Below are 72,089 nucleotides of genomic sequence, written 5' to 3' on the forward strand. Positions count from 1 at the left end.
TATGTATGTATGTATGTATGTATGTATGTATGTATGTATGTATGTATGTATGTATGTATGTATGTATGTATGTATGTATGTATGTATGTATGTATGTATGTATGTATGTATGTATGTATGTATGTATGTATGTATGTATGTATGTATGTATGTATGTATGTATGTATGTATGTATGTATGTATGTATGTATGTATGTATGTATGTATGTATGTATGTATGTATGTATGTATGTATGTATGTATGTATGTATGTATGTATGTATGTATGTATGTATGTATGTATGTATGTATGTATGTATGTATGTATGTATGTATGTATGTATGTATGTATGTATGTTTGTGCTTTATAGACTGCTTAACGGCTGAACCGATTTTCCTGAAATTTTCACAGTTTCTTTCTGTATGTCTGGAAGGAACTATAGGCTACTTTTTATGTTGAAATTTCATGTGGGCGACGTGCCACGCCCATATTAAGAAAATATTAAATTAGTATATCTGAGATAATATAATAGTTAGAGTCTTCAAATTTTGTCGGAGCAACTTTAGTACCAATATAATTATTTAAGACAAAAAGTGGGCGGATTAGCATTAGGGGGCGTGGCACCTCACATATAAATTAAATACAAAAATTCGTTTATCTTGGAAACTATTATAGTTAGAATATTAAAAATTTGCACGAGTAACTTTAGCATCCATGTAAACATTTTGGGAAATAAATTGGCGGACTACCCATGAGGGGAGCAGCACCTCCCATATTAATAAGATACAAAAATTGGTTTATCTGGGAAACTAATAGAACTAAATTCTTCAAATTTTGCACTAAGAACTTAAATATTCATCTGAACATTTTGGAGAAAAAAGAGCGGACTTTCGTCATGGGGGGGGCTTGGAGCCCCCATATAAATTAAATAGGAAAATTATTATATCTGAGAAACTATTAGAGCTAGAATCTTCAAATTTTAATTGAAGAACTTTGACATTCATGTGAACATTCAGAGAATAACGGGCGGACTTTCAATGGGGGACTTGGAACCTCACATATGAATTAAATACAAAATTTCGCTTATCTGGGAAACTAATAGATCAAGATTCTTCAAATATTGCAAGAAGAACTTTATTATACATATGAACATTTTGGAGAAAAAAGGGAGGACTTTCATCTGGGGGCTGTGAGTTTCCATATGAATTAAATAGAAAAACTCGTATATCTGAGAAACTATTAGAGCTAGAATCTTCAAATTCTACATGAAGATCTTTGACATTAATGTGAACATTTAGAGAATAACGGGCGGACTTTCAATGGGATCTTGGCACCCCCTATATGAATTAAATACAAAATTTCGTATATCTGGGAAAATATTAGATTTTTTTTTAATTTGTCATCGATTACATTAAAATCTTAATTAACGTTCGGAAAAAATGCATCTCTGGAAAACATTACAGTTAGAATCTTCAAAATTATTAAGAAGATTTTTTATTTATATTGCTTTTAGGGTAGCAAAGCACACTGGGTATAGCTAGTATAATATAATTTTTCAGATATACATTTTTTACATTTTGGGGATGCCGCGCAAATTATTGCAAGTTCGCCAATTTTTCCAAACGTTAAATTAGATTTTAATGTAACCTATGAAAAATTTTAATAATATAATTGTTTCCCAGATGTACCAAATTTTGTAATTAATTCATATGGGAGATGCTAAGGTCCCATTGAAAGTCCGCCCATTTTTCTCTAAATGTTCAAATAAATATCAAAGTTTTTCAAGTAAAATTTTCTAGCTTTAATAGTTTCTTAGATATATGAATTTTTTATTTAATTCATATGGGAGGTCCCAATTTGCTATTCCGCCAATTTAAAATTCTAACATTGATGTCAAGGGATTTTTGCTCTAATAGTTTCCCAAACATTATTCATATAGGAGGTACCAAAACCACCCCCTAATGAAAGTCCGCCCATTTTCCCCAAAATGTTCAAATAAATGTTAAATTTCTTCGCGCAATATTTGAAGATTTTAGGTCTATTAATTTCCCAGATAAGCGAATTTTTGTATTTAATTCATATGGGGGAACCACGCCCCCTACTGATAGTACGCCCCCATTTTCCTTAAATAATTATATTGACACTAAAGTGGTTCCGACAAAATTTGAGGACTCTATCTGTTATATTTTCTCAGATATACTGATTTAAGATTTTCTACATATGGAAGGTGCCACGCCCACTATAGCCATTCCGCCCATTTTATCCAAAAATATTCTTATGGATGTTAAAGTTGTCCGTACAAAATTTGAGGACTCCAACTCTTGCAGTTTCTGAGATATGCGACTTTTAACACTTATTTTATATGTGGGCGTGACACTTCGCCCACTTGAAAAAAGTAGCTTATAGTTCCTTCCAGACATACAGGAAGACACTGTGAAAATTTCAGAAAAATCGGTCCCTCCGTTTAGCTGTCTATAAAGTCCAAACAAACAAACATTCATTTTTTTATATATAGATGTGTCATAGTAGGTACAATACCCCATTTCATGCCTATAGTTCTCCTACTTATCGACCAGCACCGATGTGCCTTTTCAATTATAACATATCTTTTTACATATGTATAAGATTTGTTTTACAAAATATTAACATAAAATGATTTGTATAATAAAATATTCATAAAAAGTATCATTCAAATATGATTCGAATATTCGATTAATCGACAAAAATTGATCGAATTATTCTTTATTCTAAGTTGGAAATTTTTTATTCGTTCGAAGAAAAACACATTTTTTTCCTCGATTAATGAATAATACTTATTCGGATGACAACCCTAATAAATATACTTTTGGGTGCCCTTTTTTTAAGCTGCACTCCAAAAGGCTGGCAGGGTCCACAAATAAATATGATTTTCCAAGTCTCCATTCAGCTGGCGATAATAAGTCATCCATGACTACTACAAGATCGCCAGTTTTTAAATTGTTAGGGACATTTTTCTATTTATATCGTTTATGTAGAGTCTTTAGATAGTCTACTTTCCACCGAATGGCTAATTGATGATGAATATCGTTGAGTTTTTCCCCAACGATTAATTAGACCTATTTTGAGATCGTGTGGTTCTGGAAAACTCATAAAACTCTTAGCTAATGAGCGTATAGCCTGATATAATATGTTGGTCAGGTGCCTCCGGAATAGGTTGATTGTTGCTAGATTGTCTTTCCGGTCGCCTATAGTTTGAACCTTGTCGTTGGAGTCGGCTTTTAATACCTGGATGAAGCATAGTGTGGTAGTGACTGCTACATTTTTTACATGTTTCCCTGGATGGGCAGGCTCTTAACTCATGGCTCCTTGCCAGACAATTAGCGCAGTATTTGTATTTGTTGATGACGTAGTTCCTGGCTCTGGTATTCATGTTTAAAAATCGTCTGCAAAAGCGGATGGAGTGAAATTGGATCCACAGTTTGCACTGGTAAACTTCCGGGTTGCGTGTATAATGTCTTCTCAGGTGGTTTCTGGACTTGAAAATATATTAGGAGCAAAAATAAAGGAACGAAATAAAAATGAATGTTCAAAAATGAAATTTGTTGAAGGAAATCTGAAAGAGTATATGAGAACTGAATATTATTGAATGGAAAAAAAATAGAGAAAGAGAAAGTCTAACATTAATCGTCATATATCAATGGTAAGTAACAGAGTTTAACAATGGGTCTTTTTATTAGACCGTTTGCGGTTTTGATATCAGCAATTCATATCTTCAACTTTTCCAAGTCTCCATTCAGCTGACGGTAATAAGTCATCTATTACTACTACAAGATCGCCAGTTTTTAAATTGTTAGAGGTATTTTTTGATGATGAATAGCCTTGAGTTTTTCCCTACGATTAATGAGTCCTATTTTGAGATCTTGTGATTATTGAAAACTCATAATAGATGCACCTCTTAAAGTAGGTGAGCTGCTGTCTATAAATCTGAACATACTTCGAGATGGATAGCTTTTGTGCTGAAACATATAAAAAAGGTCACATAACCTTTTGTTAAAACACCATTTCTGAGTTTTGAGGTTTTTAATTCAAATGGTCCTGCAAAATCTATACCTATTGATTGAAATGGGATTGAGAGATTACATCTGTCTGTAGGTAATGGTGCCATTATTTGGATACATGGCCTTTGTTTATATATAATACATGTTTTACAATGGCGTATAACTTTTTTAAACGAGAATTGATTCAGTTTGATTATTCTACAAATTTGGCATGGACAAGGAACGTGTAGTAGTGGTGACTCACGGTAAGGACTACAAACTTTTGAGAAGACTGAATCTTTTGGCTGACAATGACTCTGTAATTGAACGACAGGATGAATTTACTTTAATACGGAACAAAATTAGAGATTTAACCAAAAACGCTTTCGACAAAAATCCACGGACATACAACCTAAAATTAATGAAAACTTAAATTTAAAACAACAAAATGTATTTTGAAGTCTCCATAATTTAAACTAATCAATAAATCAAACATTTTAACAACTTTCGAGGATTAATTTTAATTTAATCGCTAATCTTTCATCTAAAGATTGGCCCTTAAACGCTAAATTTTAACTAAAATCTAAACCAATCTAATCTTGAAAAAGCCTCTAAAACTAATTTAGTTTAATATAACGAATTTTATCTAAAGACTACCAGAACTATCATTTTTATCTTAAAAACTATCTAAATTTTATCTAATTTAACTTAAAATCTAATTAATTTATCTTAAACCTAATTTTTATTAAATTATCTAAATATCGATAATATAACTTAATCTAAACTTAATTTAAAAGTTTAACTTTATTTCAATCTAATTAATTAATTTTATCTAAAATTAAACTTAATCCTAATCCTAAAACCTATAATTATAATAATACTTTAACACTTATACCTTATACACCCTACTCTAACATACATACATAAACACACAATAAACCTAAAAATCGATAAAACTATGAGAATTTAAAATCAAAATTATAAAATAAACCCACATTCAGCTTCACTTCAGGCCTGTTGTCATCTTTGGATTATGTTTGGTAAATTTTGAATTTTATTTGTGTTCATTTAAATTCTCTATATACATAAGTGTTCTAAATTGAATGTTTGAATTTTTATATGTTAATGATGAAACAGAACACGACTGTAACTTCAAGCAAAAACGTTGTCAAAACAACATAGACCCATAATTAAAGCTACGGCAGTAACTACAAATTGTGTAAATTGTAAATTGTGCAAATGTAAATACTCACAACAACAATTTACTCTCCCACTCTCATATAAGCAAGAGAAAAAAGGAATACAAAAAACAATTTCTCAACCAAAACCATAAGTAACAAAACAAAAAATAGTAAAGGTAAAAATAATTTTATAACTGTTATTCTGAGTAATTTATTTTAAAAATCAAAAATAAATCACACTTCAATCACTTCGGTTATGTGGCCGAGTTATTCTCAGTCTCTGGTACGAACATGGTTAGGTTAGGTTGATAGGGGGATGTATACTACATCAAATCCGAAGAAATACACCTAGGCCACTATCGGGACTGTTGTGCGCTCCAATTCATGAAAAAAAAATTGTTCACTGAATGTATTATTTTTCCATGTTCAAAAACTCAGTTTCCAGGACGTAATTCCTGAGAATCTTCCAATCAGTTTTGGTTAAGAATGTTATTTCCGGAATAACATCACTTCCAAGATACTCGGATCTAACTTCGACGAATTCCTGACAGTGGCAAAGAAAGTGCTCCAGAGTTTCACTGTCCTCTCCACATGCTCTACATTCGTCTGAATCCGTACGTCCAATTTTGTATAGATGTGCACGTAATCCTGTGTGTCCACTCAGAATACGTACCATCATACAAACCTCAGACTTGCTCATTTTGAGGAGATTTCTCGTCTTGCTATCATCAGGGTCACCCCATAGAATCTTTGTGGTTCTACCCACCGTTTCATTATTCCAAGAGGCCTTATGGGATTCTCTCATCCATATTTTTAATTCAGCTTTTGTTGCGTCGAATGGTTTTGCTTTTGTCAGGTTAACTACATCGAGCTCCCTTCCCTTTAAAGCTATTACATTTCGTTGCCGACTACTCCCGAGTGGCCTGGTACCCATATGATGTAAACCTTACCTCTGGGAGAGTATTCAGTTAAAGCTTTCTTACAATCCAATACGGTCTTAGATTTAATTCTATCACCTGATATCGCCCTAATTGCCATCTGGCTGTCGGTAAATATATTAAGTCCTGTGGGCGCCATATTTATTCTAATCCAATTTACACATTCCGTTATTGCTCGTACTTCTGCCTGGAAGCTTGTGTTATGATTAGGTAAACGGTGGTATATTTCTGTTTCTGGATCTTCAATATAGAACCCCAGGCCCACTTTGTCCCCTAATTTAGAGCCATCCGTGTAGCAACGGATTCCTACTGGTATTTGTTCCAATGTTCCGCTTGACCAAGACATTCTATCTGGGATGAATGTGTATAACCTTCCAATGTGTCCAGTATACATTGATAACGTTTCCTATAACCATTTTTGGCCAGTTCGCCTAAAGTAAAGAGCCGTTCGGCTGTAAGCGCCGCCTCATATCTTATATATGTTTCAATGGGTGGAATATCTAGCAACGTTTCCAGAGCCTTGGTTGAAGTAGTACACATGGCACCACTTATACCCAAGCAGCATGTACGCTGAACTCCCTGTAGTACTTTGATATTACACTTTTTGTCCAAAGCAGTCCACCAGATTATTGAAGCATAAGCTAGAATTGGTCTAATTACACTTTTATAAATCCAATTTGTCATAGTAGGACTAAGACCCCATTTCATGCCTGAGGTTCTCCTACGTATCGCCCAGCACCGATGTGCCTTGTTGATCCTATCCCCTATGTGGTGTCTCCATTTTAATTTCCGGTCAAGTATTACACCAAGGTACTTAACTTTGTCTGTCACCGGTATCTTCTTGCCCAGGAAGCAAGGTTCAGTATATGTAGAAATTTTTGTCTTTCTTGTGAAAAGATAGATATCCGTCTTCGCCGGGTTAACATTGATGCCTCTCGTTTGATCCCAGCTCAAGGCCGTATTCAGAGAATCCTCAGCTCTTCTACACAAGTAATTTGGATCCTTTCCCTTTTAAAGTATTACGACATCGTCTGCATAGCAGACAGGTATAAGTCCTTTCTCGGTTAGGGTCCTTAGGAGGCTATTAATCGTGGTAACCCAGAGTAAAGGTGACAAAATGCCACCCTGTGGTATACCGCGAAATACCTTTTTAAAACAACAAAATGTATTTTGAAGTCTCCATAATTTAAACTAATCAATAAATCAAACATTTTAACAACTTTCGAGGATTAATTTTAATTTAATCGCTAATCTTTCATCTAAAGATTGGCCCTTAAACGCTAAATTTTAACTAAAATCTAAACCAATCTAATCTTGAAAAAGCCTCTAAAACTAATTTAGTTTAATATAACGAATTTTATCTAAAGACTACCAGAACTATCATTTTTATCTTAAAAACTATCTAAATTTTATCTAATTTAACTTAAAATCTAATTAATTTATCTTAAACCTAATTTTTATTAAATTATCTAAATATCGATAATATAACTTAATCTAAACTTAATTTAAAAGTTTAACTTTATTTCAATCTAATTAATTAATTTTATCTAAAATTAAACTTAATCCTAATCCTAAAACCTATAATTATAATAATACTTTAACACTTATACCTTATACACCCTACTCTAACATACATACATAAACACACAATAAACCTAAAAATCGATAAAACTATGAGAATTTAAAATCAAAATTATAAAATAAACCCACATTCAGCTTCACTTCAGGCCTGTTGTCATCTTTGGATTATGTTTGGTAAATTTTGAATTTTATTTGTGTTCATTTAAATTCTCTATATACATAAGTGTTCTAAATTGAATGTTTGAATTTTTATATGTTAATGATGAAACAGAACACGACTGTAACTTCAAGCAAAAACGTTGTCAAAACAACATAGACCCATAATTAAAGCTACGGCAGTAACTACAAATTGTGTAAATTGTAAATTGTGCAAATGTAAATACTCACAACAACAATTTACTCTCCCACTCTCATATAAGCAAGAGAAAAAAGGAATACAAAAAACAATTTCTCAACCAAAACCATAAGTAACAAAACAAAAAATAGTAAAGGTAAAAATAATTTTATAACTGTTATTCTGAGTAATTTATTTTAAAAATCAAAAATAAATCACACTTCAATCACTTCGGTTATGTGGCCGAGTTATTCTCAGTCTCTGGTACGAACATGGTTAGGTTAGGTTGATAGGGGGATGTATACTACATCAAATCCGAAGAAATACACCTAGGCCACTATCGGGACTGTTGTGCGCTCCAATTCATGAAAAAAAAATTGTTCACTGAATGTATTATTTTTCCATGTTCAAAAACTCAGTTTCCAGGACGTAATTCCTGAGAATCTTCCAATCAGTTTTGGTTAAGAATGTTATTTCCGGAATAACATCACTTCCAAGATACTCGGATCTAACTTCGACGAATTCCTGACAGTGGCAAAGAAAGTGCTCCAGAGTTTCACTGTCCTCTCCACATGCTCTACATTCGTCTGAATCCGTACGTCCAATTTTGTATAGATGTGCACGTAATCCTGTGTGTCCACTCAGAATACGTACCATCATACAAACCTCAGACTTGCTCATTTTGAGGAGATTTCTCGTCTTGCTATCATCAGGGTCACCCCATAGAATCTTTGTGGTTCTACCCACCGTTTCATTATTCCAAGAGGCCTTATGGGATTCTCTCATCCATATTTTTAATTCAGCTTTTGTTGCGTCGAATGGTTTTGCTTTTGTCAGGTTAACTACATCGAGCTCCCTTCCCTTTAAAGCTATTACATTTCGTTGCCGACTACTCCCGAGTGGCCTGGTACCCATATGATGTAAACCTTACCTCTGGGAGAGTATTCAGTTAAAGCTTTCTTACAATCCAATACGGTCTTAGATTTAATTCTATCACCTGATATCGCCCTAATTGCCATCTGGCTGTCGGTAAATATATTAAGTCCTGTGGGCGCCATATTTATTCTAATCCAATTTACACATTCCGTTATTGCTCGTACTTCTGCCTGGAAGCTTGTGTTATGATTAGGTAAACGGTGGTATATTTCTGTTTCTGGATCTTCAATATAGAACCCCAGGCCCACTTTGTCCCCTAATTTAGAGCCATCCGTGTAGCAACGGATTCCTACTGGTATTTGTTCCAATGTTCCGCTTGACCAAGACATTCTATCTGGGATGAATGTGTATAACCTTCCAATGTGTCCAGTATACATTGATAACGTTTCCTATAACCATTTTTGGCCAGTTCGCCTAAAGTAAAGAGCCGTTCGGCTGTAAGCGCCGCCTCATATCTTATATATGTTTCAATGGGTGGAATATCTAGCAACGTTTCCAGAGCCTTGGTTGAAGTAGTACACATGGCACCACTTATACCCAAGCAGCATGTACGCTGAACTCCCTGTAGTACTTTGATATTACACTTTTTGTCCAAAGCAGTCCACCAGATTATTGAAGCATAAGCTAGAATTGGTCTAATTACACTTTTATAAATCCAATTTGTCATAGTAGGACTAAGACCCCATTTCATGCCTGAGGTTCTCCTACGTATCGCCCAGCACCGATGTGCCTTGTTGATCCTATCCCCTATGTGGTGTCTCCATTTTAATTTCCGGTCAAGTATTACACCAAGGTACTTAACTTTGTCTGTCACCGGTATCTTCTTGCCCAGGAAGCAAGGTTCAGTATATGTAGAAATTTTTGTCTTTCTTGTGAAAAGATAGATATCCGTCTTCGCCGGGTTAACATTGATGCCTCTCGTTTGATCCCAGCTCAAGGCCGTATTCAGAGAATCCTCAGCTCTTCTACACAAGTAATTTGGATCCTTTCCCTTTTAAAGTATTACGACATCGTCTGCATAGCAGACAGGTATAAGTCCTTTCTCGGTTAGGGTCCTTAGGAGGCTATTAATCGTGGTAACCCAGAGTAAAGGTGACAAAATGCCACCCTGTGGTATACCGCGAAATACCTTTTTCCTGATAGTTATATCGTACATCTCGCAGCTTATCCATCTGTTCCTTAGCATATGGTTGATCCAGTTACGGAGCACCCGGTTAACATAAAACTGGTCTAGGGATTGGATAAGAGTATCAGTGTGCACGTTATTGAAGGCACCTTCGATGTCAATGCATACCGCCAGTGTATACACCATGTAGTGGACGACTACGTTTAAAGCAGTTTCCACCGATCGTCCCTTTACATAAACATGCTGCTTATATTTAAGGTCTTTGTATGGTATACTGCTTTTAACCATGCTATCGACTATCCGTTCCAAGGTTTTAAGTAGGAAGGACGTAAGACTTATCGGTCGATAGGACTTAGGTGTCGAATAGCTAGGTTTCCCTAGTTTGGGTATAAATATTACCCCTGCATCCTGCCATTTAACTGGGGTATATGCCAATTTTAAGCATGCAGTGAATATCTGTGACAGATGTACGGAAACCATTCCCGCCTTCATCTGCAAAAGTGCCGGGAAAATGCCATCCGGCCCTGCAGCTTTATAGGGAGCAAAGCTCTTGATTGCCCCTTTAACCATGACAGATGTAATAACTATTTCCGTGTTACCCTCCCCTTCCTCCAATATCGGTTCATCTATGTTATTCGATATACCGGGTGGGAAATGAGAGTCCATTAGGAGTTTCATTGTCTCCTCCATATCCTCAAGCCTCCTGCCCGTGTCATCGATCATGGATTCCGGTTGGACATGAGTTTTGGATAGGAATTTTTTTATCTTCGATACATCATTTACGCTATCTACCTGTTCACAGAAAAGTTTCCAGGAGTCTCGTTTGGCTTTTCGAACGATTTTCTTATATTCACCAAGTTTATTACGATACTAATCCCAGTATACTGCGGTCTTTTTACGCCGTGCCCGGTTAAATAGTTTGCGAAGAGTCTTCCCAAGGTTCCGGATCTCCCCAGTTACCCAGGGTTTTTCCTGGGCAGATCTCCGCTCTCGCAGAGGGCAGCTGTGCTCAAACGATTCAATCAGGGCACTTGTGAACGTTTCCACTTTGGCATCTATATCCTCTTTATTTCTACATTGAAAAGTGTCCTGACATAAACGGTTCTTTAGTAAGGAACCGAACATTGTCCAATTAGTTTTAGACTTATTCCGAAACTTTATCGGCTTTGGTGGCGGCCGTAGTATTTTGAATCTTATGTACCGATGGTCAGAAAAGGCGTGCTCGTCCGAAACTCTCCAATCCTGAATTTCCTTTATAAGCTCTTCTGAACATATAGTTATATCTAATACTTCTTCTCTGATTCTATTGACGAAGGTAGTATTAAATATTAATTATATGGTAGCATTCCTTTAAGCATATGTATGTAAACATCAAATCAAATTTATTTTCAGATGGTTAATCGAGTTGACATACATTCATAAGTAGAAATTGAACCTGCCTTCTTATATTTTGTATACCATGCCAAAAATAGTAAAAGAGAAAAATATTTTATTTTGAAGAACTTACTATATTTTACCGCCTTTATGATATCATAAATTTTAGGTTTTTGTATCAGTAATCACAATGCTGTAATAATTTTTTTAAAAAATTGCAACTCCTTTATCTGCATATCTGCAACTGAACCATTGATTTTGAGCGGCATTTTTTCCAGGGCGATTTTATAGGAAGAATTAAGAATAATGAATTAATTTTACACTTTAACAATAACAATAATAATAATTTGGCGGAACTAAAATCAGCGGTTTGGCAGCAGATGAAAGAGTTGGAATTTTAAGAAAAAAATCCGTCAATATTATTAATGATCCATGTTATCACAATTACAAAAATATCGCGTGAAGCTTTATATTTGTACATAGTTCGGTAAAAATTTATACTTTTTATTTATTAAGGAACTTAACCAATAATTCGACAAATTTCGATGGTTGATCAAAATGTACTAAATGTCCAGCATCAAGCCAATGGATCTCGGAGTTAGGAAATAATTCTTGTATTTGCGGCCAGCTTTTGGGACTTAAAATATTAAAAAAAAATATCGTTAGCTAATTTCCATTTTTACACTTTTCGTTAACATACTCAACAAAGTTTGACTTTTTTCCACATACAAACATCATTCTTCCCATGTAAGGATCTAGTCCAGCTATTTCATCCATGAAGTTAGTAAATTGCATTAAATTTTTATGTAGAGCATCGACATTAACTGCCCAAGAGAATCTGGAAAAAAACAATAATTCTGATATAACAAATTAAAAAAACTAATTAAAATGTTTATAAAGGTTGGACCACCAAAGTCGAACAATTCTTTATCGTTTATGTCTACAAAATTAATTTACCAATTAAAATAAAATTTTGGATTTGAATAGCCTAAGTCTTCTTTTTACTCCAATAAATATATTTTTGATATTTCATGTAATATAGTTTTGTAGGAAATGGCTTCATAGCTTAAAAGAAAAAAGTTGATTTTGCACGAGACTTTTGTGGCTGCCAAATTGTATGTATGTATGTTTGTATGTATGTATGTATGTATGTATGTATGTATGTATGTATGTATGTATGTATGTATGTATGTATGTATGTATGTATGTATGTATGTATGTATGTATGTATGTATGTATGTATGTATGTATGTATGTATGTATGTATGTATGTATGTATGTATGTATGTATGTATGTATGTATGTATGTATGTATGTATGTATGTATGTATGTATGTATGTATGTATGTATGTATGTATGTATGTATGTATGTATGTATGTATGTATGTATGTATGTATGTATGTATGTATGTATGTATGTATGTATGTATGTATGTATGTATGTATGTATGTATGTATGTATGTATGTATGTATGTATGTATGTATGTATGTATGTATGTCAGGCCCTTTCGTTAAATCGAAATATTCGTTATATCGGAATTATTTTTTCTAGTAAATTTCTTTATTTAATGGACAAAAAACCATTCAAATTAATGTATGAAATTATTACTTCAAATTTTATTTCAAACAACTAATACCAACGCACACGTTTTTCCATTTTGAACATCTGAACGGATTGAAAAATTTGTGAAGGATTTTAGTTTTCTAACAACATTAATTTCCTGCTATTTCCTTAACCTTATTTTATTATCTAGAAGATAGAATTAAACTCTTTTGAGGAAAAACTGAACTTGAGAATCGATAACTGAGTCTCATGCTGATAATTTCAAAACCCTGGAATATTGCGCCATATTGGGGTATCGAAATAATTTATTTTGCTGTAAAATTTTATTATTTCAATGTATCCCTTCTTTTAAACACTATTCAAGCTAAATTTACCATTAAATTCACATCTAACAGATTTATGCTTTTTAGATTATAATGTAAGGAATTTTGATCGATAGGTCAGATATGTAGTATAACTAAAATTAGGAATATGGGCGACTTCTTTCATTTTTACATTATATTCTAATTGCTCAATCAAGTTTTTGATATTAACAATATAAATATAAAATCAAAAGCTGGATTTGTTTAGGCATTTTTTCTTTTTATTCGTTATATCGAGTAGTTAATGTTAAAAATTTGGCTGTTCGTTATATCGGATTTTCGTTAAAGTGAGATTCGTTATACCGGGATTTGCCTGTATGTATGTATGTATGTATGTATGTATGTATGTGTGTATGTATGTATGTATGTATGTATGTATGTATGTATGTGTGTACCCTGCAGTACGATGAACTAGTTCGACCACGGCGATATTAACAGCCACTAAGAACTACAACTACTGAATTTTCAACGCACTAGCAACATTATTTACTGGTGAATTTAACATGGGGATGTCATTGAGAATGGCCAATTGACACCTTATGCATAACATGTTTTCATTAATATCACTATTGTCCAACAAAAACAAAAAATTAATTCTGAAACTGGGGTTGAACTTGGGGTCTATCGTTTTGTAGTTAGAAGCTCTCACCACTGAGCTACTGATCTCTTGTTCATACAAAGCTCTAATTGTTGTTATGAATAACATGCAATTTGTATAACAATTTTTGCATTCTTCTGCTTCATTAAATGCAAACGGTAACTTTCAGCATTACATTTCGTCAGAAATGTGCCATGCGGTTACTTTAAGCATATAACATATAATTTGTCTGGGATTTATTTTCATAAACTTAATGCGAAAATTTATCAAATGTGAACTATTGATTACAATAGTGAATTGTAGTGAACGTTTCGACAAAATAACGACCACTTTATTTACCAGAGGAAACTAGTCAGTTGGATGTGCGGTAATATAGCTAGCGAAAGGTGTCAATTGGCACTTTTCGTACTGTAGGGTATGTACGTATGTATATTCTATAAACACACATATACAGTGAATCAATTAAGTAATTTGCCTATGTAAAATTTTATAAATTTTAAGAAAAAACTTTATCTGAACAATTATTTTTAGCAAAATAAAGCAATTTGTTTGTTGTATTTTTTAAAGAATATCTTATATTTTAATTTTCTACCATAAAAAGTAAAATCGTGATATTAATTATCGAGATTTTTCATAAAATGTGAACGTATTGTTAATTTTTAAGGTCAATAAAGTATTTTGCTTTTTTAGGTTTTTTGTTCATTTTTTTAATATTGCTGCATTATTTTATAAAATTTAATATTTTTATTACTCCTATATATTAGAATAACATTTTTTAGATATTTTAGTAGTGGAACGACTAAAATTTCTTAACCGATTTATTATCCTATATACCTATAAGAATTTTCAATATTTGACTTAACATGGAATCTATCGTTTCTTTGATTTAATTTTGAAAATAATAAGTAATTTTGAATTGGATACATAATATATTAGATAATCAATGGATTTGGACCTAGAAAAAATGTTTAGTCGGGTATAAATCTATAGATTATAACAAAAATGATCTGGGTTTTTGGTAATTTTGAATTGATAAACAAAAACTACATTACGGAAACCCCATCTATTTGGGGAGTACTGTGTGAATTTTATTCAGAATTGTATGATATTGATTCTTATTCAATAAAGCTAACACTAAGTACCATCCTAGCCACTCTAAGTATGGGGATATCACCGTATACCACTATAGAACTATTACATGCTAGAATCTTGATATTCTACCTCATATTTTGAATGCATTATTTTATGAATAAAATACAGTAGGCGTAGTTGGATTTGGATAGTTATTCTTGATTTGGGTTCTAACTATATATAAGTGTATGTATTAGCTGAAAAATATTGCTTTTGTGGATCTTAGGTGATGAGAACCGCCTGTATTTGTAAATATCTAAATTAAGTATTTTTCCCGTACCACACGATAGTTCACTTTATATTGTTTCCAAACAACCTAAGGTCTGTTTAGAGGTCTAAATTTAAACATAGTGTTCTTTTAAGTTCGTATATGGACTTTGGAGAAGATAAATGATGACTTCGATGGTTTTTGCTTGGATACAAGTCGCTCTCCTTTGACAGTTAAAGATTTTGAAAGACAACTCAGTGCGTTTTTTTAAATAATTCTTTGTGTTATTTCATCAATTTCTATATTTTATATTTTTTAATGATTGATTAAACATCTCATAATTGAATTTCATTGATTTATACTTGTTCTAAAAATCTAAACTAATTTTTTATATTGGAATTGCCTCATTATTTCCCTTTAAACATTTTTAACGCAAATAACTACACAGTTTCACACAATAAGGATATGATTTTTGAAAATTACAATTGAAAAATACTTAACACGTGTCCTTTTAACAATAAAACAATAAATTTCAAAAAGCAATTAAAAAATAATTTGAAAAACCCAACAAAATTAACTGGAAATTTCAATATGCAAAATACTTTATTGACGTGCAAATTCTGATGAAAAATAATAAAATGCAACAACAAATGCACCAACATTTTTATTTTAATATTTTTTTCTTGGTTTTCCCATTCTACACAATCTATATTTTCAATTGGAAAAGATAAATAAACTTTTTACCTGTTTTTTGGAATTTTATTTATGAACAAAAAACTAAATTCTCTTAAAAAAAGGTAGGCAAAAAACATAGTTGATACACTGTAAATAAACTAGATTTTTGTACCCGGCGTTGCCTGGGGTTTTAAGTGGTTTCATAACATTATACTTAAGTATTCTCCCGTTGGAGTAAACTAAAAAATCTGCTTTATGTCCATAGATAAATCTCTGAAATTTTTCAACATTCAGAAATATAAAAATTTCGTTTATTTAAATAACATAACATTGCATTTACGAAATGAAAAAATTTTACTCATTTTACTCCTCACTAAGAGATTACTTCACAATTTTTTTTTCCAATTTACAAAGCTAAAAAATTCCAAAATTATAATTCTAATACTATCTAGTTAGGTAAAACTATAATATACATATTTAACTTAGGAGAAAGAATAATTCTTGACTTAAAGCAAAAAGTGATTCCCTAACTTAATCATGTTTCAAAAAATGCTGAAGGTCTCCTTATGAAGAAACTCCTTACAATTTCTTTGTGATCTTATAAAAGAAATTTCATTGAATACCAAAAATACTACCCATACCTCTTTCTCCATTGAATTATTCAAATTTATGTATTTTGTTTAATATATTTTGCATCATTTCAGAAATCGATGTTGTTAAACATATATTAAGAAAATCACGTCAGAGAGGAATCTTTCCCACTTTAATGATGTTTTGCAAAAAACATTTTTGAAAAACACATTTTTAACCGATTACGGAAAAATATTAATAAAACAAGTAAGAAATTATAGTCGGGCGAGGCCGACCATATAATACCCTACACCTGTTACAAAAAAAAATGTGATTTAGTTTTCATAATAAAGCATTTAAGTTGAATTGTACCTTGCATCAGATATACTTAAGCCATTTATTGTTGAATAAAATTGTGGACATTAAAGTCGAATTTTGAATTTTGTATGTATGTATGTATGTATGTATGTATGTATGTATGTATGTATGTATGTATGTATGTATGTATGTATGTATGTATGTATGTATGTATGTATGTATGTATGTATGTATGTATGTATGTATGTATGTATGTATGTATGTATGTATGTATGTATGTATGTATGTATGTATGTATGTATGTATGTATGTATGTATGTATGTCAGGCCCTTTCGTTAAATCGAAATATTCGTTATATCGGAATTATTTTTTCTAGTAAATTTCTTTATTTAATGGACAAAAAACCATTCAAATTAATGTATGAAATTATTACTTCAAATTTTATTTCAAACAACTAATACCAACGCACACGTTTTTCCATTTTGAACATCTGAACGGATTGAAAAATTTGTGAAGGATTTTAGTTTTCTAACAACATTAATTTCCTGCTATTTCCTTAACCTTATTTTATTATCTAGAAGATAGAATTAAACTCTTTTGAGGAAAAACTGAACTTGAGAATCGATAACTGAGTCTCATGCTGATAATTTCAAAACCCTGGAATATTGCGCCATATTGGGGTATCGAAATAATTTATTTTGCTGTAAAATTTTATTATTTCAATGTATCCCTTCTTTTAAACACTATTCAAGCTAAATTTACCATTAAATTCACATCTAACAGATTTATGCTTTTTAGATTATAATGTAAGGAATTTTGATCGATAGGTCAGATATGTAGTATAACTAAAATTAGGAATATGGGCGACTTCTTTCATTTTTACATTATATTCTAATTGCTCAATCAAGTTTTTGATATTAACAATATAAATATAAAATCAAAAGCTGGATTTGTTTAGGCATTTTTTCTTTTTATTCGTTATATCGAGTAGTTAATGTTAAAAATTTGGCTGTTCGTTATATCGGATTTTCGTTAAAGTGAGATTCGTTATACCGGGATTTGCCTGTATGTATGTATGTATGTATGTATGTATGTATGTATGTATGTATGTATGTGTGTATGTATGTATGTATGTATGTATGTATGTGTGTACCCTGCAGTACGATGAACTAGTTCGACCACGGCGATATTAACAGCCACTAAGAACTACAACTACTGAATTTTCAACGCACTAGCAACATTATTTACTGGTGAATTTAACATGGGGATGTCATTGAGAATGGCCAATTGACACCTTATGCATAACATGTTTTCATTAATATCACTATTGTCCAACAAAAACAAAAAATTAATTCTGAAACTGGGGTTGAACTTGGGGTCTATCGTTTTGTAGTTAGAAGCTCTCACCACTGAGCTACTGATCTCTTGTTCATACAAAGCTCTAATTGTTGTTATGAATAACATGCAATTTGTATAACAATTTTTGCATTCTTCTGCTTCATTAAATGCAAACGGTAACTTTCAGCATTACATTTCGTCAGAAATGTGCCATGCGGTTACTTTAAGCATATAACATATAATTTGTCTGGGATTTATTTTCATAAACTTAATGCGAAAATTTATCAAATGTGAACTATTGATTACAATAGTGAATTGTAGTGAACGTTTCGACAAAATAACGACCACTTTATTTACCAGAGGAAACTAGTCAGTTGGATGTGCGGTAATATAGCTAGCGAAAGGTGTCAATTGGCACTTTTCGTACTGTAGGGTATGTACGTATGTATATTCTATAAACACACATATACAGTGAATCAATTAAGTAATTTGCCTATGTAAAATTTTATAAATTTTAAGAAAAAACTTTATCTGAACAATTATTTTTAGCAAAATAAAGCAATTTGTTTGTTGTATTTTTTAAAGAATATCTTATATTTTAATTTTCTACCATAAAAAGTAAAATCGTGATATTAATTATCGAGATTTTTCATAAAATGTGAACGTATTGTTAATTTTTAAGGTCAATAAAGTATTTTGCTTTTTTAGGTTTTTTGTTCATTTTTTTAATATTGCTGCATTATTTTATAAAATTTAATATTTTTATTACTCCTATATATTAGAATAACATTTTTTAGATATTTTAGTAGTGGAACGACTAAAATTTCTTAACCGATTTATTATCCTATATACCTATAAGAATTTTCAATATTTGACTTAACATGGAATCTATCGTTTCTTTGATTTAATTTTGAAAATAATAAGTAATTTTGAATTGGATACATAATATATTAGATAATCAATGGATTTGGACCTAGAAAAAATGTTTAGTCGGGTATAAATCTATAGATTATAACAAAAATGATCTGGGTTTTTGGTAATTTTGAATTGATAAACAAAAACTACATTACGGAAACCCCATCTATTTGGGGAGTACTGTGTGAATTTTATTCAGAATTGTATGATATTGATTCTTATTCAATAAAGCTAACACTAAGTACCATCCTAGCCACTCTAAGTATGGGGATATCACCGTATACCACTATAGAACTATTACATGCTAGAATCTTGATATTCTACCTCATATTTTGAATGCATTATTTTATGAATAAAATACAGTAGGCGTAGTTGGATTTGGATAGTTATTCTTGATTTGGGTTCTAACTATATATAAGTGTATGTATTAGCTGAAAAATATTGCTTTTGTGGATCTTAGGTGATGAGAACCGCCTGTATTTGTAAATATCTAAATTAAGTATTTTTCCCGTACCACACGATAGTTCACTTTATATTGTTTCCAAACAACCTAAGGTCTGTTTAGAGGTCTAAATTTAAACATAGTGTTCTTTTAAGTTCGTATATGGACTTTGGAGAAGATAAATGATGACTTCGATGGTTTTTGCTTGGATACAAGTCGCTCTCCTTTGACAGTTAAAGATTTTGAAAGACAACTCAGTGCGTTTTTTTAAATAATTCTTTGTGTTATTTCATCAATTTCTATATTTTATATTTTTTAATGATTGATTAAACATCTCATAATTGAATTTCATTGATTTATACTTGTTCTAAAAATCTAAACTAATTTTTTATATTGGAATTGCCTCATTATTTCCCTTTAAACATTTTTAACGCAAATAACTACACAGTTTCACACAATAAGGATATGATTTTTGAAAATTACAATTGAAAAATACTTAACACGTGTCCTTTTAACAATAAAACAATAAATTTCAAAAAGCAATTAAAAAATAATTTGAAAAACCCAACAAAATTAACTGGAAATTTCAATATGCAAAATACTTTATTGACGTGCAAATTCTGATGAAAAATAATAAAATGCAACAACAAATGCACCAACATTTTTATTTTAATATTTTTTTCTTGGTTTTCCCATTCTACACAATCTATATTTTCAATTGGAAAAGATAAATAAACTTTTTACCTGTTTTTTGGAATTTTATTTATGAACAAAAAACTAAATTCTCTTAAAAAAAGGTAGGCAAAAAACATAGTTGATACACTGTAAATAAACTAGATTTTTGTACCCGGCGTTGCCTGGGGTTTTAAGTGGTTTCATAACATTATACTTAAGTATTCTCCCGTTGGAGTAAACTAAAAAATCTGCTTTATGTCCATAGATAAATCTCTGAAATTTTTCAACATTCAGAAATATAAAAATTTCGTTTATTTAAATAACATAACATTGCATTTACGAAATGAAAAAATTTTACTCATTTTACTCCTCACTAAGAGATTACTTCACAATTTTTTTTTCCAATTTACAAAGCTAAAAAATTCCAAAATTATAATTCTAATACTATCTAGTTAGGTAAAACTATAATATACATATTTAACTTAGGAGAAAGAATAATTCTTGACTTAAAGCAAAAAGTGATTCCCTAACTTAATCATGTTTCAAAAAATGCTGAAGGTCTCCTTATGAAGAAACTCCTTACAATTTCTTTGTGATCTTATAAAAGAAATTTCATTGAATACCAAAAATACTACCCATACCTCTTTCTCCATTGAATTATTCAAATTTATGTATTTTGTTTAATATATTTTGCATCATTTCAGAAATCGATGTTGTTAAACATATATTAAGAAAATCACGTCAGAGAGGAATCTTTCCCACTTTAATGATGTTTTGCAAAAAACATTTTTGAAAAACACATTTTTAACCGATTACGGAAAAATATTAATAAAACAAGTAAGAAATTATAGTCGGGCGAGGCCGACCATATAATACCCTACACCTGTTACAAAAAAAAATGTGATTTAGTTTTCATAATAAAGCATTTAAGTTGAATTGTACCTTGCATCAGATATACTTAAGCCATTTATTGTTGAATAAAATTGTGGACATTAAAGTCGAATTTTGAAGGGGCTTTAAATAGGGGCTATGGTCATATGAGGCCCTATAATTAAAAAATGCATGAGGGTCATCAAGGCTAGTATAGAACTTGGTTTTGCAGCTTTTTTCGAGATACGAGTATATTAAACATAATTATGAACTTAAAAGCCCTATTAGTCCGGTTCAGTTGTATGGGGGCTAGGTGAAATAATGGACCGATGTTAACCATTTTCAACAGGCTTCGTCTCCGGTGCGATAAAAGATCGTGTGCCAAATTTCATTGAATTATCTTCAAAATTGCGACCTGTAGTTTGATTATAAGATTTACATGCCCTATTCGGGGGTTCAGTTGTATGGGGGCTAGGTGAGATAATGGACCAATGTTAACCATTTTCAATAGACTTCGTCTCTGTTACCATAGAAGATCGTGTGCAAATATCATTGAATTATCTTCAAAATTGCGACCTGTAGTTTGATTATAAGGTTTACAAGCCCTATTCGGGGGTTCAGTTGTATGGGGGCTAGGTGAAATCATGGACCGATCGTAATCATTTTCAATAGGCTTCGTCCTTAAGGCAGACGGACGGACATAGCTATATCGACTCAGAAAATGACTCTAAGCCGATTGGTATACTTTAAGGTGAGTATAGGAGCAATATTATTGTGCGTTACAAACATCAGCACCTCCCCTTTAAAGTGGTGTAGGGTATAAAAATATGTATTTCTCAAATTAAAAGTACAAAAAAATGTAGCAAAGGAACACATAATTAGCCGTTTTTGCCCGTTTAGATTGAATTTCTTCTTCCTGTTTTTCCCTCTAGGGGTGGACTTTCGAATACACATATCTCTGAAACTAAAAACTCATCGTCTAAAATATTTTTACTTTAGAACAGACTATAACAGAAGTAAAAATTTTTCCTTTTTTTTCGCCTTTTCTCTTATTTCGAAACGGAACTTTGCTACATAATACATATTTAAGACACTTTAAAAGCTTAATCGGAAATGTTTTTGCTTGAGTATAGACAATAATTAGTATTTACTCCCTTCTTATCCAAGTTTTGAAAAACAATATAGTATATCACAAATTAAGTGTAATTAAAAACATTATGCACACGCAACAGGTCGCAATTTGCAAGATAATTTGATGAAATTTGGCACATACTCTTCCAAGGACGAATCCTATTGAAAATGGTTAAAATCGGACCATTATTTCGCATCATAAAGAAATAAACACAGATGGCGACATGGCTCTCTTAAAAAAGTACTCTTAAGCTCAGTGACGTCTTCAGTGCCTAGAACTGATTGTATGATATGAAAATTTTATGTGATTTATAATAGAAAAGTAAATAATTATGTTTAAAACTTATTTGTGTCTAATAAAATAAAATGTATTTTACGTTTTATGTTATTAGGAATATTTAACTTATTTAAATACAAAACTTATTTAAATATAATAGGGACTAATCTATTTATTACAGAAATCATTTGCTTCATACTAACCCATTTCGAATTGTAAATTGTTTTCAAAGTCTTCGGTTTTGAAATGCGGCAACAAAAACTTATCCATTGCTTTAATAAGCTAGGATCTGAAGGAAAGTTAAAAAAAAACTTATTGCACACTATTTTTTATTATTATTATTATTGCAATTTTTGACTGCACACCGCATTTTAATTTTTAATTTACTTATTTTTATTTTTTCACTATTTGTTTTCAAATTTCATGTGGAAAGTAAGTATTTTACATTTAAAACATAGCAAAACAAGCACTGTTGACATCACGAAAAAAGAGTAAAAGAGTACATTAAAATAACGGAATTGTCGGTGTCGCAATCTTGTTTATTTCATTCATGATTTCGCATAGCCCTCATCGGGGGTCCTCATTTGTTCACATCCCCCATATAAAGTCCCCTTCATAAAAACACTTGATGGTTCAAATTCACTTATAAACACTAATATTACGGCGATATTCTACATAAATAACTTTAATGTAGACGTAAATCCCTCTACCAAAATTTATAAGGATAGGCCCATATTAACCATCTACCCCCATATAACCCTCCTTTAGAAAATATTTTTTTGTCAATAAATTGTTAAAATATTTCTGAATTAATGTAAAAATAAATTTAAATGCTTTATTATTAAAAAATAATCAACATTTGTATCATAATCACTGGTGTAGGGCATCATATGGTCAGCCATACCCAACTATAAATTTTCACTTGTTTATTTATCTGTGTTATTTATTCATTGAAGTAGTTTGAATTGTCTGAAAATATGCATTTATTAAGTCTCTTTACGCAGCAAAAACAGATTTCCCTTTTTATCCGTTTTTTCCCCTAAGGGTGGGATTTCTAAATATATGTACATATGTCTGAGACTATCAAAATCATAGTTTATAATATTTTGGCTTTAGAATAGAAAAAATCGTTCTTAAAGCACAAAAGTACTAATTTTGTCATATTTTCGCCATTTGGCCAATTTCTTTTGTCCCCTTCCGGTACAATTTTCACAACGGCACTTTGATAATATATATTTCTAACAAATTAAGTAGTTTAATCGAAAATGATTTTGCTTAAGGATAGACAAAATCAGTATTTACTATCAAAAGTACTCATTTTGCCCGATTTTCACCCATTTTACCCCATTTTTGCCCCCTTCTAGTCCAAGTTCTGAAAAAATATATAGCCTATAACACTCTCCAAGTCAGTGATGCCAGGAGATTTTTTTCAGAAATCCCTACGCTTATGAGAAAAAATCCCTTTTTTCCCTACACTCACTTTTTATTTTCCCTACATTTTTCCCTACACTACTTTTTTCCATTTTTTTCAAAGTTTATCTTAAAAAAATACAAAAATAACATCAAAAACTAAAGTATTAGCTCCGTTTTATAATATACATATATGTATGTATTTTTTTTTTAATTTTTAGGAATGAAATTTCTAGAATTTAAATTTTAATTTTTTTTTCTTTCAATTTTACATCATACAAATCTTCCAACCCTGACTCTTCAGTTAAGATTAAAAAAAAAAAACAATTGAAAGATTTATGGCAGTATATCGAATCGTGATAAAAATTTATTTTATGTGCCTCCAACAAAAAAATTTTCATAAAATAAATATTTTAAATAAGGTTTACTTTTGCGTTTAGTTGTCTAATATTCACAAAAACGTAGGTTTTAGTTTATACGTTTACAAAAAATCGATTTCACATCGAAAATAATAGACATATTTGAAATTTCATAAATCTATATGAAAGATTTTAGTATGTCGCATGTTTTGAAGACCTTAGTTCAAGAAAGCCGAATTTTGGATTATGCCAGTCTTGTAGCGATATGTAGGTACATATATTGTAGAAATTACAAGCGGAATTTTTACTAACGATACACTTAAAACTGATTTCATTTTTAATTTAAAAGTTTAATACATGAAAGAGTATATTTTTAGTTGTTAAAAACTGTGAAATTGAAAAATCCCTACAATTTGACAATAGTAAGAAATCTTTCCCTTTTTCCCTACACGTGAAATTTTTGAAAAAAATCCCTACAAAAAGGGAAAAATCCCTACACTTGGCATCACTGCTCCAAGTATAGATCTAACTATGTTCCAAATTTGAAGAAAATCAGTCCAGCCGTTTAGGCGTGATTGACGAACAAACAAACGAACAGACTTACAAAGAGATTTATAATATATATTAGGATTAGGATTTGATGTCTTTTATACAGCAAACATAGAATTCCTTTTTTTACCCGTTTTTTTCCCCCATTGGGTGGGCTTCCAAAATATGCATATTTCCGATACTATAAAAAGCGCAATTGATATAGAACAGATAAAAATTAGTCTCAAAGCACAAAAGTACTAATTTTGCCGTTTTTTTCCCTTTTGTCATATTTCTGATACTTTAAAAAGCTTAATGAAATATATTTTGGCTTAAGCAAAGACAATAATTGGTATTTATGCTTAAAAGTACTAATTTTGACCGCTTTTTCACACTTTTACCCCCTTTTTGCATACATACATATGTATGTATGTATGTATGTATGTATGTATGTATGTATGTATGTATGTATGTATGTATGTATGTATGTATGTATGTATGTATGTATGTATGTATGTATGTATGTATGTATGTATGTATGTATGTATGTATGTATGTATGTATGTATGTATGTATGTATGTATGTATGTATGTATGTATGTATGTATGTATGTATGTATGTATGTATGTATGTATGTATGTATGTATGTATGTATGTATGTATGTATGTATGTATGTATGTATGTATGTATGTATGTATGTATGTATGTATGTATGTATGTATGTATGTATGTATGTATGTATGTATGTATGTATGTATGTATGTATGTATGTATGTATGTATGTATGTATGTATGTATGTATGTATGTATGTATGTATGTATGTATGTATGTATGTATGTATGTATGTATGTATGTATGTATGTATGTATGTATGTATGTATGTATGTATGTATGTATGTATGTATGTATGTATGTACGTATGATGTATGTATGTATGTATGTATGTATGTATGTATGTATGTATGTATGTATGTATGTATGTATGTATGTAGTATGTATGTATGTATGTATGTATGTGTTTAAAATACATTAGTTTTTTGGTATTCACTTTTTTCGAAATCCATATCAGATTTTGACTGTTCAAAAAAATAGGAGTACCGTATATTATATAACCTAAGTTAGATTAATTTCCATTATTCGTAGTAAATATTAAAAATATAATATAAAACTGTTATATTTAGATGATTTTAAGTAATTTTAAGCTTAGTTCACAATTATTTCATTTTAAAATCCTGAAAGAAAATGTCAGAATTGACGAAAACGAAATCTGTTCAAATATCTTGAAAAATTTGAAAATATCGCGAAAAAAAAATATGAAAAATCTCATGGTAATTTCATTAAAAGATTTTTTCGAGTACATTAGGAAGTCAAATGTTTTAAAATCTCTCATAAAAAATAAACATTTTATTCAAATATGATAAGCGTTTCCCATAAGCGCTCATCATTTTTTTAAACTTAATCCCATTAGGGCGTCCCAAATTAGTGAAACTAAGCCAATTTGTAATTATTAAACATCGTGATCAATATTCAGTTAGTTCAGATCAATTTTTAAACAAATCTTTTTTGAAAAAATTTAATTTCTGACCATAAAGCATATAGTGAAACCCATAAAGTCTACCAAATAAAATAATTTAAAGGTGGTTTCATACATGGACGAATTTTTAATGCAGGAATACGACAACAAATTACATTTTTTAATCTAAATTAATTCAGAAAATATATTGGAAGTCCTTTAATCGAAAAATATTAAGCTCTAACCAACTTTCAAAGATGTCGTATAATAGGAATGATTCACGATGGGTCTTGACAAAAAGGGTATGGTCTAAAAAATTGTAAAATGGTATCGTAGACCAAATGTTGTAGGTAAACATATTACCCCAAGATATGTTCTCATATTCCCAATAAACAAATTTAATAAAATGGCGGTGTTGTGGTATGAAAACATTATTGATTCCAAATTGTTGGAAGGTCGTTCCATAGGAAGTAGGCCATTACATGGTTGTCGACTAACTGATTCTACAGCAAAACGTTAAAAGACTTTGCATATAACGTCATTTAAGGTTTTCTGAATAAATAACTGCATATTTGTGGATAATCGGCCACGACATGTGTCATCAAGCCCCTCAAAACCGTTGTCGGAAAGACATTAAATTCCGGAGGCTCATATACCCAAATTCTAAATAAAATCTTGACAAAAATGACTGACTGTACTGCTACACATTAATTAATAATTTTTTAGATGAAATTCCCTTCGTTTTTGTTTTTATTTTAAAAATATTTGAACTTAAATCGAATACTCCTATTATTTTGAATAACAGATTTTTTATATAAATTTAAAAAAATATATATATTTTTTAAATAAATTTCTTAAATATTTAAAATAACGATTATAAAAATTAGAGAACAAGTTAAATAAATAAATTATAAAAATATTTAATTAATATTAATTAAAAATCTAAATATTTCACTAAAAAATTTATATTTGAAATTTTCACTCCTATTATTTTGAACGCAACTGTATGTATGTATGTATGTATGTATGTATGTATGTATGTATGTATGTATGTATGTATGTATGTATGTATGTATGTATGTATGTATGTATGTATGTATGTATGTATGTATGTATGTATGTATGTATGTATGTATGTATGTATGTATGTATGTATGTATGTATGTATGTATGTATGTATGTATGTATGTATGTATGTATGTATGTATGTATGTATGTATGTATGTATGTATGTATGTATGTATGTATGTATGTATGTATGTATGTATGTATGTATGTATGTATGTATGTATGTATGTATGTATGTATGTATGTACAATATTGTTCGAAACCTAGGCAACTTTTTTTAGCATTGTATACAAAGTGCTATATTTTCTAATTTTTAATTGATTTATTCAAAATTATATAATTGATAATAATATTATGTGTCTACATTATAATAACAACAACAAAAGTTTAATTCCATTTCTCTGTGAGTTACAAGAAAATAGTAACTGAATTAACTCCATAAATAGCTGTTCGAAGCTTAAGTAACTTTTTGATTTTCTTATGAAAATCTTTGGTCCTTTTGAGTTCCAAACACCTTTATGGAATAGAATAGTTATTAGTGTAGTTCGTAATCGGATTTTAAGCCATTCGCCAGCTGTAATGTTTTCTAAAACTGCAAGTTTCGACCTAGCGCTTCAGAATGCTGAACAGCATCTCTGAGGGGCTTGAGTCAGGAGATTTTGATGGACAATAAAAGAATTTGGGTCCCATTATACGATAACTACTCTTAGATCAACTTTGCCAAAGGTTTTGGTTCATTATCATGCTGAAAATCCCAATAAAGTAAGTTGTTATGAGCTACTGATCTCTTGTTCATACAAAGCTCTAATTGTTGTTTTGAATAACATGCACTTTTATAACAATTTTTGCATTCTTCTGCTTCATTAAATGCAAACGGTCACTTTCAACATTACATTTCGTCAGAAATGTGCCATGCGGTTACTTTAAGCACTACATGTGTCTATCAAAGTGACATTTTTAAAACATATAATTTGTCTGGGATTTATTTTCATAAACTTCATGCGAAAATTTATCAAATGTGAACTATTGATTACAATAGTGAAATGTAGTGAACGTTTCGACAGAATAACGACCACTTTATTTACCAGAGGTAACTAGTCAGTTGGATGTGCGGTAATATAGCTAGCGAAAGGTGTCAATTGGTACTTTTCGTACTGTAGGGTATGTATGTACGTATGTATATTCTATATACATACATATAAATAAATGTATGTATGTTTGTTCGTTTGTTTGGAGCGATTTTCCTAAAAATTTTCATAGTGTCATCCTGTATGTCTGGAAAGAACTATAGGCTTCCTTTCACTTAAATTTTTTCGGAACCACTTTAGTATCAACATGAATATTTTGGACAAAAATGGATATAGAGGGCGTTGTACACTTATATGGAATAAATAATAAATTCGTTTTGTCGCTGGCTGCGACCTTAGCCTTTATGTTGAGGGCAGCGAATTTAACAAGTCCCAAATAAATGAACCACAAATGTGAAATTAATGATGCATATATTTGAGCAACCGTTTATTTCTATTAAAAAAAATAAAATTATTACAAAAGAAACTTATAAATAATTTAAGCGACTTACCGCAGTCTTTATCCCCAACAAACTAAACTTTAATATTAATGTCAGTTAATACTGAGCCTACAAATTCTTTTGTCTATGTATTTTTACAACAGTTTATTTCCAAATAAATAAACTGAACGAAACTACTGCAGTAGAATGTAGGGACAAAGAATGCGTTTAGTTCGTAAACAAATGAGAACAAAAAGGAATGCAAAACAATATAAAAAAAATCCTAACGGACAAATGAACTAAACAACAACAATGATCTTACAATAAGTATCACTAACAATTTGGTAAATAAGACAAAATTAAACAACATTAGGATAGCCCACAAAAAATATTTAAATTAACAAAAATATTTTAAATTAAATGAAAATAAAAATAATAAATTAAATAAACAAATAAATTGATGAGCCATTAGGCGACATTCCCACCACCGTGGATCGGCAACGATTCACCATCCAAATCAAGGACTGCTAGTTTGGAAACCGGGCGTTTAAGTATTCCACTACTTGTTTGGACATCAGCTTTCCGTATTACACCATCACTGCCAGGGAACACATTTATGACACGACCTCTCTTCCAATCTCGACGGGAAACAGCTGGATCACAAATTAGTACAAGATCACCCGGAGCCACAGGCTTGGTATATTCACACCATTTGGACCGTCTTGTAAGTGTGGGCTAATATTCAATAATCCATCTTTTCCAGAAATGATCTCGCAGCTGTCTAGCAATTCAGTACCACTGGCTTTGTTATTTCAATACCTTCTGGTGGTTGAGCCGTATTTGCAGATCCCAACAAGAAATGATTTGGCGTCAACGGTTCTTCGTCTTCAGGGCTGACAGGCAAGTGAGTCAATGGGCGAGAGTTTACGATGTTTTCGGCTTCAATTAAAAAACTTTGCAATGTGTGCTCTTTTGGGGCGACTTCTTTTAGAGTCACTCCAACAGATTCGACGAGAAGCATTGAGATCGTGTTCCTTCATTATAGTGTCCATCAATCGGGTTCCCAAAACGGCGGCTTGTAATTCTAATCTGGGAATGGTCATACATTTCAATGGGGCACATTTCGACTTGGCAGATATAATATCTCCATATATCTCCAATAGGCCACTGCACCGAAGGCATCTTCACTGGCATCAACAAAAACATGCAGCTCTAACTCCAAGAGCAAACCATTTCCAAAATACCATCGTGGAACCTTAGCGTGGACCACATTTCTTAGCTCTTGGCGCCAATTATTCCACATCATTTGTAATACGGCGGGCAACATCTCGTCCCAAAGTACACTATGTCTCCAGAGTTCTCTCATCAAAAGTTTTGCCGTTATCATAAAATGGCACAAAAAACCTATTGGATCAAATATTGACATTACGACACATAATAACTCACGCTTTGTGGGACACCTTGTACCGCTGATGACGTCAGAATTCACACGATGGAATTTCAGAACAAATTTGAATGCGTCGTCCTTTGGATCCCAAAACATACCAAGTACCTTTTCAGTTGAGCCGTCCATCTTATTTAAGCCACCTGAGAAACTGACCTGATGATTTAAACTGCCTTCTAGAGCCACGACCACCTCTGATGAATTCGATGTAAAATTACGCATTTCAAACCCAGCAGCTTTATGTATTTCTCCAACTTGTATGGCTATTTCAATGGCTTTTAACGGGCTATCAAAACTATCTACAAAATCATCTACGTAATGATGATCCAGAATTGACTTCACGGCTCTAGGGAAACGATCTCGATACTCCATTGCATTTGTTTCCTTCACATAATGGGCAATACAGGGCGAACAGGCAGCTCCAAACGTCATCACAAGCATTTCATACACTTCAGGTGGACCACTTTCATTATCTCGCCACAAGAACCTCTGCGAACACCTGTCTTCTTCAGCAACAACAACTTGATGAAACATTTCCTTTATGTCTCCGCATACAGCTACGGAACCGACTCTGAAATTAAACAAAACGGATGGCAACGGTTTGTACTGTTGAGGGCCTTTCAATAACTTTGAATTCAATGAGACACCTTCCACCTTTGCTGGAATAGCTATCCGGCAGGACTACGTCATCATTATACCATAGTCGTCTGGATTCAAATCTTCCGGCAACCCTCTTCGTCGAATTTCTCAATATCTTTCGTGCACGCAAATCATCTCTTGACTCAATCACCAGTAGAGCCTTAACACCAAAATTTTCTGTTTCAAAATAACAAATTATTCAAATTATCCAACTGTGTTGTCAGCAAACAAGTTTGTGTTCCAGGGCGACCTATTTTCACGTTTCCAAAAACAACCCTTCCAAGAGGTGTATTGGCAGCATATGGACCAGCATCTTCCAAAGGGACTATTTCATCGGGCAATCCTAAATGGCAATGATCTAAACCAATCAGTACCTTTGGAGCCACACATTCATAGGAGCATAAAGGAACACCACAATTCTTTACTAAATCCGCATTAAAGCTCTGACTAGGCAACTTCAAATTCGAGACACCATACATATTTTTCAAAGCGTATTCCCTCTTCTTATTAACACCGCTCACATGAAGATCCACCACCATGACAGCTTCTTGTGCTGATTTACCACCATACCAACTCAAATTCAATTGACTTTGTCGACCTTGCAATCCAAGTTCCCTCACTAAAGAGCTATCCATCATTGTCACCGAAGAACCTTCATCTAGGAGTGCATAAGTTTCAATAGCACAATTTGGTCCATAAAGAACCACTGGGAGCACTCTGAACAACAAATCATTTTTTTCACTAGCACTGGAAACACAACTAAGCACTGGCTCGACTGTTGAAGATCTCTCTGTTGGCGGCACATTTACGGATCGTTCACTTGGTTCATTAGGTTTAGTTTCATGCAATAATTTATTGTGATTTCTTTGGCACTTTTCCATGGGACACTGCTTGCGCCGACGACAATCTTTACATGAATGGCCACCACTGAGACACGAAAAACACAAGTTCAATCTCTTCACTTCACTCCATCTATTAGGCACACTCAATTCTAAAAATTTCTTACAATCAAAAATTTTATGTGGGCCAACACAATAAAAACATTTTAACTGCCGTTCTGGGCCATCAGAAGCATATAAAACCACTTTTCTTTTTGAATCACTGCTAGATCTACCGCCACTTGAAATACTTATTTGCACACTTCTTACCAAATTTGCAACACGCTGGAGCCAGGTACTAAAATCCGAAATAGTCGGCAACTGAGGTAAAGTTGAAGCAAACTAGGCCCAATCCAAACGTTTACTCATTGGAAGCTTCTGGACTAACTCCTCCATCAGAGTTGGATTCGAAAAATGTTGATGACCATTGGCAGATTCCAAAAATGCTGCTAAATTTCTGATCTTAATGGAATATGGCACCAATTTATCGATCGCGTTTTCTGCTATGGGCTGAACTTCCTTCATCTGTTGCAACTGGCATCGAATAAGCAACTCTGGGCGACCATATTGTAGCTTTAATTGCTCTATAACTGTTGGCACATTATTTGGGTGGATGAGCAACGACTTCACACACTCTCTGGCTTCACCTTTCAAAGCCTTCTGCAATCTCAAACAATTTTCAAAATTATTGTACGAATATGCGGCTGTCGAATGTTCAAGGGCAGACAAAAACATTGGCCAATCCTCGGCAGTACCACAAAATTCAGGCAGAATATCACATATACAAATTTCTTGAATTACTGGCGCATTTTGTCCAATAACACTTGGCATGTTTTAATTTTGATTTGCTCTTAAAGCACGTTGAGCGTTTGCCAACTGGGCTTGCAGGATATCAATTTGTCGTTGCAGGTTCTCATTATCAGACGATATAGCTTGTGGTGGCTGGGTTCTCGCATTAGGACCGGGCACTAACGGCGGCAGACTTAAGGGCTCTTCAATTGATGAACTAAAAATGTTATGCGTTGATATGGCAGGTGTCGGTTCTCTAGGGGCACTTATGGAGGCACTAGTTGCTGTTGTTGTTCCGGGGCGACAGAACTGACATTTTGTACCGACGGCATTTGAGACACATTTGCTAAACTTTCAGTTCCGGCAGGCGTGGAACTTTTCACATTTTGGCTCGTTGCCGTCTGCAAACGAGTGCTTTTTCTAGCTGGCGACCGTTGCATTACGAATCTTATTTTAAACACTTTGTTCCAGCAAATATAGAACCACTTCACAATTATTTCAATTTGTTCCGGCAGCTTGGAACCACAAATCAATAATTCAAAATATTTTATTTGTTCCGGCAGCTTAGAACCACAAATCAAATAAAGGCTTATCTTGTTCAGGCACCTTGGAACACCTTCGCTCAAGATTTGAAATAAATTTCGTTGTTCCGGCAGACATGGAACACAACCGCACCAAGGAATGCGAAATAAAATTTGTCGCTGGCTGCGACCTGAGTCTTTATGTTGAGGACAGCGAATTTAACAAGTCCCAAATAAATGAACCACAAATGTGAAATTAATGATGCATATATTTGAGCAACCGTTTATTTCTATTAAAAAAAGTAAAATTATTACAAAAGAAACTTATAAATAATTTAAGCGACTTACCGCAGTCTTTATCCCCAACAAACTAAACTTTAATATTAATGTCAGTTAATACTGAGCCTACAAATTCTTTTGTCTATGTATTTTTACAACAGTTTATTTCCAAATAAATAAACTGAACGAAACTACTGCAGTAGAATATAGGGACAAAGAATGCGTTTAGTTCGTAAACAAATGAGAACAAAAAGGAATGCAAAACAATATAAAAAATAAATCCTAACGGACAAATGAACTAAACAACAACAATGATCTTACAATAAGTATCACTAACAATTTGGTAAATAAGACAAAATTAAACAACATTAGGACAGCCCACAAAAAATATTTAAATATTATTTTTGCCAAAGACTGTCGCAGGTAGCATGGAAATTATTTAAATTCTTTATAGTTTTAACACACTTCTTGCATTTGTATATACAAAATTAGGTAGAAGAATTTTTACAATTGATCTTGATTTTATTACACTTGTATGTGCATGCAAGAATAGGTAATAATATATCAAAATTATATTTATTGACATTTGGAAATTTCCAAAATAGTTGTTTATTAATATTTATATAAAATCGCTAAAAATATGTTTTTATATAAATTACACATTTTCTTATACAAAAATTTTATTTTCTAAATGATCATAATTTAATCACATATACAAATTTCTTAATGTGGTTAAAGGTCTATTTATTTAAGAATAGAATGCATTATTACTCATATTCATTTACTACAATATACGCATGTACCCGCTGCTGTAAATCGCTTGTGCGCAACACTCGTCAACCATTCAGTAGCGAGTATTTGCTAATGCGCACGTCGGCATCATTGATAAGTAAATGCGCAATACATGAAAGAAAAGTTTATGTGTTTTTATAAACAAAACGCCGCAATCCCAGAAGAAGGGTAGTATTTTAAATAAATATAATTTAATTAGCTATACCCAATGTGCTTTGCTATCCTAAAAGCAATATAAATTAAAAACCCACTTAACGATTTTGAAGATTTTAACTATAGTTTTTCATATATGTATATAATGAGATGCCATTCAAATTATTGCAAGTTCGCCAATTTTTCCAAACGTTAAGATTTAAATGTAACCTATGAAAAATGCAAATAATCTAATAGTTTCCCAGATATACGAAATTTTGTATTTAATTCATATGGGAGGTGCCAATTCATGTCAAAGTTCTTCATGTAAAATCTAATAGTTCCTCAGATATACAAATTTTTCTATTTAATTCATATGGGAGTGCCAAGCCCCCTTGATGAAAGTCCGCCCTTTTTCCCCAAAATATTTAGATGAATATTAAAGCTCTACGTAAAAAAAAATAAGCATCTAGTTCTATTAATTTCCCAGATAAGCGATTTTTTGTATTTAATTCATGTGGGAGTTGCCGCTCCCCCATTGGTAGTCCGCCAATTTATTGCCCAAAATGTTTACATAGATGTTAAGGTTCTTCGTGCAAAATTTGAAGATTCTAACCCTATAATTTCCAAGATAAACGAATTTTTGTATTTTATTTATATGGGAGGTGACACGCCCCCTAATGCTAGTCCGCCCTCTTTTTGTCCTAAATAATCATATTGACACTAAAGTGGCTCCGACAAAATTTGAGGACTCTAACTGTTATATTTTCTCAGGTACACTGATTTAATATTTTCTATTTTTGTCCACAAATATTCTTATGGATGTCAAAGTTGTTTGTAAAAAATTTTAGGGCTCTAGATGTTGCAGTTTCTGAGATATGCACTTTTAAGACTGACTTTGTAAGTGGGCGTGGCACTTCGCCTACTTGAAATTCCAAAGCAAAAGGTAGCCTATAGTTCCATCCAAACAAAAAGGAAGCCACTGTGGAAATTTCAGGAAAATCGCTCCAGCCGTTTAGCAGTCTATAAAGTCCAAACTAACATACAAACATTCATTTGTATACCCTACACCACTATAGTGGGGAGGGTATTATACGTTTGTGCTGATGTTTGTAACACACAAAAATATTGGTCCTACACCCTCCTTGAAGTATACCTATCGATTCAGAATCATTTTTTGAGTCGTTTAAGACATGTCTGTCCGGCTGGCTATCCATGTAAACCTTGTGCGCAAGGTACAGGCCACAATTTTCAAGATAATTTGATGAAATTTGGACCAAGCATGTTTTTTAGCACACGGTCCATTATTTCACCTAGCCCCCATACAACCGTACCTCCCGATTTGGGCTTTTTATGCCGTAATTACGTCAAATATACTATTATCTCTAAAAATTGGCACAAATAAGTTTTATATAAGTATAAATGACATTGCAGGTTTTCGTAATGACCCTAACCCCCATACAAACCCCCCTTCAAAAAATGTCTTAAATGTGATAAATTTTGGTGGGAAAAAATACTCAATATTTTCAGAAATATGTAATTGAAAAAGAAAGAGCAAATTGAATGTGATAACAGAGGAAGCTACTCCATTCATTGAAGGTCCGGAAAAAGTTGTATGTAAAAATGGTTGTAAATAAATAATAATTAATATAGTGAAAGACAATTTCGAATTGGTATTACGACCAAACACCATGGAGATGAAACATCCCTGTTAATGAATATGGAAAACTGAACAAATGACAGTGACAGGTAGCTGTAGCTGTGTACATACAATTGGATAAAATGTTGAAAAAATGTAAGTAAATCAGATTTCATGTACATTTCTTACAATTGACTTATATTTCTTCACAGAAGGTTCAACTGATAGGTGTTTTATAGCTTCATGTTTCTGTCTGATTTGTATTACCTATGTCCTTTACAGTCTGGAGTGTTATTTGCCATATAGTTCCTGTATGACATATTGATTGGTTCTGTGAGTTCATTTTTGGGATTGTTTATGATTTCTACATATACTTTTCTTTATTTTAACCTGTTTTGCTTCTTTGAATTACATTTGTTTGATTGCAAATTATGTAGGAATTTATTTATGATCAATGCGGTACATTTTAATTGTCCTATCGTTATTTTATATAGTATATTATCTTTTTAAAAAAAATTAGGTGTAATTTTATTTATATATAATTATGTATTTTGTATTGGAGGAATTATTGTGAAGTAGAAATTTGTAACCGCTTATGGCCTATAGGATAGGTTATTGAATATTGTTAAATAAAATAAATAAAATAAATTCCATAAAATAAAGTGTCTTATATTGTTTATTTTCAGATGGTGCACCTGAGGGACAATAACCGTCGGATGAATTTCTTGAGGACAACATGAGATGTGACCCCTAAAATCAGCGAATTGAAACGCCGAAAGTTTATAGTTAATAAGTAATATGTAAGTAGTTTAAGAAATATTTAAATTTTTTTATTTTATACTTTAACGTTTTAAATTTAAAATTAAATTTTGTGCATTTTTATTATTATAATATTATCAATAGTTGTGTTTTGTTGCTATCAATGAGTGTTAACGCTTAAAGTTAGCAACAAAACGAACATTACCTGACTTGGCATCACTCCACAGAAGAAATCTGCTAAATCTTGAAATTATTTACAATTTCTTGAAAAGGTTTTTTTATTTGGTAATTTTCTTTGATTTAAATTTTATTTTAAAATATTTTTTTATTGTTTGACATAAACACATTAATATTTGTATTTTTATTTTTGAATTGGTAGCACTTTTATCAACGTTAAAATTAACTTGTATAATTTTACACTCCTAACGTTTATAAATTTTAAATTTATATGAAATTGCCTTTGAACGTTAGCAACAAAACACAACTAATGTATTTAGAGGGTGCGTAAAAATAATTTAAAAATAATAAATTATACATAATGTATGTCTGTACATGCATATGTACATACATACATATGTATGTACATTAGGGATATAACAAATTTTGCGAAATTTTAGGCATACCACCACGTGATGGCCAATGTTGTATATGTAATGAATATAATTTTTTTGGACCATTTGGAATCAAAAACATCACGCAGCACCCCACTTTCCTTAATAAACCAAAAATTACCCTTTTTTTACCCAATTCATCCCCTAAACGTTCGAATTTTCAAAAATCCTTTCGCAATGGATCTATGTATTGCCAAAGAAACCTAGTATCGAAAATTCATGATTCTAGCTTTAACGGTTTGGGCTAAGCGATGATAAATCTGTCATTATACAGATAATTGCAACTTTTTTTGTAAGTGTGAGGGATACTTCCCTTATTTAAATTTTTATTATGAAGTAAGTCCCCAGTTATTATTAATCATAAAAACAACTTAACGAAGGAATAAAATATATTCTTCCTAAATAATTGAAATATGTAATGAAAAACTTTTTCTCGTTTGGTGCGTGAAATTTTTTAACAATCGCCAAAAAAATAATACAGTGGTTTTTCATATTTTTTAATGCTCTAGTGGAATAGAGCATGCCAATTCTCATAATTGCAACAAATGTCTATAGTTATATCCAGTGTTGCCACAACAAAATTTTTTTTCTAGCCAAAATTCGAATAAAAAATAACCAAATTAAGAAAAAAGTAAACAAAATTATTTTTATTTGTTTCATGTTTACATTTGGACATTAAAATAACAAATTCATTTTCTGAAGTGGAACTTGTAACTATGTTAAATTTCGTCGCTAAACTGGTATTATGAAGACAGTTATGAGCGTTAAAGTAATTTTCTGTAGGGGATCTTATATGAGACGTATGGTCAATTATGGACCAATTCTCATAAAATCTGACAGAGATATTTTAGTTCCTTTAAAACTTGATTATGTTGAATTTTGTTGCTATATTGCAGTACATTATGAGCTTTAAAGTAATTTTCTGAGGAGACTTTTTATGAGGGATAGAGTCAATTATATACCGATCCTCATAAACTTTGACAAATACATTTCCAATAAAACTTTTTTATATTGAATTTCATCGCTATACATGCTTTTTTAAGTAATATAGTAATTTTCAGAATAGGGCATAAATGGGGGCTAGGTGAAATTGTTGACCGATATTTCGCATTTTCAATACCAAGCAAACTGGGTCAACTAAAAATATTTTGGCAAAATATTTCAGTTTTACATTCATAACTTCAGCAATATTTGTAAACGTAATCTATCCACATTATCCGACAAATTGATCAAAATTTAGAATTTAAGGCGGTAAAATAAAAACAAGTATACAACATCATATAAAAAATGTAAATAAAGAACTAAAAGTCATGGTGAGATATTTAGTAGAAGTCAAAGGTCATGAATATCAAATCTTTGCATATATCGCGATTATTGTTCGTTGTACGAGTTTAGATGTTATTACAACTTTTGTAGACAATACAATTTAATTTTCCTTAGCTGTGTTACTTAAAAATATCAGTTGATTAATACTTTAAAGATATTATGATACTATTCTTGCATCAATTAGCAGAAAATACTTTATTAATTCTTATTAAATCATTTATCTTAGAATTTCGGCAAATTAGCATAGTATCTGTTTATGCAAAATTTCAAATAGGTATAGAAGTTGCAATTATACTTTAAATTTAATTTGGAGGACATAATCTGCTAAGTACTTAAACCATTCCCACCAAATTCCATAAAAATTGAAATGCGAAATACAGCCTACTTCGTTTTTTCATAAAAGTACCGCGAGTTCTTTACATAAAATATTAACGGAAGGACGGACGAGTTTGAATCGACCCAAAAAGTGATTTTAAGTTAATGGATGCACCAAACGGAGAGAGAGGAACCATTATTCACAGTGTTAGATTGGCTAGTGTAAATAAAATAATATTACGGTGTTGTTATGATTTAAATAAACTCATTTAATATGTGGAAAACGCATAGGTACTTTTGCTAAATCCTACACCAATTAAGATATCGAAAAATACCTTTGTGCACATAAGTATAACCAGTAGATGTATAAATTGCAGTAATAAAAAAATTTCGAATAGTAAAAAAAGTCCACATATTACCAAAATTCAAAACAGGAACAATATGTATATTTACATAGTTGATTTAAATCTAGAGATAAAAGAAGTTTTTTTTTAATTTTATTTTTAGAATAAAAGAAAACAGCATTTAGTTCAATTGTTTTCAAAAAATAACCAAAACGAAAAAATAATTCACATGTACACATGAAAAATAAAAATAACCAATTTTGGTTAATAATAACCAGAGTGGCAACACTGGTTATATCCCTAATGTACATATGCATTAATGTAAAAATATGTGTATATTTTTATATGGGAAAATGGGAAAAAATTAATATATATGAATATGTATCAACATATATGTTCATATATGTTTATATATCGCCAAATTTCGGATCCGAACATATATGGAGCTTCATATATGAACATATATGGTCCCATATATGAAACTTGGGTAAAAATGGGTAAATACCCAGGTGTTTACAAAAAGCTGGGTATAAACTAAGTTGTACAAAATTTTTTAAACACGCGGATTGTAAAAAGTAAAAATTAATTTATTTATTATTAAATTATATAAAGTGGATGCTGCATCTGTAAATGTGATAAAAGTTATAGATATGTATGTGTTCGTTTATAGACATTTTTTCAGAGATTCCAATTACGTGATATAAACCCCTTTTAAGCTTTTCCACCAGTTGGTAGGTGGTATTTCTGGTATTTTTCTCGTGTAGAACTTCCCATTTTTGAACCTAAAAAGATTATCATTTATGGATGCACTACATACATATGTAAATACAGGCATCACTGACATATTCATTCTCAACAATTTGTATTCAACGTAATGCATTTCGACGCATTTTTTGAAATTATTTTGCTTTTTTTCAATTGTATTTTGTTAATTTTTATTAAATTTCTATTTTTATTATTAAAACTATTTGAAAACATTTATAAAGTAATTGTCAATCAGTTTATGAAAAAATTTAATGTAAAAAACTTTTTATAAATACCCCAAAAAGATAGAAAAAAGGAATATACCTGGTATTTACCCTCAATTTACCCATACATTGGGTAAATACCGGGTAGAATCCCATCTATAGTAATAGTAGAACTATTTGACTGCACTGAAGAGTCGACGTCAGCAGAGTTCGTACCTTTAAGATCTTGAAGACATTGCAATGTCTGAATTCTTTCTGTAAGAAATTTATCGAAATCTTTCCATGTAGACAAACTGTTTAGTTTTCAACACCCTGTTCCCACAAAATAACTGTAGATCTAAGCAGACGTTGAATACACATAAAAATGATAATTGGGTACCAATTATCAGTAGGCACTTTATAAATAGAAAGAGCCGTAAGGCAACTATTAATTCCGCGTTGTAATGTTTTGAGTGCTGTTATCGATTCCTTGTCAAGGAAAGGAAGACCAAAAATATGTTTTAGTTGGTTATGTACCAACATACGAGGATTCTCATATGCTTCCTTTAAATCGCGCCAGGCTGCCTTAAAACTTGCGTTAACAAGTGGATATTTAGAAACGATTTCTTTTGCCTCACCCTCGGTTTTTCGTATCAAATGGCAAAGGCGTTCTATATTGCTAAGCCGTGAGCTATTAATAAAAATATAGTCAGACTATGCTCTGAATTACCGGAGTTCGGATTTATCGTTGGAGATTCACTACTTTTCGAAGCCGATTTGAATTTATCTAATTTTTCATATATGGATCCTCCACATTGGACATAAGCTGAGTAGGTGGCTTGATATTTAGCACTCACTACTTCAAATTCACTAGTTTCTAAAGTGTTAAGACATACGTTGTAAGTCGTCTTACCATTTTTCCAAAGTGTTTTTAACTCCTCACTCTGAATCTCTAAGGTATAAACAATATAAATTTCTTCGCCAAAATTACTAAACATATCCCTGAATGCAAGAAGAGCATCCGATGCTTTAATATATGAAAAGTTGATTAAAATAAATAAATTAATAGCCCGATATCAAATTACTACTTGACTACAAAATTTATAAAAACAACGTGATAATATTCAAATTGACCGAACGTAGGGTGATTAATATAAAGGTAGAAGAAGAATCAACCGTTTATGTATTTTATTGTTTTATTTTACAGATCTAAATCTGTAAACAAATAACGCACAAAAGAAAATGTAAAAACCAATGATTTTTGTAATAAAATTTACTTCAGTTTATTGTCCGTAGGATCAAAAAGAAATTTAAAAATTTCAAATATAAATTAAAGTTCGAATTAGTGAGATGTATCCACAAATAAAAAAATAAAACAAAAATTCATAAAAGAAAACAACGAATTTTATCACTTGCTCACAATTGAAATATATTTACGTACTTTATTTCGTAGAAATAAATAAATTATAAATATATCTCCGGTGGACTGTATTGTAGGAATGGAGTTGAAGGTGCCAAAAAAGATCCGGTAATGATATCAAGATCCAAAAAATCCGATAAATGATCTAAGAAATCCGGTTCGCTAGGACCAAATGTTCAGCTTCAACAAAATTCCCAAGATTTTATATAAAAATATTTCAAATTTATTAGAGATGAAGATCTCTTTTCATTTAAACCAAAATATTACCTCGTAGAAGTAAATGGTTTTTAAATGTAATATGCACGTAGTGCTTGTGTCGTAGACAAATCAAAAGTGATTTATAATGTCAAACGAAACAAGCATAAATTTGGTGGCAAACAATATTTAAGCACCGTTAGCGATAACTCGTTAGAATCTTCCAACAAAGTTGCAAAAAAGGGAAGCTTTATAGGATTCTAACGTTGTTATAAATAGTAATTCAAAAAGGTAGTTAAATCAATTTTAACTTAAACACCATCAAATACCATTTCACAAGAACTACCACATCCAGCATTTTGTAAGATTTTCCACATACCAGACGAATCCGATTTAGCAAACATTTTTGTAAAATATCTCAATTTCTCCCTTCTAATAACAGATTTAGCTTTATTTCGTAATTTGCAAAACAAAATCCATTTAGTTAGTTAGTTAGTTTGAAAGGAGGATGTATATACATCAAATCCGAAGAAATACACCTAGGCCTCTATCGGGCCTGTTGTGCGCTCCTTAACCAGTGCCTCAGGTGGGAATCGAACCCACCACCTCCGGTCTACCAGACTAGAACACTAAGTCCATCCATTTAAGCGAGTCGGATCATTCTGATAATTCCTAAAGGAAAAATCTCGAAGGGATAGAGCAGACACAACTGCTCTGGTTTTCATCCAAACGTCCTTATTAGCTATGATTTTAATACGCCTAATAGGTACAAACGAATAAAGAATTTCAGTCAGGGAAGAAAAAATTTCAAACTTTTTATCAACATTGGGCTCATACAAAATTTGCGAGAAATCAAAAACCGATAAGAAGCATAACAGTCGATGCCAATACAATATATTAATATCACAATATTCAAGAAACGATTCATTATGTATTACATTTAATCTAAATGAAGCAAAAACAAGAGCATGGTGAGAAATGGAAGGACATTGAACCTGCCCAGAGACATTAATCATTAAGTTTTCACTATATAATATGAAATCAATTAGAGACGGAACAGAATTGTGACAAAAAGACAAGTTAGTTCTATTACAAAATGAGTGCACCACATTCGATTTCACAGTATCAAACATTAAGTTGACCTCTATACTGACATAATTTATTTTTAAGGTACGTACTATCATTTACCACCGGACCAAGATTGCCGTTAAAGGTCATTATAAAAGTAAAACATCGGCGGGGAGCAAAAAAAATGGGATATAAAAAATAATAATAATATAATTCATAAAAACTAAATGTGTAATAATATAATTCATAAAAACTAAATATTTATACAATATAACCATATACACTCGACTGATTAATAAGTTAAGAGAGATCAACGATAGGTATATTCATACATGTTAGGGTGTGTTTTTTTTTTTTTAATTTATATAGCAAACTATCATAATTGTAAAAAAGTGAACGAAGTATGAAAGTTTATTTGGCAGTTAACGGATTCAAAAGTTTTATTAAGTCAAAAAAACACCCTTAGAAAAAAATTATTGTAATAAAAAGTTGAATGTTAGTAGCAAATTATTAGAGCTATAGGAACCTAGCATGATAGTAAGAAAATAAGATTTACAAAACTCCAGTAACAATTATCATAGTAGGTTCAAACAGCAAAAAATTAAATAATAATACAAATCTTTTAAGAATATACCCAAAGCCGATCTTCTATTTAGGTAGCAACAACAGCAGTATCATCACCACTTAGCAGGGCAACACACCCCTCGAAATCATGTTCCATCCTCGTATTGTTGGGAAGCGCTAGAGCAGCAGTAGGTTTAGCAGTATTTTTAAATCTGTACTTTGTTATAATTCCTTTTTTCCGCAACTTCATACAAACAGAATTAAGCTTTCCCATCGCCGGGGAATAATTTTCATTAATAAAAACACGGCAATCCAGCAGGCTACTCGGAATACTGGTATCAGAAACGATATCGGAAGCTTTTAACGGCCTAGTTTTAAAAGTCTTGAAGTATTGATTCATAATACCATTGCGAACAGATAAACAATCAAACTTGACAAGAATAGATCTTTTGTTATTGATATAAATTATTTGGTTAACATCACGATGCGTTATTTCCACATTATACATCCTTGACAATTTAATTACGGCATCAGTGATATTTTCAAGACAATCAGGTAAACCATTTATGACGATATCAGTTGAATAGATTTTTTTAAGTTGTCGACACTAATAGAAAGTTCCTTCTTAATTTCAGTAACTACTGTGTCGAGTTTACTAGTAATATTATTACAGTCTTCACTATTTTTAGACATTAAGACCGGGTTTTTGAGTTGGCAATCAAATGCCAATTAATAATAGTTAATCTAAAAACAAACTTAATCTGATGTCCATAATTTATACTAATCAATAACTCAAACATTTTAATGTTTATTTTTATAAAAATCGTTTTAAATTTTTTGCATCAGCTGTTTACACTTTTGCATTGGTTGCTAAAGTTTAAACCACCTCCATTGGGCGTTTAAACTAGCAAAGAAAATGAACTAATTGAGTACTCAAAATTAATCGCTAATCTTTCACCTAAAGATTGCTCCTAAATCATTAAATTTATCCATCAAACTTTTTGCTTAGATTCACATACTCGTCACCAGCAGAAAGGTTAGATTTACAGGTTGTGCATATAAAGGACATTGATGGCAGTTTATCAATGTTTTGCATATCATCCTCAGATATACCTGCACAAGTGCTATGAACCCACAAATTACATACGTCACATTGAATGCAAGATGAAGTCCCAATTTCAATTTTGCATTGGGCGCATTTGTGAATCTTTTCATAGGAGTCATAATAAATTATTTGCGCACATGCAGTAAAACAATGAATTAGGCGTCAACAAACTTTATACGAAAATGTGAAGCAAAAAACAGCAACAACAACTGCAGCAGTAGCCAAAGGGTTTTATCAATTGAAAACAATAAAAACAGCAAACATTCAATGTTTTTCAATAGCGGTATTCGATGTTCGATGCGTTTTGTATTGTAAAAGTTCAATCTTACAAATATTTTGCTAACGATTGTGAGCGGTTTCTTTATTTGATATTTGCAATGCATTTGTTGTTGGATTGCAATAAAAAGCTATGAAATTTTGCATTTGCTCTTTTACAAGACCATTTGCACTAAAAACTGAACTCCGCTAATATGTTTCAATTATTTTAATCACTAATATTATTTTTTAAGTTTAATCACTAATATTATTTATTATTAATTTATTTCAAAAAAAGATAATCAGCCGATGAAAAATTGTGTCTACTCAGACATTAGCAATAATATTACGCAGATCCAATCTTTATTATTAATTTATTTCAAAAAAAGATAATCAGCCGATGAAAAATTGTGTCTACTCGGACATTAGCGTTGCCAGATTTTTTTCCAGTTTTATTTGAAAATGCAGAACATTTAGTTGGTCATAGATATTTAAGCAGCCAAATGTTAAAAAAGTGAGAGTGGTTTCGCAAATGTCCATAATACAGATTGCTGCAGAGATTAAGGAATATATGTTTCGATATTTCTGTAATTACGGTTTGGAGGTCACTGCAATAGGCTAAGTACAATTGTGGTGTTGCTATTGGTATTCATATTATATTTTTATATTTCATATAATCTTTCTAAAATAATGTAACTGAACCATGCCAAATGCTTTGAAGACGAATGCCGCCAAACGATATATTAAAAGATCAATACAGAGTTAGTCATCCACCATATAAAGTTAGTATCAAAAATCGTATATCTGGGAAACTATAAAATTTGGAGTGCTCAAATTTCGTCCGAACCACTTTGATATCAATATGAATATTTTAGACAAATGTGGGCGGACTATAAAAAGGAGGCGTGGTAGGGTAGAAGGGGGATCATACACCATAGGGCACATTGCCAATACCGAAAAACGAGTAATCGATTTTATAACATTATAAAATTTTATTTTCGTTTATCGATTATCTATTATCTCTATAGATGGATTCTACCAGGTATTTACCCAATGTATGGGTAAATTGAGGGTAAATACCAGGTATATTCCTTTTTTCTATCTTTTTGGGGTATTTATAAAAAGTTTTTTACATTAAATTTTTTCATAAACTTATTGACAATTACTTTATAAATGTTTTCAAATAGTTTTAATAATAAAAATAAGAATTTAATAAAAATTAACAAAATACAATTAAAAAAAGCAAAATAATTTAAAAAAATACGTCGAAATGCATTACGTTGAATACAAATTGTTGAGAATGAATATATCAGTGATGCCTGTATTTACATATGTATGTAGTGCATCCATAAATGATAATCTTTTTAGGTTCAAAAATGGGAAGTTCTACACGAGAATAATACCAGAAATACCACCTACCAACTGGTGGAAAAGCTTAAAAGGGTTTTATAGCACGTAATTGGAATCTCTGAAAAAAAATGTCTTCAAACGAACACATACATATCTATAACTTTTATCACATTTACAGATGCAGCATCCACTTTATATAATTTAATAACAAATTAATTAATTTTTACTTTTTACAATCCGCGTGTTTAAAAAATGTTGTACAACTTAGTTTATACCCAGCTTTTTTGTAAACACATGGGTATTTACCCATTTTTACCCAATTTATCCATTTTACTGGGAATTTACCAATTTGGTTTTTACGCTTTTCCCATCTCTAACTATTACTAAACCTTCATGTATCTTATGCCCTAATCAGTCTTACTATTTGCGAAATTGTCGTCGATTTAAAAATCTTTCAGTAACTGAATTTCTATTGTGAATGACTATAACTGCTGTACTAATTGCTATTCGAGGACACATAAAGTTAGAAGTTGTACGATCAATAATAACTGTTTTATTTGCAATAATCGACATCATTCTATGCTTCATCTGCAGCATACAGATAATTCCATAGTTGAAAGACCTACTGTTTCTACTGAACATAATTCCAGTGAGGTTTTACGACCCACTAACTCCCACACTCGACAATCGCATACGTCCAATAATGTAACTTTTAATCCTCAAGTATTTCATACTAGACAGAATCAGTCCGTTTTGTTAGGGACTACATGGTAAACATAATTCATAACAACCATAATTATCAGGTCCGTGCTTTAATAGAATCGGGTTCAGAATGTTCTTTCATTTCTGAACGTTTACGAAAAAGATTAAAACTTCCGACTCATTCTGCGAATTCTAACGTTTCTGGCGTTAATAATGTAGTATTTATGTTCGTACTACCTTATTTATGTTTTTACATTCTTATTTATTATCTTAATATACAGTGTCTCACATAAGTATTCGAATTTGGTTGTACTTTGAAAGGAAACATAATTTAATAATATTTTTGCGTGTGAAATGAATAATTAAAGTCTAGAAAGTCCTAAGGTTTAATATCGCACTCTGTTAAATTTGCAAAAATTACATTTACTTAAATTAATTTAACTTTTTTTTAAAAAAGTCCGTAAAATTGATTCACAAAAGTATTCGAATTTTTCTTGTATTTCATATTTGACCTTATTTTACGAAACACATAAATTATAATCAAATGATTTTTTGCTTAAAATTGTTTTAAGGGGTTATTATCAACCGAAATTATATATTTTTAGCCCTTTTGCTCCACAATTTTGGAGCATTTGTATCACCTTTTCATGTAATATCATTAAAATGACAATTTTTTACCGGATTTGCAATTTTTTCCTTTTTTCTGGAAATAAAACCAAAAATTAATATTGCGATTTAATATAGACCCCTTGAGGTATCTAAAAATAATAGTTTTTTTATAAGGATCTGCACTTAAACTTTCCAAGACGTATTTTTGATATCGTTCTTCTGTTTCTATTTGAATTATCTGGATCTTAAGTCCTTTTTAGTACCACTAGGGTCAATATTTTTCGACAAAGTTAACTAGTATATATTCATGCAGATATTAGCAATAAAATATTTTAAATTTTCAATACATTATAGCGATATACAACTCCAAAACATGCCTTAACAAAACGACATACTATACAGTAGATTTCAGTTTTTAGTACTCGTAACTTTCACGCTTATGTTGCCCATTACAATAACACTGTAAGTATAAAATTTTGGGTTTATTTTGAACATAGTAAATAATATTTAAAAGATATCAATATTTTTGAGTTAGACCATAATGATATGGTGACATGCAGCCTGGAGGCCATTGTTATATAAAAAGAATGATTCTACTATATTGAAAGGTGTTTATTCGAGGCATGTTTTGGAGTTATACACTTCCACAATACATTGAAAACTTAAAATGTATAAAAGCTGATATCCAAAAAATACATACCAGAAAACTTTCCCCGAAAATTTTTGACCCTAGTATTATAAAAATAGTCCTAAGTTCCATTATATTGAACTAGCTACAGAAGAATGATCTCAATAATATATCTTAGAACATTTATATACAGATTCTTGTAACAAACAACATTATTTTTGGATATCCCGAGGGGTCTATTAAATCCCAACATAAAATTTTGGTTTTATCTCTGGAAAAAAGAAGAAAAAAATTACAAATATTTTCAAAAATCGCCATTTTAATGATATTACATGAAAAGAGGATACAAATCCCCTAAAATTGTGGACCAAATGGGCCAAAAATATATCCTTTCGGTTGATAGTAACTCCTTAAAACAATTTTAAGCATAAAAACCATTCGATTCTAGAATTTGTGTTTCGTATAATATGTTCAAATATGAAATACAGAATAAATTCGTATACTTTTGTGAAGTAGTTTTAGGGACTTTTTTAAAAAAAAGCTAAATAAATTTAAGTAAATGTAAATTTTTCAAGTTTTAAAAAACGATATATCAAACATAAGGACTGTCTAGACAATATAACAAATTAATTTATTTATTTTGCATAGAAAATATATTATTAAATTTGGTATCTTTTCATAGTTTACCTAAATTCGAATACTTATGAGAGACACTGTATATTATATAACTTATATTAAATAATAATGCAGGTGCAGGACTTCGGTGCTGTGGGGAAAGTCGAGAGGCTTCTTAAAAATCCACCTGCGGGACATCGGTTGTGGGGAAAGTCTAGAGACTTCTTAAAAATCCACCTGCTGGACTTAGGTCCTGTGGGGAAAGACGAGAGACTTCTTAAAAATCTACATCGTTTTAAAATCGTTTGCAATTCCTAAGGTATTGCAAGGTGGCCGGCAATGTTTAAGTTAAAATTGATTTAACTACCTTTTTGAAATGCTATTTATAACAACGTTAGAATCCTATAAAGCTTCCCTTCTTTTGCAACTTTGTTGGAAGATTCTAAGGAGTAACCGCTAACGGTGCTTAAATATTGTTTGCCACCAAATTTATGCTTGTTTCGTTTGACATTATAAATCACTTTTGATTTGTCTACGACACAAGCACTACGTGCATATTACATTTAAAATCCATTTACTTCTATGAGGTAATATTTTGGTTTAAATAAAAAGAGATCTTCATCTCTAATAAATTTGAAATATTCTTTGTTTTATTTTTATATAAAAACTTGGGAATTCTGTTGGAGCTGAACAGATGGAAATGTTGATAACGTTAACGAGTATTTTGTTAGTGGTGAAGGTACTGATGATAGCGCTGATGTTGCTTTTGATGTGTTCAATGATTCATTGGGTGTTTTTTCTTTTAATTGTGTGAACGAGTTAGATGTTTTGAAAGCCCATGATAAGGTTAAATCAAAGTCTGTCGGAGTTGATACTATTACCATCCAATTCTTGAAACTTATATATCCCCACATTTCCAATGTTATATTACATCTTATTAACACTGTATTAACGACTTCTATCATCCCTTCTGTTTGGAAAGTTACTAGGGTGGTACCTATACCTAAATCCAAGATTGTTTCCTCTCCAGCTGACCTAAGACCTATCTCAATATTGCCTGCGTTATCTAAAGTAATTGAAAACATCATTAAAGATCAAATGCTTCTCTCCACTGGGAACAAAATTTCAATATCTCAATATGCTTTTCGTCAGGGGTATAACACTACGTCACTTTTAGTGAGCCTTACTGATAGTATTAGACATTTTGTGGATGAGAAAAAATTGTGCGTGTTAGTTTCCTTAGATTTAACTAAGGCTTTTAATTCAATATGTTTTTCTACCATGATAACTGAATAACAGAAGAAAGTACACATATATAGCTTTCATTTAAGATATTGATCATCAAATACCATATAGTTTGGCAGAAAATAGATTTTCCATTGAAAAATGTTCTTGTTTCAATTTTTTTGCCGGCACTGTACATACCTACATATATTGGCAGATTTTCGCAGCCAATATATAAAGATCTGCGGCAAATTAAATGGCATCAAACTGAATTTCGAAATAACTGTAAATTTTGGTGTAGCACAAATTTGTATAAACTACAATGAGGGTAATACTTACGATCCGTCTTTTTTACGCAAATTCAGAAGAATAAAGTCCACAGTTTCTTTTTGAGATACAACCTTTTTTAACTCCAATTCAGCAAACTTTCTACCATCTCCCACTGTTAGGTCCGTTGGAATCTTAAGGTTTTTCATTGCATGAAATATCTGTTCCATTTCAAAAAAGTCACGAGGCACAGAAATTGGAGAAATATCAACTATTATTCCATCTTTTACATATTCTGGCTATTAAATTTAAATAAATATTTAAAATGTAACTAAAAATCTATACAAAGTACACTCACGTATCTTAAAGCTAAAAACATCATTGTCCTTCCTCCCATACTGTGTCCCATTACAGAGGATTTGGGTATGCCCATTTGTTTCATAAGTTCAATAATATCAATAGCCATATGCATAGAACTGTGTTCATTTGTGTGGGGCGATTCTCCATGATTTCTTGCATCTAAAGATATTATCTATGAAATTTAAACGGTTAATATTTGTTGAGAAGAATGTAAATTGTATAATATATGTATCTAATTTACTCCTGCATTTATATACCTACTAGACTTTTGTACCCGGCGTTGCCCGGGGTTTTAAGTGGTTTCATAACATTATACTTAAGCATTCTCCCCTTTCCCTTTCTTCTTCATGTTTGAAAAAATGTTAAAGGTCTCTTTATGAAGAAATCTACAAATTAAATTTCATTAAAATTGAACAATATTTATAAAAGGTACCAACACAGTTCCAAAAATACTACCCATACCCTTTTTCTCCATTGAATTACCCAAATTTATGTATTTTGTTTAATAAATTTTGTATCATTTCAGAAATTGATGTTGAATTAGAATTAGATCTCATGTCACTGCTTATGTGATTGACTTTTTAGGGTGTAAATTTAGAAGTTTTATTGATATTATGGTAATGTTGCAATATTATAAAATTATTGTAGAAGGTTTTCCGGAGTACTTGGTACAATTATTTGAATTTACGAGATCTGTTAGAAATCCACAAATAATATATCCTCGTATTAACAGTTCTATCTATGAAAGATCTTTTCGTGTTCGAACTACAAGGATTTGGAATTCTCTACCCAGGAGCTTAAGGAGTTTTAATTTCCCAATTAATATATTTAAAAACAAACTTGTAGAATATTATAATAGCTGTGAAATTACTTAACTATTAACAAGTTTCCAATTTGAATGAACATTTAGGTTTAAGCTTTTTATATTATTAAATTTGTTAAATTTTTATGTTTAATAGCTCATAATTTTGTATTTGAATATATGTATGTTAGTAGTTTTTAAGCCATATTTGGCCCTATGGGCTTGGTTATAAAATTGTATTAAATAAATGAAATAAAAAATAAATAAATATGAGTCCTGTAGAACATTTATTAAAAAAATCATGTATCTCTCCTTTCTTCCTCCCTTTTCCTCTTTAATGATGTTTTGCAATAACTCATTACTTACTATCAAAAGTACTTATTTTGCCGGTTTTCACCCATTTCCCCCTTTTTGTCTATAAAGCCCGCCAAGTATAGATCTAACTTTGTTACAAATTTTTAGAAAATCGGTCCAGCCGGTTAGGCGTGATTGACGAACAAACAAACAAATTAACAAACAAACGAACAGACTTACAAAGAGATTTATATTATACTAGATTTTTGTACGCGGCGTTGCCCGGGGTTTTAAGTGGTTTCATAACATTATACTTAAGTATTCTCCCGTTAGAGTAAACTAAAAAATCTGCTTTATGTCCATAGATCAATTTCTGAAAATTTTCAACATTCAGAAAAATAAAAATTTCGTTGATTTAAATAACACATTGCATTTACGAAATGAAAAAATTTTACTCATTTTACTCCTCACTAAGAGATTACTTCACAATTTTTTTTTCCAATTTACAAAGCTAAAAAATTCCAAAATTATAATTCTAATACTATCTAGTTAGGTAAAACTATAATATACATATTTAACTTAGGAGAAAAAATAACTCTTGACTTAAAGCATAAAGTGATTCCCTAACTTAATCATGTTTCAAAAAATGCTGAAGGTCTCCTTATGAAGAAACTCCTTACAATTTCTTTGTGATCTTATAAAGCTATAAAAGAAATTTCATTGAATATTTATAAAAGGTACCAACACAGTACCAAAAATACTACCCATACCTCTTTATTCATTGAATTATTCAAATTTATGAATTTTGTTTAATATATTTTGTATCATTTCAGAAATCGATGTTGTTAAACATATATTAAGAAAATCACGTCAGAGAGGAACCTTTCCCTCTTTAATGATGTTTTGCAAAAACATTTTTTAAAAACACATTTTTTTAACGATTACGGAAAAATATTAATAAAAAAATATGTATTTCTCAAATTTCATAAAAGTCCAAAAAAAATGTAGCAAAGGAACACATAATTAGCCGTTTTTGCCCGTTTAGATTGAATTTCTTTTTCCTGTTTTTCCCTCTAGGGGTGGACTTTCGAATAAACATATCTCTGAAACTAAAAACTCATCGTCTAAAATATTTTTACAGAACGAAAAAAAATCAGACTATAACATAGAAGTAAAAATTTTTCCATTTTTTGCCCTTTCTCCTATTTCGAAACGGAACTTTGCTACATAATACATATTTTAGACACTTTAAAAGCTTAATCGGAAATGTTTTTGCTTGAGTATAGACAATAATTAGTATTTACTCCCTTCTTATCCAAGTTTTGGAAAACAATATAAACTACATATGTTTCAAATTAAGTGTAATTAAAAACATTATGCACACGCAACAGGTCGCAATTTACAAGATAATTTGATGAAATTTGGCACATACTCTTCCAAGGACGAATCCTATTGAAAATGGTTAAAATCGGACCATTATTTCGCATAGCCCTCATCGGGGGTCCTCATTTGTCCACATCCCATATAAAGTCCCCTTCATAAAAGGACTTGATGGTTCAAATTCACTTATAAACACTAATATTACGGCGATATTCTACATAAATAACTTTAATGTAGACGTAAAACCCTTTTCCAAAATTTATAAGTATAGGCCCATATTAACCATCTACCCCCATATAACCCTCTTTTAGAAAATATTTTTTTGTCAATAAATTGTTAAAATATTTCTGAATTAAGGTAAAAATAAATTTAAATGCTTTATTATTAAAAAAATAATCAACATTTGTATCATAATCACTGGTGTAGGGCATCATATGGTCAGCCATACCCAACTATAAATTTTTACATGTTTATTTATTTGTGTTATTTATTCATTGAAGTAGTTTGAATTGTCTGAAAATATGCATTTATTAAGTCTCTTTACGCAGCAAAAACAGATTTCCCTTTTTTACCGGTTTTTTCCCCTAAGGGTGGGATTTCTAAATATATGTACATATGTCTGAGACTATCAAAATAATAGTTTATAATATTTTGGCTTTAGAATAGAAAAAATCGTTCTTAAAGCACAAAAGTGCTTATTTTGTCATATTTTCGCCATTTGGCCTATTTCTTTTGTCCCCTTCCGGTACAATTTTCACAACGGCACTTTGATAATATATATTTCTAACAAATTAAGTAGTTTAATCGAAAATGATTTTGCTTAAGGATAGACAAAATCAGTATTTTACTATCAAAAGTACTCATTTTGCCCGATTTTCACCCATTTTACCCCATTTTTGCCCCCTTCTAGTCCAAGTTCTGAAAAAATATATAGCCTATAACACTCTCCAAGTATAGATCTAACTATGTTCCAAATTTGAAGAAAATCAGTCCAGCCGTTTAGGCGTGATTGACGAACAAACAAACGAACAGACTTACAAAGAGATTTATAATATATATTAGGATTAGGATGTATAGTACTACTTAATAATTTGTATTTATAGTAGTCTTTGTAGTTAAATAATTTGTATATTTAATTTTTTATTTTCATGTTCAGTCTGTTCAATAAATTTATCACAATAATATTTACATAAGGTGAAGCAGTAATTCTACCTTTCTATTCGTCTTTGATTCTAAAGAACGGCTAACTGCTCTCCAGTTTTGTTTTGATCCAAAAAGTCCATGCATTATCATTAAGGGCGGTTTTGAATTATCTGTATGTTCGCTTTCAAATATATTACATGATATTTTAACTGGAATTGCATTATGCGAATATGAACGAATAAATTTATAACCATGGGCGATTTTAGCTATATTTAAAAACATCTTTCGATATTTTTACACCAATCCGTATTACACACAGATCTGAGCCCTGCGCCGACAAATATTAACGGCGGCGGCGACTGACACTAAATATGTCGGCGGCGGCTTAAAATCGACTGTAAGCCGGCTAAGTTTTCAACTACGTTTAGTTTTTAATTTTTCAACGATTTTAAATAAAAACGGAATCCGAGAGATCAGAAAGTAGGATTTTGGAAGCAAATATATTGTTTATAACAACAAAACAGAGCAAACTCAAAAGTTGCATGAGAAATTATGCAGGGTTGAATAAAAAATTCTTAAAAATTAAAAACAAATCCTTTCTCCAAGTTTTACTAGGATCTGCCGATATTTAACCCTATCTTCCATATAAAACATCTTGCAGAAAATCAGTTTCTAAAAAATTTTGCATTAAGAAAAGGATCAATAACGTAAAAACAAAGATATTTTATTTGTTTATTTACTAGCTATACCTAGTGTGCTGTGCTACCCTAAAAGCAATATAAATAAGAAGCCTACTTAACAATTTTGATGATTCTAACTACAATGGTTTTCCAGATATACAATTTGTTACATATGGGAGATTCCACGCAAATTATTGCAATTTCGCCAATTATTCCGAACGTTAATTAAGATTTTAATTTAATATTATTAATTGAATATTCTTCAGGCTCGAGTTCGAGTCCCACTTGGGGATAAGTTATTTTCCAAATTGTAATGATATTTTTAATTATAAGAATACTGAAAATTTAATTTTTCGGACACAACAGCAGAATGGAATGCATTTTCGGGCCCGCTACGGCTCCTCATCATCAATCTTCTTGTGCCATATGCTATGTCACTTGTAAACATCATCTATTTAACTCACAAGTTTTGAAGAAATGGAATATGGGAATTGTAACAAAGTCCTTATTCCAATTTCATTCTACTTTATTGAGTTAGATCGAAGTTTACGAGCTTTTTTCAGTGTTGTATTCTTATCTATCATTACTCTTTGTCGCTGCTTTAGCCAACTGTCAGTTAGCAATTAAGCAACACTTTTTGTTTTTGTATGTTTTGTTTATTTCTGTTGATCCTATTCAGTCGTGAATCAACAGCAGTGCATTAAACATGTACATATATCCACTGTGCCCAGTGTGTTTATATATTAAGATTATTGATTTCTTCGAACTGTGATATTAATATTATTAATTGAATATTCTTCAGGCTCGAGTTCGAGTCCCACTTGGGGATAAGTTATTTTCCAAATTGTAATGATATTTTTAATTATAATTATATATTATATTAAAGTTGTTCGTGCAAAATTTAAAGAATTTAGTTATATTAGTTTCCCAGATAAACGAATTTTTGTATTTAATTCATATGGGAGGTTCCGCTCCCCTCATTGGTAGTCCCCCAGTTTATTACCCAAAATGTTTACATGGATGTTAAAGTTCTTCCAGAACAACATCATTTAAAGGGATCACAAAGAGATTGAAAAATATTCCAAAAGTTTCACTTTGAAAACATTATTAGAATGTATGGAAACTCGCAACTCTAAAGGAAGACTATTCCTATTTTAGTGGACGTAAGCGAGATAAATTTTCGTTCAATTAGGATACTGCGTGTTTAATTTTATGTTTATATATTCAATATTTTAGAAAATTCAAAAAGTACCAGTTAAAGAACGAAAAATTACCAGTTTAAATTTTCATTCACTCAAGTCCCTGATTGCTTAGTTTTATGTTTTTAGGTTCATTATAAAAGAAAATCCAAATAGTACAAGTTGAAGAACGAAAAAAGTACCAAAAAGTCCCGTTTTATATGTTCTCACTTACTCCATGTTCAATATTATAGAAAATTCAAAAAATACCTTTTGAAGAACGAAAAAGTACCAAAAAGTTCCCTTTTATATGTTATTACTTAATCCGGGCTGTACATTCCTAAATTCATGTTTCTAGGTTCAATATTATAAAAAATTCAAAAAGTACCAGTCGAAGAACGAAAAATAGAAAACTCAAAAAGTACCTTTTGAAGAACGAAAAAGTACCAAAAAGTCCACTTTTATAGATTCTCAAGTACTTAATTACATGTTTCTAAGTTCTAAGTCAAAAAAGTACCAGTTGCAACATCGTATTGGGAGCCCGTTATTATGTATTACATGTATAAGTTAATAATAATAATAATTATAGTTTAGGAGATATGAGGTTACCGAATTTACCCGTTTTTACCATTTTTAACCCCCTAATCATTCGAATTTCCAAAAATCCCGTCTAAGTGGATCTATTTGGTGGAGGACCAACCTCTTGTCTAAATTTCAGCTCTTTAGCTAAAACCGTTTAGGCTCTACGATGATGAATCAGTCAGTCAGTCAGTAACGTTAGAATTTTATATATGTATTATGTATATAGATCTCGTGCATTGAATTATACTGTAAAAACATTGTAATGTTCGACTTGAATTCAAGTTTCGTTTTCACTGGAGAATGCTATTGAATTAAAGTGTATTTCAACACTTGAAATTTGAATGTTTGACTGGAATTAAACTTGTTTTAAACTTTAATTCTAGCAAGAATGCTTATTTGGTATAGTGTGACAACTATAAGGGACCTAAAGTCGACATAAAGCCCACAATGGTTAGTACCAATATTTGGCCAAACAACATCTACATACCTAGCCAGGTTATATCCTCTAGGTCCGTGAAGACATTCTCTACAAAGCTATAAATTTGTATAAAAGGCGGCTTAACAATTGTTTCTTGTAAATATTCGGCCACCATAGTGTTTGGAGACAACAAGAGCTTCACTGAAAGGCACACCAGACAGACATCGCGCTCTATTATGGGTGTATGGTAGTGATTCTGCTGAGATCAATGGTATAATAATAAGTATGTATCCCAAGGATACCCCCTGAATACGGCAATCAGCTTCCGTCCATTGCCTCTAGGTGATAATATACCATGTCACCACTAGCCGACCGACCACCACCCGCCTAGGTGACTAGGGAGGTATATATGTGGGCATTCTTCCAGGAGACCATCATGATGCCTCCTCTTTCTTGAAAAGAAAGACGTTCTTTATAGACAAATAAATAATTAATTAACACCATTACTTACATTTTTTAATCTTCTAGATCTCACAAATATGCCAAATATAGATTTCGATAAACACTTTTGGGTATTAAACGAAAACAAACCCCGCCTTAAAAAAATTTCATCATAATTATTAACAATTTAACTAAATTTAACCCAACACTTGCTGTTTCTTTGTACAATGACCCTCGGTATAGTAGTATAGCATACAATCTTATTAATTTCAATTTTTAGTAAAAAATTATTTTTTTATTTAAAGAATATCATTTCTGTCATTTTAGATTTTCGCACACACACAACAACAGATTTTTTGTGGCAAATAAAAAATGCAGAAAACAGCTTGGCGCGAAAAATTCTAGCAGAATTTCTTTTCGCAGTCTGCAGAATTGACATCAACTGCACTTCCCATTTAAAATACACATGTTCGATATCCTAGCGAGGAATGGAAAATGAGATTTTGTTTCAGTATCAAAAAATATTTCAGAGGGTACTTTTTTGGATCTTAGAGTACTAAAATATTTTTTTTTTTGCTGAAAGTTGTTAATTTCTTAAATACACCTTCACATATTTAGACATTTTTAAATAATCAACAGCAGAAGTAGAAAAGGTATTATATATACCGTAGGGTGATCGATTATTCGACATTTTCCAAAAACCGGTTTTCGAGTAGTTCGAATAGTTGACATTTGAAAAAAACCGGTTGATATTTTTCAAATTCAGAGAAAACGGTTTTTTATTATAAATACATCTAGTTTAATTTGAAAAAAAAAATATGACCCGAACTGATTTTTTAAAATAAACATTATTTTTTTAATGTAAAAAATTGGGAAGAATCATAATCCTAGTTTATTCTAAAGTCCCTGTTTAGTAAATTTTCATAGGCATTCCAACACTGCTATAATATTTCAGCGACAAATTAATTATTGTAACTGTAATATAATCTTAAGATTGATAAAATTTTATCCAACAGTTATTCCAATCAATTTTACAAATAAATTTTTCTAATTAATTAGGAAAATCAAGAAAGTTTAACAAAAGGCGCTTTAGAAAAATATACTCTAGTTTCTTGACTCGAATATTTCAAAATTTAGACAGGCTGTATTATTATTTATTTCAAAATTTAATGGAAGTAATCTTTGAATACAAAGCAAATAAAAGTATTCGAAATCGGCTTTTAAAAAGTTAAAAACCGGGTTATTCGATATTCGAAAAAATCAACATTTAGAAAAAACCGACACATGTAAATCAGAAAAAACGGTTTTAAGACCGATTGAAAAGCAGAATCGATCACCCTAATATACATATATTGATATAATGAATCTTTGTCCGTCCCTCAATGTTAACCTTTTAGATATAATTTGATGAACTTCAATGTCCATGGTATCATATAGCTACCATAAAAATATTACCCCGATATTGTACTTCGTAAATATGTATATTAAAATCAGTCATGATACAATTTGTTATATTTTAATAAATCCTGTCTTAAAGAAATTCAGGCCACATTTGGCCCTATTCAAGGATGAATTTAGAAATTCAACTTATTTATTTATTATACGCTAACAATTGAGCTACAAATATTAGTAACGATAGTTTATTGTCAATAAATCTCTTATATAATTAGGATGGCCTGGTTCTCAACTAAAATTAAAGTTTAATTGATTATAAGATAGCGTTTCTCAAAATTTTTGTCCTGGGGTCAATATTTGGCGAGCTGGATCAAAGGATAAAAAGGTCCTTTTTTGAGGTTTTTATGATTTTTTCATATTTCTTCCAAAGGAAAGATATAAAATTTTAGTATCATTAGAAAGGTTCTTGGGAGACGCTTTCAATGGCATACCAGAAATTTTTGTGTAACAGTAAAAGTAATCTAAATTTCCTAATTTTTCGTAAAAGTTCAGGATTTTTTACATTTTAACATATATGATTTTAATATAATTGATTGAAATTAATACACAATAATCCTCAATAAAATCTACGAAACGCTTTTTTCCGAATTTCAAAATTCAATCTAGATCAAATTTTATTAAAATTTATCGAAGCCTATGTACGCTACCAAAACATTGCGAAATAATGTAAACAATAACATAGAAATCTTTATTTACAAAGCAAGCGTAACAAACAAGTAGATATTTAGGATAAATTGTGTTACTATGTTAGTTAAACTGAAAAATTTTATTGATAATAGAATGAAACCATAAAGTGTTATATACCATTGTAAAGATAATGAACGCATATGCTGATGTACATATTAAGTATGTTAGATAAATATAGCTAACAGAATACCTGGGACAAAATAGAGTTTAAAATATTAAGATAAAATACAAAACATAAAGAATTTCGAAAAACAGAAAAAAACATTTCGGTGAAATTTAGGTGAGGTGAGGTTTATAATATAATAATTTCAATTCATTACATTATATATTTCTATGTAAAAATATGAAAAATTTTTCCGAAATATTACGACATTTGTAATCATTTTGGTGTTGTATACAAATTTGTGTATGTCATTGAAATCGTCTCCCAAGGACCTTTCATATGATACTAAATTTTCATATGGTTTATTTGTCAAAAATGTGAAAAAAATAAAAACACTAAAAAGGACCTTTTTACCCTTTGATCCAGCTCACCAAATATTGACGTCAGGACAAAAATGTTGAGAAATGGTATCCTAGAATGAACTAAATTTTCATTTTCGGTGGGAACATCAGCAATTTCCATTTTGGGGCCACCCTAATATACATATATGTTATTAAATTAAAATTCGATGTACATAGGTGTTCATTTGTTAAAAAATCAATAGTCATATCAAATTCTACACATGAGAGCATACATAAGACCATCCATGACATGAAACAATAAATTGCTTTAAAGTCCAAATAATTTTCAACAAAAATTTCCTTATTATCCATGGTTGAATTCTTAATTTCAAAACATATCGTTTTATATTAGATAGACATTGAGTCCTCCGAGCTTTTATCATTTGGAAATAATTAGTTTTAAAGTGAAATATTTTTTCAAAATTGAAATTTTTGGTAATTTTTAATATTCATATAATGTCAATCAAGATAAAAATTCGAAATGAGCTGCATTGGTTATTTGCAAAACATACTTCTAAAAAGTGGCTTTTAAAACTAGATTTCAAAACATTCTTAGAATTTCAAATTTGAACTTTTAAAGATACTTTGACCCCCACTTTCTCATTGTCTGATTATGTTTTATCATAACGATAAATTGACATTTTACATACCAAAATTATTTTAACCGGCAGTATATCCACCTGTTAAACGATAACCGGAGGTTGAGATATTGGCCCTGAGAGTATCAAATAAGACTCGGGAGTAGGGTTCTATAGTTGAAACGAAAAGTCGACTTTTCGACTTTTTTCATTTAGTTAAAAGTCGATTTTTCGACTTTTTGCATTTTATGAAAAGTTGATTTTTCGACTTTCGACTTTTTTCATTTAAATAAAAGTCGACTTTTAGACTTTTCGACTATAAGTATTTTATAAATAGTCGACTTTTCGACTTTTTCCGACTTTTTTCGACTTTTCGACTTTTTTCACAGACGATAGTCGAGTTATCGACTTTTTTGGAACAAAATAGTCGACTTCGACTTTTCGACTTTTTCGACAAAAAGTCGATTGTTCGATTATTCGAAAGTCGATTTATAGAACCCTACTCGGGAGTATCACGGTACTTTTGAACATCAAATAGTATCAAAAAAGTACCATCGTACCAAATTTGCCATCCCTGATCCTAGCATTTTACGGTATGACATACCAGCAATGTAAAAAGGTGTAGCTCCGTTGACACTGAACACTAAGAAGTGAAACCCTGCCATTTTTTTACAACAATAACGTTACGCTCTTCTCACAGACGAGTTCTGTGTAACTCCAACACATATGTAAGAATCTTAGGGCCAATCTTTAGGTGAAAGATTAGCGATTAAATTAAAATTAATCCTCGAAAGATGTTTTTGAGTACTCAATTAGTTAATTTTGTTTGCAAGTTTAAGCGCCCAAATGTGTAAACAGCTGATGCAAAAAAAAATAATAAAATTTTTATAAATATAAACATTAAAATGTTCTATTTATTGATTAGTATAAATTATGGACACTTCAAAATACATTTTTTTGTTTTTAATTTAAGTTTTCATTAATTTTCATATTAAATTTACAATTGTCTTCTTCTTTTTTATAAAATATGCATTGTTTTGATAACAAATAGTGACATTTTCTGTTGTTTTGTATGGCAACACTGCGAAGTTTAATCTTGTACTCAAAAACATCAAAGGGGATTAACATAAGATTCAATTTATTTTTAGATTAACTAATCTGATTATTAATTGGCATTTGATTACCATCTCAAAAACCCGCTCTTACTCTCTCTCCAAACTTTGTCGCGAAAATTCGAGGCTTATATCACTTGAATATATTTTTCATCACTTAACGTTATATTTTATTATTTTTTGCACACTTTAAATATATTTAATATCCCGAAAAGATTTAATTTTTTACAAACGAAAAATATTTTTTTTATTTTTTTGACATTTAATTTTTGTTGTTGAAATTAAAACTGAAAAAAAACAATGTTGTAAATTTTCGTATAGTACAAGACAAAAATATTTAAAATAATTTATTTATTATTTCAATATTGCAAATTAAAAAGCAAAGATACATTCATATATAATGTTTATAGATTAATTATGTTGCAAAATATTTAAAGAAATCTTTTAAAATATAAATTTAAATGTAATCATTTTTTTCAATACTTTTAAATCACAATTTTCTTAGAGTTAGGTGCCGACTGACAGTAGACTTAGGTACTTTTTGACAGCGTTTCACTTCTTAGTGGGGTTCTATAGTTGTAACGACAAGTCGACTTTTCGACCTTTTTCATTTAGTTAAAAATCGACTTTTTTGAAAAGTCGATTTTTCGACTTTTTCATTTAATTAAAAGTCGATTTTTCGACTATAAGTATTTTATAAATAGTCGACTTTTCGAATTTTTTCGACTTTTTCCGACTTTTAGATTTTTTCGACTTTTTGACTATTTTCGACTTCTTTCGACTATTTTTTGACTTTTTTCGAGTTTTTCCGACTATTTTAGAGTTTTTGACTTTTTTTCCACTTTTTTTAAGATTTTTGACTTGTTTCTACAATTTTCAAGTTTTCGACTTTTTCGACTTTCTTCTACTTTTTTCAACTTTATTCGACTTATCGCCTTTTTTGACTTATCGACTTTCAGACTTTTCTACTTTTCGACTTTTATTAACAAAGTCGACTTTTCGACTTTTTTCACAGACCATAGTCGAGTTATCGACTTTTTTGGAACAAAATAGTTGACTTCGACTTTTCGACTTTTTTCGACAAAAAGTCGATTGTTCGATTATTCGAAAGTCGATTTATAGATACCCGTTAATAAAACAACCTTTTGATAAAACATCAAACCCTAACAGCTGTTTTTGATTGTTGTGTGGTGAGTTTCTGTAAAAACGTAAAGAAATGAAACAAAAACAAATTACTGGACATATTTATTTTGTGCTAAGAAAAATTTATGTATTTTTATAATGTTTTATATCCAGTGCAAGTGTTCTTGGTGTACACCATCTACCCCAATAATAATTCCGGTTTCTTTAGAATCAAACCTTTTTAAAAACGCCATATATAATGTGCAATTCATTCTATATTCCATGACTGGTTGATAGAGTCACGGAATCCATCGGAGATCAACCTAAAAAAATGAAAAAGGGGTGGCTTTAACTTCTTGTTCCGTTCATATGGGGCAAGATTCGAGCCTCATCGTGTCAGTTCGCCAGATACCTCTTTTGTGTATATTGCAGGGTCCTGGTACCCAACACAGCCTTATTGTTAACGGTCTCATAATAACACTTATTATAACACTTATCGGTCCACAGTTGACCCTACCTAAAATCTCAAACAGATTATGCCATCCGATTTCTACACTTCCAACTTAAAGTTCTATATATGTTTTTATCTTGCACAAGATCGTCCGATAGACGTTATATATAATTTTCTATATACTACCATAGTAACATTTTTTGTGAAAAAAAAGTTTGTTGTTGTAGTACACCCCCTAGAACGATGAAATCCGGAAAAAATTTATGCCATCCGATTTCTACACTTCCAACTTAAAGTTCTATATAGGTTTTTATCGTGCACAAGATCGTCCGATAGCAGTTATATATCATTTTATATATACGGCCATAGTAACATTTTTTGTAAAAAAAAGTTTGTTGTTGTAGTACACACCCTAGAACGATGAAATCCGGAAAAAAAATTTATGTCATCCGATTTCTACACTTCCAACTTAAAGTTCTATATAGGTTTTTATCGTGCACAAGATCGTCCGATAGCAGTTATATATCAATTTATATATAATTCCATAATAACATTTTTTGTAAAAAAAAAGTTTGTTGTTGTAGTACACACCCTAGAACGATGAAATCCGGAAAAAAAGTGTATGTCATCCGATTTCTACACTTCCAACTTAAAGTTCTATATAGGTTTTTATCGTGCACAAGATCGTCCGATAGCAGTTATATATCATTTTATATATACGGCCATAGTAACATTTTTTGTAAAAAAAAGTTTGTTGTTGTAGTACACACCCTAGAACGATGAAATCCGGAAAAAAATGTATGCCATCCGATTTCTACACTTTCAACTTAAAGTTCTATATAGGTTTATAGGTAAAGTTCGACTTTTCGACTTTTTTCACAGACCATAGTCGAGTTATCGACTTTTTTGGAACAAAATAGTTGACTTCGACGCACATAAAGAAAACAACCCGACGAAAAATAAAACAAACCGCAACAGCTGTTTTATCAAAATAAACATTTTTTTTGGTGTGGTGAGTTTTTTTTTGTTTACAAATATGTGTTTGTGCACGTGGAAAAGACGCAAAAACTCGTTTTCAATATTTACATTTTCAATATGTGTTTATGCACGTGGAAAAGATTCAAAAAAATTGATTTTCATGATTTACTTTAAAAAAATTATTTTTGATCAAAAAAATATGTATATAAATGTGGAAAGGAACAAATCTGATAAAATATAAATATATTTGGGATTATATCGTCACAGAATGCCTTTAATAAAAAACATTCAAAAAATGTTACTATGGTCATATATAGAAAATTATATATAACTGCTATCGGACGATCTTGTGCACGATAAAAACCTATATAGAACTTTAAGTTGGAAGTGTAGAAATCGGATGACATATATTTTTTTCCGGATTTCATCGTTCTAGGGTGTGTACTACAACAACAAACTTTTTTTTACAAAAAATGTTACTATAGCCGTATATATAAAATGATATATAACTGCTATCGGACGATCTTGGGCACGATAAAAACCTATATAGAACTTTAAGTTGGAAGTGTAGAAATCGGATGGCATACATTTTTTTCCGGATTTCATCGTTCTAGGGTGTGTACTACAACAACAAACTTTTTTTTTACAAAAAATGTTACTATAGCCGTATATATAAAATGATATATAACTGCTATCGGACGATCTTGTGCACGATAAAAACCTATATAGAACTTTAAGTTGGAAGTGTAGAAATCGGATGGCATACATTTTTTTCCGGATTTCATCGTTCTAGGGTGTGTACTACAACAACAAACTTTTTTTTTTACAAAAAATGTTATTATGGCAGTATATATAAAATGATATATAAGTGCTATCGGACGATCTTGTGCACGATAAAAACCTATATAGAACTTTAAGTTGGAAGTGTAGAAATCGGATGGCATACATTTTTTTCCAGATTTCATCGTTCTAGGGTGTGTACTACAACAACAAACTTTTTTTTTACAAAAAATGTTACTATAGCCGTATATATAAAATGATATATAAGTGCTATCGGACGATCTTGTGCACGATAAAAACCTATATAGAACTTTAAGTTGGAAGTGTAGAAATCGGATGGCATACATTTTTTTCCGGATTTCATCGTTCTAGGGTGTGTACTACAACAACAAACTTTTTTTTTACAAAAAATGTTACTATAGCCGTATATATAAAATGATATATAAGTGCTATCGGACGATCTTGTGCACGATAAAAACCTATATAGAACTTTAAGTTGAAAGTGTAGAAATCGGATGGCATACATTTTTTTCCGGATTTCATCGTTCTAGGGTGTGTACTACAACAACAAACTTTTTTTTACAAAAATGTTACTATGGCCGTATATATAAAATGATATATAAATGCTATCGGACGATCTTGTGCACGATAAAAACCTATATAGAACTTTAAGTTGGAAGTGTAGAAATCGGATGACATACATTTTTTTCTGGATTTCATCGTTCTAGGGTGTGTACTACAACAACAAACTTTTTTTTTACAAAAAATGTTATTATGGAAGTATATATAAATTGATATATAAGTGCTATCGGACGATCTTGTGCACGATAAAAACCTATATAGAACTTTAAGTTGGAAGTGTAGAAATCGGATGGCATACATTTTTTTCCGGATTTCATCGTTCTAGGGTGTGTACTACAACAACAAACTTTTTTTTTACAAAAAATTTTACTATGGCCGTATATATTAAATGATATATAACTGCTATCGGACGATCTTGTGCACGATAAAGACCTATATAGAACTTTAAGTTGGAAGTGTAGAAATCGGATGACATACATTTTTTTCCGGATTTCATCGTTCTAGGGTGTGTACTACAACAACAAACTTTTTTTTTACAAAAAAAGTTATTATGGAAGTATATATATATTGATATATAACTGCTATCGGACGATCTTGTGCATGATAAAAACCTATATAGAACTTTAAGTTGGAAGTGTAGAAATCGGATGACAAACATTTTTTTCCAGATTTCATCGTTCTAGGGTGTGTACTACAACAACAAACTTTTTTTTACAAAAATGTTACTATGGCCGTATATATAAAATGATATATAAATGCTATCGGACGATCTTGTGCACGATAAAAACCTATATAGAACTTTAAGTTGGAAGTGTAGAAATCGGATGACATACATTTTTTTCTGGATTTCATCGTTCTAGGGTGTGTACTACAACAACAAACTTTTTTTTTACAAAAAATGTTATTATGGAAGTATATATAAATTGATATATAACTGCTATCGGACGATCTTGTGCACGATAAAAACCTATAAAGAACTTTAAGTTGAAAGTGTAGAAATCGGATGACATACATTTTTTTCCGGATTTCATCGTTCCAGGGTGTGTACTACAACAACAAACTTTTTTTTTTACAAAAAATGTTATTATGGAAGTATATATAAATTGATATATAACTGCTATCGGACGATCTTGTGCACGATAAAAACCTATATAGAACTTTAAGTTGGAAGTGTAGAAATCGGATGGCATACATTTTTTTCCAGATTTCATCGTTCTAGGGTGTGTACTACAACAACAAACTTTTTTTTTACAAAAAATGTTACTATGGCCGTATATATAAAATGATATATAACTGCTATCGGACGATCTTGTGCACGATAAAAACCTATATAGAACTTTAAGTTGAAAGTGTAGAAATCGGATGGCATACATTTTTTTTCCGGATTTCATCGTTCTAGGGTGTGTACTACAACAACAAACTTTTTTTTACATAGTTTTATTATGGAAATATATAGAAAATTATATATAACTTTAAGTTGGAAGTGTAGAAATCGGATGGCATATATTTTTTTCCTGATTTCATCGTGCTAGGGTGTGTACTACAACAACAAACTTTTTTTTTACAAAAAATTTTATTATGGAAGTATATAGAAAATTATATATAACTGCTATCGGACGATCTTGTGCACGATAAAAACCTATATATACAAATCGGATGGAAATATACAAATCGGATGGCATAATTTGTTTTGTGGATTTCATCGTTCTAGGGTGTGTACTACAGCAACAAACTTTTTTTACAAAAAATGTGACTACATCCGTATATAGAAAATTATATATAACTGCTATCGGAAGATCTTGTGCACGATAAAAACATATATAGAACTTTAAGTTGGAAGTATAGAAATCGGATGGCATAATCTGTTTGAGATTTTAGGTAGGGTCAACTGTGGACCGGCCCTTACAAAATTCAACAGATAAATTTTGTTTCATATAAAAGTTGTTGTCGAATTTTATAGCTATTTTTTTAAGCCAGTTATGAGTGGTAGTAATTTCCCGAGGTGGACCTTATATCGGGGATAGGTTAAATTATGGACCGATCCCCTTAAATTTGACAAAACGATGTTGACTCCTTGTTTATGTGGAATTTCTTTGCTATATTGGTATTTTTATTACAATTATTGGAGTTAATATCTTTTTCTGAAGGGGAACTTATATGGGGGTAGGGTCAATTTTGAACCAACCCAGAAAGGTTTTGGATCATATAAATCTTGTAAAATAATTTCCTGATCCTCATAAAATTTGGCAAAAAGATTTTAGTTCCTATGAAACTTGTTTTTGTCGTTCTTCTTCGCTATACTGGAATATTGAAGCTCAATAATAAACTCCATCAACTAAAAATATTTTGGCAAATATTGGCTAAGATCCTAGTCTATTCTTTTATGGATTTTAGACCAATATTTCGGTGTAAAAGTTCCTTGGCTCCCTGATGAGTTTATCGTATACCGATATTGTCCATTTTCAATAACAAACTCAATCTTAGACTGTAATTAGATCCCAGCATATACTTTTATGTATATTAGACCAATATTTCAATGTGTTACAAACGGTGTAAAATGTTCCTTGACTCCCTGATGGGTTGTGTCTTCCAAGTGGTGATTTAGCGATCTTGAAAGTGACGGAACTAATAGGGAATCACATTGTTCGCCGGTCTCTGGTAAGATTTTAGGTTGATAGTCATGCTGCACTTAAAGCATTAATATGTCATAGCTGTATTCTTGCATAGTCGTAGAATGAAGAAAAGATCTAAGTATTATTATGTGACCGTTTACAATAAGGCTGTGTTGGGTACCAGGACCCTGCAATATACACAAATGAGGTATCTGGCGAACTGATACGATGAGGCTCGAATCTTGTCCCATATGAACGGAACAAGAAGTTAAAGCTACCCCTTTTTCATTTTTTAGGTTGATCTCCGATGGATTCCGTGACTCTTTCAACCAGTCATGGAATATAGAATGAATTGCACATTATATATGGTCGTTTTAAAAATACTTGATTCTAATGAAACCGGGATTATTATTGGGGTAGATGGTGTACACCAAGAACACTTGCACTGGCTATAAAACATTATTAAAATACATACATTTTTCTTAGCACAAAATAAATATGTCTAGTAATTTGTTTTTGTTTCATTTGTTTACGTTTTTACAGAAACTCACCACACAACAATCAAAAACAGCTGTTAGGGTTTGCTGTTTTATCAATAAGTTGTTTTATTAACGGGTATTTGACTTCGACTTTTCGACTTTTTTCGACAAAAAGTCGATTGTTCGATTATTCGAAAGTCGATTTATAGATACCAGTTAATAAAACAACCTTTTGATAAAACATCAAACCCTAACAGCTGTTTTTGATTGTTGTGTGGTGAGTTTCTGCAAAAACGTAAACAAATGAAACAAAAACAAATTACTGGACATATTTATTTTCTGCTAAGAAAAATTTATGTATTTTTATAATGTTTTATATCCAGTGCAAGTGTTCTTGGTGTACACCATCTACCCCAATAATAATTCCGGTTTCTTTAGAATCAAACCTTTTTAAAAACGCCATATATAATGTGCAATTCATTCTATATTCCATGACTGGTTGATAGAGTCACGGAATCCATCGGAGATCAACCTAAAAAAATGAAAAAGGGGTGGCTTTAACTTCTTGTTCCGTTCATATGGGGCAAGATTCGAGCCTCATCGTGTCAGTTCGCCAGATACCTCTTTTGTGTATATTGCAGGGTCCTGGTACCCAACACAGCCTTATTGTTAACGGTCTCATAATAACACTTATTATAACACTTATCGGTCCACAGTTGACCCTACCTAAAATCTCAAACAGATTATGCCATCCGATTTCTACACTTCCAACTTAAAGTTCTATATATGTTTTTATCGTGCACAAGATCGTCCGATAGACGTTATATATAATTTTCTATATACTACCATAGTAACATTTTTTGTGAAAAAAAAGTTTGTTGTTGTAGTACACCCCCTAGAACGATGAAATCCGGAAAAAATTTATGCCATCCGATTTCTACACTTCCAACTTAAAGTTCTATATAGGTTTTTATCGTGCACAAGATCGTCCGATAGCAGTTATATATCATTTTATATATACGGCCATAGTAACATTTTTTGTAAAAAAAAGTTTGTTGTTGTAGTACACACCCTAGAACGATGAAATCCGGAAAAAAATGTATGTCATCCGATTTCTACACTTCCAACTTAAAGTTCTATATAGGTTTTTATCGTGCACAAGATCGTCCGATAGCAGTTATATATCAATTTATATATACTTCCATAACAACATTTTTTGTAAAAAAAAAGTTTGTTGTTGTAGTACACACCCTAGAACGATGAAATCCGGAAAAAAAGTGTATGTCATCCGATTTCTACACTTCCAACTTAAAGTTCTATATAGGTTTTTATCGTGCACAAGATCGTCCGATAGCAGTTATATATCATTTTATATATACGGCCATAGTAACATTTTTTGTAAAAAAAAGTTTGTTGTTGTAGTACACACCCTAGAACGATGAAATCCGGAAAAAAATGTATGCCATCCGATTTCTACACTTTCAACTTAAAGTTCTATATAGGTTTTTATCGTGTACAAGATCGTCCGATAGCATTTATATATTATTTTCTATATATGACCATAGTATTATTTTTTGAATGTTTTTTATTAAAAGGCATTCTGTAACGATATAATCCCATATATATTTTTATTTTATCAGATTTGTTCCTTTCCACATTTATATACATATTTTAATTGATCAAAAATAATTTTTTTAAAGTAAATCATGAAAATCAATTTTTTTGAATCTTTTCCACGTGCATAAACACATATTGAAAATGTAAATATTGAAAACGAGTTTTTGCGTCTTTTCCACGTGCACAAACACATATTTGTAAACAAAAAAAAACTCACCACACCAAAAAAAATGTTTATTTTGATAAAACAGCTGTTGCGGTTTGTTTTATTTTTCGTCCGGTTGTTTTCTTTATGTGCGTGATTTATAGAACTCTACTTCTTAGTGTTCAGTGTCCGTTGACATCAACGAATCTGGTTTGAAGTAAAAGCAGCGTCTCGAATTAGGCGCGTAAAACAGTTCTACACCGACCAAATTTCAATGAGCGGCTTATTATTAAATAAAAGAAAACTTGCTAAATACTGAACGTATTTGTTAAAATATATGAAATCTCTTGAATTATTTCTATCACCTCGAATTTGGAAAAGCATTGGGTTCCAGAAAAATATTTTATAATACAACTTGTTCTTCACAGTACTGCATAGTATCAAAATACACGTACACTATTGTGAAAATATTAAACAAGCATGTGCAGGATGTGTAGGTTCGAACAAATGAGTTATAATCACACACAACTTGCTTAATTTAGGCGCAATTTACATGAAAACTTTTTAGACGTCTGTGTTTTCCAATTCTCTTTTGAGAATCTTCCAAAAAATCATGAACATTTATACTGTGATTTTTTATATGCAACTATTCAGTTGTATAATCCTTTTTAATTACTTATTCGTAATAAAAGTAAAATTAAATTTTTAACATAAAAACAATTTAGTTTGTTTAAAAATAATAAATAGTATTTTTTAATGCAAATTTTAATGTTTTTATTAAAAAAAAAACACGTTTTTATTTTTTTACATGAGTATAATATCAACAGTACGAATAAGTGTAAAGAGAAATCTGAAAAAAAATCATGAAAATATCAAATCATGTTTGTTTTTTGTCCCCCATTCTTCTCTGCCCCCGCTCACCACCAATCATCGACAAACATGAAAACAGACGTCTGACAAATCATCGTGTAAATTGGGTGTTAGAAACGGAATATTACTCGTCTCGCTCGTTGAGAGTTGTATAGTGTTTGATATAATTAGTCAAAAACATCTTAATCATAGCAAAAACATCTCGAAATCTACGAGTGATCAATGTGATCAGTTCGAACGACGATTTTCACTGTCAAAAATGGCCTGTTGACGATTTGACGATTTTAACTCTAAATTTGGCGATTTTTTAAAATAGGATTTTTGTACTAATTTTAATACATTTTATCATTTTTCTATCTATAATTATTAAGTAAGTTAATAAAATTAAACATTATAATGTTTTAGAGTATTTCCATTGATCAAATGATTTACGGAATAACGAACGCAAAACTTTTTGAGAATTTCTCTTTTTTTGGGCCAGCACTTAGGGG

General features: G+C 31.0%; 2 protein-coding genes across 3 annotated transcripts; both read right to left on the reverse strand.

Annotated features, from left to right (window-relative positions):
* Positions 1-11,910: 11,910 nt before the first annotated feature.
* Positions 11,911-54,692, reverse strand: LOC119610224 (protein ABHD11). The gene is made up of 5 exons (XM_037965356.1): positions 54,397-54,692; positions 50,707-50,880; positions 50,421-50,647; positions 12,167-12,304; positions 11,911-12,103 (listed from the first exon to the last, which is right to left on the reverse strand). The coding sequence occupies exons 1-5, from the start codon at positions 54,607-54,609 to the stop codon at positions 11,971-11,973; spliced, it is 885 nt and encodes a 294-aa protein (XP_037821284.1). The 5' UTR covers positions 54,610-54,692; the 3' UTR covers positions 11,911-11,970.
* On the reverse strand, positions 28,982-33,920 carry LOC119610232. Of its 2 annotated transcripts, none has more exons than XM_037965366.1 (2): positions 33,551-33,920; positions 28,982-33,492 (listed from the first exon to the last, which is right to left on the reverse strand). In XM_037965366.1, exon 2 carries the CDS (start codon positions 30,907-30,909, stop codon positions 30,040-30,042), a length of 870 nt encoding a protein of 289 aa, XP_037821294.1. In that variant the 5' UTR covers positions 30,910-33,492; positions 33,551-33,920; the 3' UTR covers positions 28,982-30,039. Both variants share the same exon structure in this region, with proteins under 2 accessions (XP_037821294.1, XP_037821302.1).
* Positions 54,693-72,089: the final 17,397 nt, after the last annotated feature.

The sequence above is a fragment of the Lucilia sericata genome, unplaced genomic scaffold (genome assembly GCF_015586225.1).
Source record: "Lucilia sericata isolate MDLA Ls3-8-SP2 unplaced genomic scaffold, ASM1558622v1 Contig000027F_arrow, whole genome shotgun sequence".
NCBI classification, from domain to species: Eukaryota; Metazoa; Arthropoda; class Insecta; order Diptera; family Calliphoridae; genus Lucilia; species Lucilia sericata.

Bases quoted from the DNA above. Each gene is read 5' to 3' on its own strand.
- LOC119610224 (XM_037965356.1), bottom strand. From the start codon at position 54,609: ATGTTTTTAAATATAGCTAAAATCGCCCATGGTTATAAATTTATTCGT. The intron at 50,648-50,706 runs GTGAGTGTACTT...TAAATTTAATAG, and splicing joins TGTTTTTAGCTTTAAGATAC to CCAGAATATGTAAAAGATGG. The intron at 12,104-12,166 runs GTATGTTAACGA...TAATATTTTAAG, and splicing joins AAAAAGTCAAACTTTGTTGA to TCCCAAAAGCTGGCCGCAAA.
- LOC119610232 (XM_037965366.1), bottom strand. From the start codon at position 30,909: ATGTTTCATCAAGTTGTTGTTGCTGAAGAAGACAGGTGTTCGCAGAGG.